At 49.2% G+C, this 70,936-nt stretch overlaps 2 protein-coding genes across 2 annotated transcripts; both read left to right on the top strand.

The window, feature by feature from the left end:
- The first annotated feature begins 31,310 nt into the window (after nt 1–31,310).
- On the top strand, nt 31,311–41,758 carry LOC135877087 (membrane-spanning 4-domains subfamily A member 4A-like). The gene is made up of 7 exons (XM_065402437.1): nt 31,311–31,386; nt 31,807–31,924; nt 32,500–32,610; nt 32,865–32,921; nt 39,548–39,697; nt 41,188–41,310; nt 41,711–41,758. Exons 2-7 carry the CDS (start codon nt 31,865–31,867, stop codon nt 41,756–41,758), a joined length of 549 nt encoding a protein of 182 aa, XP_065258509.1. The 5' UTR covers nt 31,311–31,386; nt 31,807–31,864.
- Nucleotides 41,759–50,350: 8,592 nt separating this feature from the next.
- Nucleotides 50,351–63,248, top strand: LOC135878423 (membrane-spanning 4-domains subfamily A member 4D-like). Its single transcript, XM_065404092.1, has 8 exons — nt 50,351–50,415; nt 59,287–59,410; nt 59,710–59,820; nt 60,111–60,167; nt 60,831–60,986; nt 61,383–61,505; nt 62,181–62,263; nt 63,027–63,248. Exons 1-8 carry the CDS (start codon nt 50,375–50,377, stop codon nt 63,082–63,084), a joined length of 753 nt encoding a protein of 250 aa, XP_065260164.1. The 5' UTR covers nt 50,351–50,374; the 3' UTR covers nt 63,085–63,248.
- The last annotated feature ends 7,688 nt before the right edge of the window (nt 63,249–70,936 follow it).

Genomic DNA, 70,936 nt, shown 5'->3' with positions numbered 1-70,936 from the left:
ACAGGAAAAAGGGGGGGGGTGTAAAGTTGAAACATTTCAAAGTTACCAAAAGGAGACATTTTGATTGACACACACTATGGTTTTTGCTTTGTGGGGATTTTTTTATTTTCCAGTTCATGCAAATTTGATATTTTTTGAATTTTCAGCCTAATTTGGGACAGGAAAATTTTTTAAATGTGGAAAATTCTCATGGGATGGGAAAACCATTTCCCACCCAACCCTTGGTACATGTGCTTCTGTCTACCTTGGGTACCTTCTATGGCCCCATCACCATCCTTACCAACACCCTGATGAGGCAGGGCAGTGCTATTATCCACTTTGTACAGATGGGAAACTGAGACACAGACAAGGTACATCTACACAGTGCATAAAACTTAAACTACCAAAAAACCCTGTGACAATGAATCTTAGAGCCTGGGTCAACTTTGGGCTTGCACGGTGGGACTAAAAATGGCAGGATAGTGTGGTGTTTAGATGCTGCATGTGATTATTGGAACTGGGAGCACTGGCTGTTGGGAGTCTGAAAGGACAGGAAACAGGAAGGAGGGGGGAGGAGTTGAGGAGGCTGGGAGAGTTACAGAGTGTGCAGCTACGTCTTGGTAAAGAGATTTCCACTGTAAATAAAGTTCTGTTGAAGTTTGTTAATACCTTGCCTGGTGGATACAACAGGTAGACATTCAGGTTTGGGTTGGAGCATGGGCTCTGAGACACAATCCTCTCGCCACCCCCCTGCCCTGCCCTGCCCCGCATCCCTTCCTGGCATTCTAGCTATGCAGAGATGCTCTGCACAGGCTGTTTCTACCTGGCTAAAGGCTGGCACAGTCTCTGCAGCCCCCCAGGTAGATGGGGTGTGACTTCAACACCTGAGCCAGCCAGCATCTCCAGTGCCCACTGCTGGCACTGTCCCATGCTGCAGGTCACCTGTGTCCTGGCCCAGAGACAGCTGCATCCTTGATCCTTGCCCTCCCTCCCTCCTTCTCCCCCCTTCCCCAGGTGCCATGTGTGAAATTTCCCAGGCTGGGTGCCAGAGGCAGAAGAGATGGCAGGTGAGAAGCCACCATGGTATGGATGGCAGGGACAATAAGGCTATTATTGTTCAGTCTCTGAGGGGGCATCTGGAAGGGAAACTCCTCTTGAGTCCCAAGGTGAACTGGACTGCCCTGCTTCCAGGAAGTCACTGTGTACACTCCCATCTACACTGCAAACTGGTGTCAGCAGCAGGAGGGCAGGTATAGCTAGCGCTGCAGTGAAAAGCAGGCTGTGCCCACACTGCGGTGTGTAGCTACATTTGTCAGGGGCAGCCTTCAGCAGCTCCCCATTGGTGGAGCTTTTCACTGCGGTGGGGGAAGGCTGTGGTAAGGGGGAGCTGGTGGAGCCTTTTCCCTGCTGCAGGAGTCTTTCCTTGTGGCAGGGAAAGGCTCTAGCAGTGTTGGTGCAGTGGGACACTGCACTGTTAAACATACCAGCCTAGATGGGGACGCACGGCTAGGGCAAGTACAGAGCCAGGTAGGGTGTGTATGTGGGTACGTACCCACACTCCTTTGGGTCTGTCTTTACTGTACTCACCTAAGCCATAAGCTGGCCACTCACCCGTTCCTGGAATATCGGACATTCCGGTACTTCAGGGAATGGCAGGGGCCTGCCCCTGTCAGTGTGACAGTGCATGCAAGGTCCTGCTCTATGGGGGTGGTGGTGGGGGGTGTTTTTAAGAAATGGAGGGTCAGTGTTGTCCCCCATCTGATATTGGGCAGAGCCACGTCCAGTTTTGCCTCCATACCAGATGGGGAACAAACCTCTGAAAAAGAGGACTGTCCAGTTTAACACCAGACAAGTGGCCTCCCTACTGAGCCTCATCAGCTACCCTTCTATTATATTAGTGCGGGGGGGCCTGCTCATATATGTACTCTACATGCCCCCAAAAGAAGCATGGAGTCTAGACGCACCTGTAGACTCAACCCTGTCTCTTTAAATCACCACTAGCTGCTGGGATGGGATTCAGTGGGGGTCTGACCTCCATCCTCCCACCCCTCAAGTGATGCTGTCAGTACTGGGTCTGTCCCATGCTACTCAGCTGGGGGAGAGGGAAGTGTGAGGGGAACTCTAACCCATGGAACATGCACTGGGAGGTGGAGTCTGGACTCCTGGGTTCACCCCCGAGCTGGGTCAACACTGCTCCATGCCTCAGTTTCCCATGCATATGAGGAGCTCTGCAGAGGAAGGATTATCATCACCCTGCAGAGGGCTCGTCACTCTCTGGGTTCTCTCCCTTCCCCCTGCCACCCCACAGATGGGAGGGTACATGGCATATTTGACTCACCACAGCCCTGGCACAGCCCCCCAGGGGCGAGGTACAGGAGCAGGAGCCCAACTAGCATGGTCACCAAAGTCCTCATCATCCCTCTGTCTCCAGTCACTCCCTGGCTGTGCTGGCACCTGGACTAGGACCTAGTATTTATTAGCTGGAAGGAGGCAGGGACACTAGGGAGCCCGGCCCTCCTCTCCTGGCTTGCCTTACCCTGCTGCTTCTCCATAGCAGATGGGAGACACTGAGCAATGCCCAGCAGTATGGGCAGGTCTGTGCCCCAGAGACCGGCACAGACAGAGCTGGCCAGGGCTGTCAGACCACTACCCCCTCCCCATGGCCTCTGGGTGCTGTGAGGAGCCAACTGCACCAGAGACCTAGATGGAATTCTCCCCGTCACAATCCATACTCCCACTTCCCCAGTTGACTTGGTGTCACAGGGCCCTGGGTCACATCTCACAGGGGGCCGTAGGACTGTGAGACCACAGCTGGCTAACACCTCCGCATGAACACACTGACACCATGGGCCACCCCAGTGAAGTTGTGCACCAGTGTAAGGGAGAGGGAATTTGGGCTTCTTGGCTTTATCCCTTCCTGATTTCCCAGGTCATTGTGTGCAGGTGGTTGTGGCTGTAGGTGGGATGAGGGGCATTACCAGAGCTGTGGTGGGGAGCTCTGGGCTGGGCTAGCAGGGGACTGTGGGTTGCAATTGAGGGGTATCAGTCGAGCAGTGGGTGGGGGGAGCGCAGGGCTATGATACCAGCGTATTGGAGTTTGGGACTGAGGGACTTCGACAGAGCCATGAGGGGAGGCCAAGGCTGGGGGGGGGGGACAGGGGACTGTGGGTTGGGATTGAGGCTCATCACCAGAGCTGTGTGTGGCAGGGGTCCCAGGGATGGGATAGCAGAGGTCTAGGGTCAGGTTTGACAGGCATCGGCAGAGCTGGGTGGGGGCTCAGAATGGCACTGAGGTGGGTTGTTCTGGGGTCCAGGACTCAATTGATTTCAACTGAAGCCAGGGCTGCCCAGCACCTATGAATAGCAGGTCCCAGGAGCCTCAAATTAGGCATCCAAAACTAGTGGGTGCTTGAAAAATTAACCCTTGAATGTTCTGTGCCTCAGTTTCCCATCAGTATAATGGGGGTGGTCATCCCTTCCTCACTCACCAACTGAGGTGGGGGGAGAGTTAGTTCATCTATCTGTGCATAGCATTAGGAGATCCTTGCCTGGGAGGTGGGGTGTTGTGGTCTTGCCTGTGTATGAGTGTTTCATCCCCCAGTGCTGGAGGGATACAGGGAAACAATGGGTAGAAACTTTACAAACCAACTGTCTCTTATCACAAAGGGGCTGTGAACAAAGTCTCTTACAGAAGTGGGTAGGGGGCTTTTAATTTACCCTCACTAGGAAAGGGGCAGAGTTACCACTCCTGGGAGCTGAACCTACAACCACAAGGGCTCAGGGTAGCATACAGCTACTAGATGGCACTTGCCTAGCTTTGGTTGGCTACTGTCACCTACCCTGTTAAAGCTGCAGAGGATGGGACTGGAGCTGTGGCCCATGCTGGTAATGGAGGAATTGTAGACACCTGAGTGCTGCTGCCCCCAGTATAAAACCAGCCAGTGGGGGCAACTTTTCCTCATGTGGCTGTTTCCTGAGTGGGGAGTGGAAGATGGGAGCTCCTGTGGGGAGCTGGGCTTTGCTCCTCTAAGTCACTGGTGCATGGGCTCAAAATGCTTTGGGTAAAGTGGGGGAATGAGGGGTGCTAGGTGAAAACTGAGCCTTTTGCTGTGGTTTATCCTCTAGCTTTGTGGGGCCTTCCTGCTCTGGCCTCAAGGACGGGTTGCTGTGGGGCAGAGCTGGATCCAGGTCCTGTTGATCACATGTCTCCTTGTAACTCTATATTCTGGGAAAGTAGAGCCTGGGATCTCTTGATAGGAATGTATTCTGGGCACCTGCTCAGTGACTTTTCTGCTGGCAGGGTGCCTACAAATCTTCACTTATCCCTGGCCTATGTGGGAAACCTCAGTACCCCTGCAGATGCTGGATGCGGAAGTGGCTCTGTGCCGTCTGTCAGTCCATGTAAAACACACACACACCCATCCCCCCTGTGCAATTTCCCTAGGGGTTAAATGGCCACTCTCCTGTTTAGTAAAACAGTGGAGGCTGCTGGTTAAGCCAGATGTTTAACAGTCTACACTCCAGCCTACTGGTGATGGGGAAACTGCTATTGAGCTGCAGAAAGGTGATGAGATATGGCTGGGGTCTGCAGTGACATATCAATTGATATCCCAATGCCTTGACTTTGTCCCAGGCAGGATGGGTATGAGCGGTTCTTAATCATAGAATATCAGGGTTGGAAGGGATCTCATGAGGTCATCTAGTCCAACCCCCTGCTCAAAGCAGGACCAATTCCCAGACAGATTTTTGCCCCAGATCCCTAAATGGCCCCCTCAAGGATTGAACTCACAACCCTGGGTTTAGCAGGCCAATGCTCAAACCACTGAGCTATCCCTCCCCCCGTGGGTTATCAGAACTGCCCGCTCAAAGAACAAAACCCAGCACTGCTTTCACTGACCCAGGAAGCCGGAAGACTGCCACCAAAAATGCAAAGAGACAATAGTGAAGGTTTCTCTTGTGGTGGCTAATTTGGTGCTTCTGGTTGCATGAGACCTACAGTACAAACAGTTACCAGCTAGACACTCTGTCTGCCCACCTGAGAGGCTTGTGGGGTGGTGTCCCTTAGTAGCTAAGGCGGGTGGGAGCTCTGAGTCTGGGGCCCTGGATTTGAGCCCTAGCTCTGCAAGGGTGATGTTGCTGAAACCAAAGCTTTCCAGAGTAGCTGCTGGATTTCTGGGTAGCTTATTTGGGGGCGTCTCACTTGAGGCACCTACAGATTCAGTGGCTGCTGCCCAACATCTGACTCCATTTCCTGCCCCTCTCTGGCATGCCTGGCAGCAAGCTGCTGTGCATGTGGCATGGTGCTGTTGGAAGCATTGGTGCTCCTGGATGCCTTTTGGGTCCTTCAAGGATTAATGCTCTCGCTTTCTCCTGCCTCTAACCTGGCTTTATCAGCGAGATCTGTCACAGCTGGCGTAACCTGTTGGCTGACGTAGAGCTTCCTTGTTCCTCCTCCACAATCGGGGGAGATGGCTGAAGGCAGCTATCTGTTATTTCAGCTCTGGGGTTGGTAGAGCCTGGTACTGCTGTGGCTCCAGTTTCCACTCCCCTGAAATGGAGGCGATTCCTGGAGGCCCGTGTGTGCGAGATGTGGGTGGCTGGGGGCTGTTTGGAGACCTAGTGTTGGCAGACTGGGGGCAAGTGAGAGGTCGGGGGAAGGGGAGGAACCCACATCCCCTAGCCAGGTAGGCTGGCAAACCCCCGAATCTAGATGCAGCTATGATAACAGAAGAGAACTTCTATCAGGTTAGCAAATGTCATTTGGGGATGGTGATGGTATTACTGTGCAGACATGAAAATCATCTTCTGTTGGCCTAAGCTCAGCCCACACTAGAGTGCTCTGCTGGTATAGCTGTGCTGGCAAAGCATTTGTAGTGTACATGGGGCCTGAATCGCCATAGACCCTGCACGTCCATGGTGGGCCATTGCAACTCAAAAGCCATCTGACCGCTGTGGGTATGTCTGCACTGCAATTACACACCTGGGGCTGGTGCGTGTCAGCTGTCTCGGGCTTTGGCTGTAAAACTGCGGTGTAGACCTTCAGGCTGGAGCGTCGGCTCCAGAGTCTGATGCTCTAGCCCAAGCCTGAATGTCTACACTGCAATTTTACAGACCAAGCCCAAGCTAGCTGACATGAGCCCGCTGTGGGTTACTAATTGCAGTGCAGACATACCCTAGGGGCTCCAGGGACTCCGTAGCTGCTATAGGTCTCCAAGGACTGTCTGGCGTAGTGCAATGAGGTGGAAGGGACACGTCGCTGTCCGTGATGGATCCTCTAACAACATCACTGACACTCACCCCTTCTGCTGCTGATCCTGGGCTTGTCCATCCTGGCACGTTGTCACTGGATGCTCCTCCCAGGGGTGGTATCAGTGCACGCCCCTGGGCAGCAGTAACCAGGGGATGATCTGTTGGGGTGGTGGGGAGATCCCCTCTCCTGCTAGCACAGATCTGGTAGCTGGACCCTGGGAGATGTTTGGAATGGAGTGGAAGGAGCACGCTGGGGTCACAGCTACTGGACTAACTGTAATTATGGCCCTGAGCCTTGTAGTGGCGTATGTAAATATCCAGCATCACTGACCATGTCTGGGCTGCCTGGGTTTCCCTGAACTCCTGTGTCCTGGGAGTGGTGTAAATCCCAAGATAGGATCTCTGGGTTTATGTCTGGAGGATGCTGTGGCTGTGAGTCTGTTAATCCCTGTGCACCCTGTCTGCAGTGTCGGTGGTGTGCGCAGCTCATGACTTCAGATCACGGTGCTGGCGGATCTCTTTGGGAACGGCGCGTGACCCTCACTTCCAGGGAGCTGACGCTGGGGGCTGGCTGTGCCATGACAGCTGTTGGGCCAGATAGATTCTAACTAGAATATCTGCTATCGGCATGCGGGGCCACCATGGAGGTGAGAGCAGAGACCAGTGGGGCGCTGGGTAAGTGGGTGGGTGTCAGTCTCTCTTCCTGCTGACGAAAGCCTGGTTTCAATCTTCAGCCCCCCCCAACTTCCCCTTTATCCTGGGTAATGGAAATCCAGGCCTCTACATTCACCCACTCCACTGCTGGACACTGCAATGAGGCTCTTCTTAAAACTGGATACACCCTGTCCCATGCAGAAGAGGACTAATAAGGGGTCTATCTTGGAGCAAGCCCTTGGTGGAGGGGACCCCGGGGGCGAGGCTTTTGGTATTGGATGGGTAACCCATAGCATCTCATTTCCTGGCTACAGCTAAAGTGGGGGTGTTGTCGGTTGGCTTGTGTGTGTGTGTTCTCCCCGTGTGCTGTCCCAGCTCTGCGCAGGTAGCTGACACAGCAGACCTCGATAGTAATACCCAGAAAGACCACAGACTCCGGTCAGTGGAGAAGGTGCTCTGCCACGTTTATTGTCAACGAAGCACAGTGTGATGCTGTGTATAAGAAAGGTGACTGTTTATATCACTGTTACCATAAACCTTGTACCAAGTAATTGTGTATGTCATGTAGGGTATCAATAGAAAAGTTATGAATGGCTAAGTATGATTACCTTGTTTATATGCATATATCATCTTTGTATCTGAAGTTATGGATATTGGCCATGTACTTGTATTTTAAACACATGTTGTATTCCTGGTTGATGCCTCCCCCCGATAGATTTAAGTCAGGGCTAGACAGTTATGTCTTGATGGCCCATTAAAGGCACTCTACTCTCACAATGGGTCATTGGAGAATCTCATCCGCCCAGTAGATCTTCCTCAGCCAGCGAGGAGCCAATGGCCACCCCCTGTGATTCAGCAAAACATGGAGGGGCAGGTGATATGCTCATGTGACCCTGGACTCCATCTTGGGCCAGTAACTTTCCACATACAGGGACTGGGGGCTTTGTTTGGGACAATACATTTCCAAGCACATAGCAAAGGATATAAAAGACCCCTGAGACATCTCTATTTTGCCTCTTTCCTGCTCTGATTCTCTGGATTGTGGATTTATAACAAAAAGGAGCATCTTGAACTATGGACTAAGAACCTTCCAATCTTTTGGAAGTTACCAGAGTGACTTTTGCAAGCCAGCAGTCTAGTCCATCATTGCTACAAACCTGATAGAAGGGGACTGTGCAATCATTTGTATGGATATGATCTATTAACCATTTATCACTCTCTTCTTTTTAGTAATAAATCTTTACATAGATTACTAAGGATTGGCTGACAGGGTGGTATATGGGTAAGACTTGAGATCCAGATTGACCTGGGGGTAAGTGTCTGATCCTTTGGGATCAGTAAGAACCTCACATATGGTGAACTGGGTTTTCAGTAACCTCTCCCTATATTAGACCTGTTTGTTTTGGACTGTTTGGCTTCTGGCTAACCAGGGTTGTACTGCAGAAGCTCTTTTGTTACTGGCTTGATTAACCTAATTATAGAATTGCCCTGATTCTTGCAGTCTGCCCTGAGTGTGGCATTCTCAGTGTTGTGCATCCCAGGTACCTGGTCACACATAATACTAGCACCTCATAGATTCTACAGGTACACTAACACATGTATGCCCATTACAATAGACCAGCTCAGTCAGCAGCGGGACTTTCTGCTGCCCCATAGGCCAGACAAAAGGTTAAGGTGAGGTACCCCGACTGAGACAAACAACTGGGATAAATAACTTACGTATCACCGTATGTGTTTCATGAGGACATCTGTTCCTCTTGGGATATCTTGGACAAAACATCCCTATTTGTTGTTTTGTCTAACTGTCTTGTTCTAGATTGGGATGTATCTGTACTAGCTGGAATATATTTATGTAAATATCTAGTGCCTAATACACTAGCAACAACTTTGCCAAATTCCTGCACTGGACAGTGAACTTGTAAGCATCTGCTTTAATACATGGCCGGACTTTGGTTCACAGCCTCATCTCACACCAGGCCTAGTGCTCCAGGCTCGTGCTCTCTATTACAGGGGAAGGGTACACAGACTCAAGTGTGCTGCAGGGACAGTGGAGAGCTTAGTCAGTGCTGCAGTAACACTGGTGATGGGCTGGTGCCGCACAAGGGCTGAAGCAGATCTGTGAACGCTGGCTTGTGAAATCGCTTGGGTAACTCCTGCCTTCCTCAGATGCCCACAGGTTCCTGCATTCGCAGGAGGAGGTGATGCCTGGGCTGATCTAAGGTGGGAAGTTACAGGCCTGGGAAGTTGTGGAGCTGGAAGCAGTACCCTGGGCGCCGCACATACTCGCTGTGCCCCCATGGGAAGGGACTCTACTATCTCTGTGTCTCCATTTCCCCCAGCTGGAAAATGACAGACTAACTGCCTTCCCCAGTGGGGAGGGGCTCTGGATCTTAATTGTTATTCAAATGGCCCGATGCACTCAGTTGGAAGGTACCATTGTAACCCCTTCTTAAGGGCCCTGCATGTCCCTTCTAGTGGCTGATCCACCGAGGCTTGACTCTGCTACAGCTCCTGGCTAGGAGATGGATTCCTCTAGCTCTTGTGGTAGCAGCTCCTGCTCTTAGGAGTCCTGGCGCTAGGTCCAAGCCCTGTTGTTGGATCAAGCAGGGCTGATGATATAGCAGTGAAGAATGAATTCTCTTCTCCCTCTAACTGGAATCTATTTACTATTCCCCCCCTCCCCATTCCCTGCCCCTGAATGTCAGTGGCTGGAGGGTTGTAGGGGCCGAACCTGGTGCCCTGAGGTGTCCCTTAATGGTGTGTGTCTCTTTCTCCCCCCCCCCCCCCCCGCCACAAACTTTTGGCTGGTCACAGTAGCCAACCTCCTGGGCTATGGCTGGACAGGATGCTGTGCTGCTGGGTGGATGAAGCAGGGTGCAGCTGAGTAGCCTTGGGGTATACTGACCCTGGGCTGTGTTTGCTCTGCATAGCTCCTCCCTGACACCATCCACTACAGAAACTTCCTCTACTACAGACCTTCTGCTGTGGGGGGCGTGATCCGAGCCAGCGCCTTCTCCCTCCCCATAGACTGCTTCTACCCCAGGTGAGTGAGCATCCTCCACGCAGTGCTGGGGGTTGAGAACTGTCCCAACTTGCTTCAAGGAGCAAAGTCTCTCCCCATCACCTGGACTTGTTCACCCTCCCGCCGAGGGTGGCCTTGGCATTGCAGGGCTGCCCCACTGAGCTTTGCAAATGGCCCAGGAGTCCTGGATTGTCCTACTGAGGATGGGATGTGAACAATGTGTCTGTCACACTAAGGCTGAGTGCCAAGTCAAAGACCTGGGCAGCTCTAGTTAATCCACGTTTCAGCTGCAGGGAAGCACAACTGTGCAGAGCCTTGGTGGGGCCTGATGGTCCATGTGACCTGCCTGTCACCTGCACCAGTGTGATGCTGACTTGCTAGTGCCATGCACACACTCCACTGGTGTACATGGTGAGGTAAAGTGATAGAGACTGAAGCCCTAATGCACTAGGGCTCATGAATGTCTCAGTTGGCTTCTTCACGACAGCTCTGCTCTGGCCTGGCTTAATGTCAGGTTCACCGGGGGAAGAGACCAAAGCCCTGAGGTAAGTGGGGAAATGGGATACCAGGAGGAAGCACAAGCACGAGAGCGCAAGAGGAGAGGACTCATGCCTCATACTGAGAAAGCAGGATGATCAGCGAGTTATCTTAAGCGCCTATACACAAATGCAAGAAGCCTGGGAAACAAGCAGGGAGAACTGGAAGTCCTGGCACAGTCAAGGAACTATGATGTGATTAGAATAACAGAGACTTGGTGGGATAACTCACATAACTGGAGCACTGTCATGGATGGATATAAACTGTTCAGGAAGGACAGGCAGGGCAGAAAAGGTGGGGGAGTTGCATTGTATGTAAGAGAGCGGTATGACTGCTCAGAGCTCCGGTATGAAACTGCAGAAAAACCTGAGAGTCTCTGCATTAAGTTTAGAAGTGTGAGGAAGAAGGGTGATGTTGTGGTGGGAGTCTGCTATAGACCACCAGACCAGGGGGATGAGGTGGACGAGGCTTTCTTCCAGCAACTAACAGAAGTTACTAGATCACAGGCCCTGGTTCTCATGGGAGACTTCAATCACCCTGATATCTGCTGGGAGAGCAATACAGCGGTGCACAGACAATCCAGGAAGCTTTTGGAAAGTGTAGGGGACAATTTGCTGGTGCAAGTGTAAGGGGACTTATCCCCTTACTAACATTCAGTGGGGGTGTTTTGGTTGGCTAGCTCCCAGCACTAAAAGGGGAAGAGTCGATGGGAAAAATCAGGAACCTGAGGCTGACAGTCCCCAGGAACAATGGGGAGAGGCCAATGCTCCAGATCAGCCTGATTGACAGGGCGGGCAGGCTAATCAGGGAGGCAGGAGGCCAGGGGGAGTCCCGTCCTCCGTGTGAACTGGAATTGCCTGAGTCAGACAGAGTGGGGCCGAGCTAAGCTGCTGGGAGCAGAGCTGCAGCCCCAAAGCCACAGCACAGCCCAGAGAGAGCAGACCTGCCCTGTGAGGAGAGCTGCAGCAACCAGAGCCAGAGGGGTCAGAGAAGCAGCCCAGGGAGCTGAAGGCAGAGCAGCAGCAGTCGCCGTGCTGAGGCAGTGTGGAGCTGGAGCAGTCCGGAGCTGGGTGTGGTGAGCAGCTGGGGAGAGGAGGAGGACCCTGGGCAGTGGGCCCAGCACAGGGAGATGCCTAAGCCAAGAGGCTCTGCAGGCCAGACTTGGAGGGGGATCATAACCCTGACAGGGCGGGTGGCAATGCTGGGAAGAACGGTCCTGCCACCTAGAGCCTGAGAGCGTGTGGCCACCGCCAGAGCAAGTGTCCAACCCACAGCATCCCTGCAGCACAGCCAGAGCCTGAGAAGGAGGCCTGGGACCTACAAGGAACAGACTGTGAACTGCCCTGACGTTCCAGAGACACTGCTTGTGATGATCCCTGCCACAGAGCGGGGTGATGTGTTTCCTTTAACCTTTCCCATTTTTCCTTATTCCTTTTTAAACTAATTGTTAATTAAATAAACTGTATTGCTTTAAATCGTATGTAATGATCAGTGGGTCAGGAAAGCATCCAGTGCAGAGAGAGCACCCCCGGAGTGGGGACCCTCTAGCCCATGACCTAGGTGACCACAGCAAGGTTGGGGGTCGAGCCCCCCAGGAATCCTGAGCCCAGCCTTGTTGGGGTTACGAGGACTCTGCCAGACAGGAGAGTGCAAGGGGAGTCCTTGAGGGCAGGGAGGCCTCTGGGTAAAGGAAGTGGGAGCGAGGACTCAGATCCTTCCGCTAGCCCATTTCACCGGGGTAGTGCAGAAGCCAGGAAAGTTCCCCACAATAGCGGGACCATTCCCCCGCTTACACAAGTGCTGGAGGAACCTGTTACCCGAAATTGGGTCAGCTAGTAAGCTTAGGGAGGACTAATGACCCACCAGAGTTTGGCAGAAAGCAGCACGTTTATTATATTGATAGCTAAGCTCAAAAGGGGGGGGGGAGTCACATCCACACTCGCATATTCACACTCCCAGGACAGGAACAGCACTGGAGATGTCAGCATCCTTCAAGTTAAGTGTCCCACAGCACAGCGATGGACGGTGCAATGAAGGTAAGTCTTCCCGAGGCACGATGGAATGCAACGCAGCGAACCACTGGCCAGGCGGTCCGGGCGAAGGGTCTTGACGGGAGGTACAAGCTTGTGAGTGCACTCCTGAGCACATGGCCCCTTCCCCTTTTAAGGACCTGCTCCTCATGGTCTGCAACTAGAGATGACTTGGCTGCGTCTGGTTGGTCACACTCCACCTTGGGCAGTATCCATGCAGTGTCCATGCATTGGGTGTGTGAGTGCTGCCTAATCAGAGTCCCAGACACCTTGTCTATCTGGGAGCTCTTCTGCTCTTCCAGCTGTTCAACCAGCCCATTCATCCCACAAGCATTCCAGGAGGGAGGGGTGGGGGAAAGCCACTTCACAGGTATTCAAAGAGGGAGAAGAGACAAGGGGCGGGGGGGGGGGGAGTGTAACAGACCTTTTGAGCATACAGGTTATACAGAGCATACAGATCACTGCTGCTCCTACAACACTCCGCCCCTTGATCTATGATCATTACAGTAGTTGTTGTTGTAGGACACAGGTGATCTGTTGCAAACAAACCAGTCATAATCAATCAGATGAATATAAGTAAAACCATTACAATTGACTAACACCAGATATAATATAAACACAAATGCAAACAATCACAATTCTAATAATTGAGAATACAATAAAACCATCACCATTACAATAATTGGGTATATTGACAAACAAAATGAGGCCCAAGTTTGATGCTGCAATAGCCAACAAACAATAAAAGTCAACCCTAACCCTTAAGTACACACAACAAATAAGATTTGTAGGAGTACCAATATCAATAACAAAACTTAACAACAAAATGATTATTAGAGAACCTAACAAAAAATAAACCTGATGTATTGGGGACTAAACTCTTTTGGACAGAGGGGATGTGATTGATAATTTGGTTGGAGATGGGGGAAGTAGAGAGAGGAAAAGGCATTTACCCTGTCTAGTGTAGTATCCCCTCTCTCTCTGGACCCAATGCTAGCACAGGACACCCACCAGAGACAGACACAGAACATGCAGCACAGATTACTGAACACAGACTTTGTTGCGACACTATAACCATGGTATTTCTGTAACTCCTCAGCTGGTACCAGCTCTCCTGATGTTTCGGTTTAGAGGCTTAAAGATAGAAGCTTAGAAACAAATTAGCACAGTGTTCCCACCGTGGCAGACCCTGCTCGTTTGAGTTGTCCGCGGTGTACCCATTTTCCCTCCGGGGTCCCATGGCCGGTCAGAGAGGGTCAAGGTATCTAGGGTGCTAGTCACGGCCTGGTGGGCTAGCGGGGGGGAACTGTGGAATCCCTGGGGAACCCGGGTGAATGTATACTGGGTATTGCGAAAGGTAAAGGCAAATCGGTCTTGGCTCTCTGGAGCCAGGAGCAGGGCAAAGAAGCAGTTTGCTAGATCAATCACTGAAAACCACCTTGCCTCGGGTGGAATACTTTCCAACAATGTGGTCATGTCTGCCACCACTGGAGCCTGCTGTGGGGTGCAAGCATTGATCCGGCGGTAATCTATAGTTAGTCTCCAGGTCTTCCTGTCTGCCTTGCGGACCAGCCAGATGGGGGAGTTGAAAGGAGAGGTAGTTAAACGAACCACTCCCTGGTCTATCAGGGCATCCAATATCTCACCCACAGCTTGCTCTGCCTCAGGAGGATACTTGTATTGTTTCTGGGGCGGCACCAGGGGACCCTGAATGACAATAGGCTCCTCCTTCCAGAGACCACAATCGTATTTATCCTTAGCCCACACTCTGGGAATCTGCTTTTTCCATTGATCTGTCTCTGGAACCTCCACAGCTGCCACCCCCAACATAGAGCGGGTTAACACTCCAGAGACCCCTCCTTGTAGATCTTCTCCCCAATCCACTGTGGGGACCTGCCACATGCAGCAATTGGCACAATCTACCACCAAACAGAGCTCTCTGAGCTGATCAATCCCCAGAATAACTTCGCCTGCCATCCGCGAATGAACCCAGGGGAGGTTAGCCACCAAATCTGCCAACTCCCACCTAGTTGCTGACAACAAGATTCCTCTCTCCTCCTGGCCCCCATAAGCAGCCAGCACAACTGACCGAACTTGCATACATTCAGGGGAGTAAAAGGGTAAAAGCGAAACTGCTGCACCAGTATCCACCAGTGCCACACAGGGGGTACGTGTCATTCCTACCCTCATTTGGACTACTAGACGCCCCCCCTGATCGGGGGACAGGATGGCTACCCATCGCCACCTGTCCTCCGGGCATCTGTCCTCCTGTGGGCTCCCCTAGGGGATTTGCACTGGCCGATCCAAGCCAGCTGGCGCTGCTCCTGACGGGGCCGGGATGCCCCTTTGCTCCCCTGCAGGAAGGGGTATCCCCAACTGCACGCACCGGAGCATCAGCTCCCCGGTGGGTTTCCCATGCCAGTTGTCCATATCCTCCCCCTATTCCAGCAAAGCCCGCCAGAGGTTATTCTGCAGGCAGGACTGCCCTCTGTGGTTTCCAGACCGAGGGTGTGGTCTCCCGAGGTTTCTGCGGTCTACTGCCACCACCTTAGAAGCCTTGCCCACCAGTGGTTGTGGCACAGGCGGGGTGATGAGAGCAGCCTGCCAGACTGTATCCAGCAGGGCTTCCACATCCGCGGGTTCCCCGGGTCTCCACCCCCCGATCGCCTGCTGTACGTGGACTGGGAGACTCTGGGCGATCAGCCTCAATTCCTCTGGAGGCAGGGCTATTTGAGCTATGGTCAGGGGTACCTGCCCTCCCGCTGTGGTAGCCACACCCCGGCCACACAAACATGCCAGGAGAACCATTCTCTCTATGAACCGGATAGGGTCTTCCCCAGGCGCAGCAGCCGCCGAGACAAACTCTGCCAACAACGCGCACTGCCCCACGGCAGGCGCCATCCCCGCCAACATAACAAAGATACTACTGTATGTGGCATGACCAGCTTGCTGCCGAGCCGCCCCTGCTAAATCTCCTCCCAACCCGGATGTGACTTTTAACACCCGTCGGGTCTCAGCTAGGTTCAGTCCCTGATCCAAACACAGGGTCACCATGTCCCGGGCCCACCTGCTGAGCCCAGAGCGCGAGGGGCCACCCAGGGTTTTTGCTAACTCTGTTGCTTGCGGGGGAGTCAACTCGGTCTCTGCCACAGTGTGCCCGGTACTTGGGGCTACCCCGCCCCCTGCGGGCTGTCGGAGAAAAACTGAGTTCTCACTTTTTGTTTGGGTACAGCAAGTCAGAAGCTTTATTCACTCTCACAATTGTGCAGAGGGAGAGAGCCAAGCAGGTCTCTCTCACTGATACCTAATTACAACAAGCATTTATACCTTTCATTACAGAAAATAATGAGGGACAGCTGCATTTTGTTATACATAAGCCATCTTGATATCTTATTTCTTAATTGTTTTGACTCTTGCCAACATACAATATTTCCTATACCTTATCTACACAAGGTCTTCTACACCTTATCTATACAAGGTCACAATAACTTCTCACACAGTACTTTCTCACCCGCCTCACACAATCCTCGCTTCTACAAATCTCGCGTTATCAGGGCTACAGTTAGCCTGACTCTTGCTAACAAACTGTCATGCATTGCAGTTCTTTTCTGACAGTTCTTTTTCTGCTTCCACAACCCCCCCTTTTGTACTTCTAGTACAACAAACATTCTCAAACCTCTATTTGCATCAAGTCCTGGACTTCAGATTCTATATCAGATGTTTCAATGTTAGCGGTTCTGATTGGATGTAATGACAATGCATGATTAGCATGAACATGAAAGGTATTACTATTATTACGTCTTTTACAACAACAATAACATAATCCTAAGCTAACTAATAACAATACAAGCAATAACATTCCCATAGCAAAACTATAATGGGGTTGTTGTACAGCCTTAGTTACAAAGCACAATACATTATACTTAGTACATAAAGTGGATACTCTATAAGCAGTCTGAAAGGCATACTTTTCAACTTGATATATGTTTTGAAGCATGTGAATTTGCCCTTGTACTTCAGAGATTTTCTGAATCTCTGGTAACAGTGAAAACAAATTCTGAAATCTATCAGGTACTAAACTAGTCCAATTAAAGGGTATCTGGAACCTAAGGGCTACTTGGAAAGCTCTATCTGCAGGCCAGTAAATAATATGATTGCCTGCAGTGGTAGTGAGATTAAAATGTATGTCTTGTAATGTGGTGTCATTAACATACACACAGCTATCGTTAGCTTGAAAAAGTAAGTGTCCTGTCAGGGTAGTTCCTTGTCCCCTACCCTCCCAGCAAACGTAGTCATAAACAGTGACAACTTCTCCTGGCTCCAGTTTACGGTTACACTGAAGCTGTGGGGTTCTAATGGCCAAAATGTCCACTGACTTCCTAACCCCATCCAAATGTGAGGTGTAATCCCAGGAGCACTGACTAAAAATCGATTGGGCATATCAGGTGGTCTAATTTCCCAGATGTCTCGGTGAATTATCCAATCCCACATGCATCCTCCCCATGGACCCGGCAGGATACGGTATGTAGGAGCCCACACCCCCTTTACCGGTCCATATGCTTGGAAGGAGCACTGAGAACGTCCGCACTTCCATCCAGAAAGTTTCCAAGTAAGTCTCCATGGCCACAGATCAGATGGTACTCCTGATGTGTCTGTAAGGGCAGTGGGCCAAGCCTGATGTTCTAGATCATTCCGAATGGACATCAGCTGGTCATTCAGGAAATCCTGAGTCTCTGAACATGCTAGATCCCACTGCAATGCCTTCCCAGCCTCAGTGATATTCAGTACCATCTCTCTTAGCAACTTCTGGGTCATAGAACTAAGGGCGGAAATAACATGTAACTCACCAACTCCAGCCTGTACCTGGGTTAGTTGTGCTCCAGAAACAAGGCCAATGGCCTTCTCTAGTTGGCCCAATTTCTCATCATGTTCCTGGTTCTTAAAAATATTCCACACTGCTGCTGCACTATTGGCCCCATCCCACAGGGATCCGGTCAAGTCTCTCTTCTTTCTAGAGGAAATAACCCAAGCCCTCTGTTGTGCTAATCTAATGGCAGCCCCCTGTGAACAATTTGGGTATTTGTCTGATTATTCACTAATTGGGTGACCAAATAACAATAAGGGCCTCTCTCATTTAACACAGTACAAGTTCCAGGAACAACCATCATATCTACTTCACTATAGAACCCATCAATTGCAATTATTAATTCTTGGGGTTCGCTGGTAGTGATATCATGTATTTCTATCTCTACTGATCCATTTGTTTTCCATTCAATTGTTTGCTCATATACATTATCCTGAACTTTAAAGAATAATTTCTCTGAACAAAATTTCAGTAAATCACTAAGATGTGAAAGCCTTGGCCAATGGGTTTCATTGGAATATACAGTACGGTTTGTATCTGGGTAAGTTACAGTGGTGGTGGCAGGGGTCAAGGGACTAGTGGGTGTAGTCCTAGTGGTGGCAAGGCGGTTTTGATATTCATCTTCTGAAAGCCAATTAGGAAGGGCAGTGCATCCTGAAGGTACCTGTCCATAAGCACAAAGTCCTGCCCCTGGAAAGAATCCACCCCACCACTGGACCCCGCATTCCCAGGAACGGTCCCCACAGTTCCCTCCTTGCCAATAAACGATGCTCCGTCTTCTCCACCAGGGCCAGTTCTTAATGTCTTTTGTAGTCAGGAATTCCTGGACTTTGGTGGTTTCAGCAGAGCGAGTGTTTCTTCTTTTCTTCTTCAAAAGCAGTTGTGATTCACCATAGTGCAGGGGAGAGGTTACTAGCACTTCACCCTGTACTGGTGTGATTCCTGTAAAAGAATTCAAAGGCATTGTAGATCTGTCAGAGGACAAAGGAGAGGTTACTAGCACTTCACCTTGTCCTCCTTCCCTGCTGTCCAGGAGGCACAGCAGAGCTAGCAGGAGAAATAGGCTGATCAGCAGCTGGAGAATCCTCTCCAGGTGGAGGGGTCTTTTTGCAGTAAGAAGCATGGTTCCAGGTGGGCAGTCCTTGGCACTTCACAGCGGTGTTGGTGGTTAACAGGACTTGGAAAGGGCCTTTCCAGCATGGAGCCAAAGCAGTCTTTCGTTGATGGACTTTACATAGACTCAGTCTCCTTGTTTCAATGAATGGCAGGGCTGCTAGGGTCTTTGGGTAGCACTTCTTTTATCTGTGAGAAAAGAAACCTAACACATTTCATTAATGCCTGGCAGTGTTTTGCAGATATCATAGTTGTTGGGCACATTCAGGCCCCCCCTTTTCTTGGCTGTCAGCCAAGTCTTAGCTGTGGGTAGTATCCTTGGATGGGGCCAACGTCTTATCTTTGGACTGAGCTTGCTAGCTATTTTTTTCCTCAGTTAACTCATTCTGTTCTTTTTCCTTCTCCCCTTCTTGGCTTCTTTTAACCTACAAAGGAAACGTCCACTCTTCACTCATACACCTTTTCCCAACAATGAACACATACACATTGCCATTATACAGTACATTAGTCGTCTTATTCAATGTATGCCATGTACACCCTTCCAGTAAAATAACTTTATTACAGAGCTTTGGAGCAACAAACCAGGACAAGCACACCCACTTTTGAGGAGTTCACTCGGTACAACCTCAGGTGTCCAATAGCTTTCCTCCCTCCCCAGCCCTCTGGCTAGAAATCTGAGGTAGCCAGAAGGATCCCATGGGCAATATGGGGAGTGGGTTAACCTTCCATGTCCTTGCTTCCAAAGACTGTTGGTATGCAAATTTTAACAACAATTTTTTCAATTAAAAATCTGGCCAATGAAGTTTCTTTTTCTTACTTAAGCAACTGTATTAGACTTTAGTATATCACATTTTCCTGATTTATCCAAACACTTTTTGTATTCCAAGTTGAATAAAACAAGTATCTGCTTTTTTTGATTTAACCCTTCTATTTAATTTTGAACTAGACTGTCTTATGAAATTATTAAACCCAACAATTCTGGCCACAAGACAAACACCACAAGACAGGACAAAGAACACAAAAATAATTCCTATTGTACCAGTAAATGCATGGTACATTGAATGCTGTTCAGCTGGCATCCGTTTTCTCTGATGATCTGAAAGACAAAAGAACAGAGGTCTACCCCTTCTGGGTAGTCAGTCATTGCTTAAAATATTTCCTTTATATACACATACTCTTGTTGATTTTAGACAAAACAGAGGAATTACCCCATATTTCCTTGTATTTGTTTCATAGGCAGCCCAGGTTTCAGTGGCTTCTACCTTATTAGTTAGAAAATTGCATTAATACAGATGCTTTCTGGCTTGCTTCCAGATCCAAAGCTATCCACAGCTTAAAGATTCTTACTTTAAAAGGGACACAATTAACTTTCCCAGACTTTTGATTGCCTTTTACTTCTAGCTCCTGCTTTCAAACACCCAGTGATCTGAAAAAGACAACACAACCTATACTGGTAGGTTTGCATTTCTTTTACCTCTGCTACAATATACACTGCACATGTTCTGGGGAAAATGCACATCCTCTCCACAATTCAATTTCCATAACACTAGCCACATCAATTTCTACACAAGGTGTAACTGTTTCTTTTGTGCTTACAAAATCTCCATGCACCCCTAGTAAAGTGACAGCTCGACCACACAGAGCCAGGGGCACTGTCCTTCTCTATCTTTTTACCAGATCTTTTATCTGCTATTTTGTTACCCAAAAACAAATTCAAATCTTTTATTCTCCTGGCTTTGACTACCCTGCTGCAGCCACAACCTTTGGTCTTTAGTTAAAACATTTTAAATCTTGTAAAGCATTAAGTCACCTTAAGGATTAAATGCTAAACACCGTATTAAACAACACTAGTTTCCTGTGTCTGGCAAAAGTATTTTCGGTTTTTGCAACTTTAAACAATACCAATTCATCTCAAACTTATAAAACACAGATTGTATACAGCAGGAGTGTTCTTCAGCAAATTAGACTAACGTATTCATAGTCGAATAATTCCACTTAAATAACCTCTTGCCTGAATTACTTACAGACATTCCTACCAAGTTTCACTGCTTGATTCCCTCTAGCAACTACAGAGTTAACTTTTCACTCTCTTTTCTTAAATCACTTGCTTGTCTCCCAAAACGACACCCAACTCAACTCAGATTTTACCATTCCAATTATTATCCTGGGGATTTGAAATCCCCATGCTTATAATTACTTACTCCTTTCCTTCCACTATGCCCTCAAAGTTTCCAACCTGTTTTCCAATCTCTCTATCTATTGCCTGCCCGCTTGGGCCCAATCCTGCTTTTCTCGCTGAACCGTCCCTTCCATGGGCACCGGCTTTTTCCCTACCAATTTAGATAGGAGGGTGGGCTTCTCAACTAGCCCCCACCCTTCCTGGTCTCTTCTCTTAAACATTCTTACTCACAAGGCTACCCGAGTCCTCCCTCGTGAGGCTTGCCACTTGGGCAAAACGCAGGGCCCATTGGCGTTTAACTATTCAATTTTCTCTTGTGGCAAACACACTGCTGTTACAGCATATGCAAACACAAATGGTTAAATTCTGACAAGTCCCTGAAGGACCGGTACTTGCTTAGCCAGTGCTTCCTTTTCTGCCTGGAAGTCCTGTCTCAAGGCTTGCAACTTGCCCTGGGCATAGGTTTGAGTTGCTGCCTGGTTCATGATCTATGCTTTTAATTGCTCAATTCTAGTTATCAAGTACACAACTCTTCCTATTACTCCAACTTCTCTATTGCCCAGTCCTGCTACGACTGGGGTAGATCCACCTGACACCCTTCCCGGTCAACCGGGGTGGAGAGAGGAATGCTAAATCCCTCTCCGGTTCTCAGACTTACTGCGGCTGAGAGTAGGCACACTTTCATACTCACACACGTATGTCCAGACTGGCCACGTCTGTGTATAACGTTGAGAGAAGGTGCTGTGCAATCTCCAACTTGCTTCCTCTCTTGGGAGGGCAGTTCTTTTACACCCTGAAGTCTCCTGGGGCGTCTTTTCAGTGATTCCAGTCCAGGCCGGCTGCCTGTGGCTTCTTCAGCGTCCCCAAACCACGCCAGCTCCAGGGTCGCAAAGGCAGACTGTTGGATCTCACTGGACAGTTAAGCTTTGCAAATGTAATCTCAGCACTGTAACTTGTATTGCCTTTGGTTTGACTATGTCTATATTTTTTCACAGCCAGCTGGGGCCGAAAGTAGTTTTTCTTTGTACTTAGCCTGGTCTGCATTGATTCTTGACCTTGAACGCAGATTAACTTTCTCTTTATCTCTGGACCAAGCTGAATTTCAAATTAACCCGTTCCTTTCCTCAATAGACAAATTGCTCCCATTGTGTGTCAGAGGCTTTCTTTTTTGGTGATTAAAAACTCCTCTGAGATGTATGATCTTATCTAGATTGAAGGTACCTTCTAGTGGGCATTGTTTAGATGAATTTTCACGCGTGTAATGATTCCAATTCTCTAAATACCTGCAGGTTGATGGACCATAATGTACGTACATAAAATAAGCTGTGGTACCCTTAGGGGGTGAGAGGGAATCCTTAGACTGTCCCCCACCCATTTTCCAATCACACACACAGGGAGGAGGATGCCCTGTCCGCGCTAGCGGCATATAAACTAAGGATCTCTCCCTACAGGGTACTCACACAGGAGAGACTAACGAGGATAGCCATGACCTCCTACACCTCCCTTCAGCAAAGAGCGTCGGCTAATCTCAGAGAGACGGCGCCGCTTACTCTGTTGCATCCAGTGAGATGGTCCGACTGTCAGTGGCTCACACGGAGAGGAAAAGGGGAGGGAAGATGGGTTCACACACTCCTAGACCCAGGCAGCCTCCTCGCCGGACGATGCCAGGCCGAGTTAGCGTACCGTGGGTCGGATCTCCTAAAAGATCCTCTAGTTACCGGGCTTGCGTTAGAGTAGTTCTGGTCACGAGCCAAAAGACTTCGCAGAGTACTCTGGGCGTCTTCCGGTAACACTCAATTCACACTGGTGTGTACACACACACACACACACACACACACACACACACACACACACACCAAGGCCTTACTCCAGGTACTATTCCCAAGTACCTCAGGTACTATTCCCAAGTACCTCGATGCATCACTCGAGGCGGTAAAAACCCCTCTTGAGGCGGTAAACAACCCCTCTGTCCGGACTATGAGGCAGTAAAAACCCCTCCTGCTGAGGCGGTAACAACCCCTCAACACAGGTGCAATCCTATGCACCTCGCATATGCATACAGGGGGCGGCAAACAATTCCCCTACGCCGCTCAGCATCTGACCTTGCTGCACAGTCAATAAGTTCGGATGGCGTGAGCCCAACAGGGACAGACGGCCCCACGGACAGTCCTCCTCCGACACCCCAATAGAGATTTCAAAAGGTCTCCTACCTCTATTGTGGCGCCATGGGGTTCGAAGGGGAACGATCCGTAGTAACTGCCGGTGCCTCTGAGGGCGTTGCCATCCCGGACGAGCCCCCAAATTGTCGGAGAAAAACTGAGTTCTCACTTTTTGTTTGGGTACAGCAAGTCAGAAGCTTTATTCACTCTCACAATTGTGCAGAGGGAGAGAGCCAAGCAGGTCTCTCTCACTGATACCTAATTACAACAAGCATTTATACCTTTCATTACAGAAAATAATGAGGGACAGCTGCATTTTGTTATACATAAGCCATCTTGATATCTTATTTCTTAATTGTTTTGACTCTTGCCAACATACAATATTTCCTATACCTTATCTACACAAGGTCTTCTACACCTTATCTATACAAGGTCACAATAACTTCTCACACAGTACTTTCTCACCCGCCTCACACAATCCTCGCTTCTACAAATCTCGCGTTATCAGGGCTACAGTTAGCCTGACTCTTGCTAACAAACTGTCATGCATTGCAGTTCTTTTCTGACAGTTCTTTTTCTGCTTCCACAGGGCGCAGGCCCATAGTTTCAGACCACCCTCTGGACTGCCGCAACACGGTGTCTGGGGTCCGGCCATCCAGGATCCGGATCTGGGGGATCCGGATCACACCAGATATCCCCGTCCCAATCATCATATAGTCCCACATTCCCCTGGGTTTTCACCCCAACACGGCGACCCTGGCTGAATATGCCCCCCGGACCCTGTTCTCCCGGGCGGACCCCTCCAGGACCAGATCCTTCAGGCAGGTAACTGCCTGGCTCAGAGCAGCATTCTCAACTTCCAAACGCTCCCAAACTCTGATGGGTCATTAGTCCTCCCTAAGCTTACTAGCTGACCCAATTTCGGGTAACATTAATGGTGGAGAATGCAGGCACGTTTATTATATTGATAGATAAGCTCAAAAGGGGGGTGGGTGGATCACATTCACACTCGCATACTCACGCTCCCAGCACAGGAACAGCACTGGAGATTTCAGGATCCTTCAAGATAAGTGTCCCACAGCACAGCGATGGACGGTGCGATGAAGGTAAGTCTTCCCGAGGCACGATGGAATGCAACGCAGCGAACCACTGGCCAGGCGGTCCAGGTGAAGGGCCTTCACGGGAGGTACAAGCTTGTGAGTGCACTCCTGAGCACATGGCCCCTTCCCCTTTTAAGGACCTGCTCCTCATGGCCTGCGACTAGAGATGACTTGGCTGCATGTGGTTGGTCACACTCCACCTTAGCCAGTGTCCATGCAGTATCCATGCATTGGGTGTGTGAGTGCTGCCTAATCAGAGTCCCAGACACCTTGTCTATCTGGGAGCTCTTCTGCTCTTCCAGCTGTTCAACCAGCCCGTTCATCCCACAAGCATTCCAGGAGGGAGGGGTGGGGGAAAGCCACTTCACAGGTATTCAAAGAGGGAGAGGAGACATGGGGGGGGGGGGGGAATGTAACAGACCTTTTGAGCATACAGGTTTTACAGAGCATACAGATCACTGCTGCTCCTACAACACAACCAACTAGGGGCAGAGCTCTTTTTGACCTGCTGCTCACAAACAGGGACGAATTAGTAGGGGAAGCAAAAGTGGATGGGAACCTGGGAGGCAGTGACCATGAGATGGTCGAGGTCAGGATCCTGACACAAGGAAGAAAGGAGAGCAGCAGAATACGGACCCTGGACTTCAGAAAAGCAGACTTTGACTCCCTCAGGGAACTGATGGGCAGGATCCCCTGGGAGAATAACATGAGGGGGAAAGGAGTCCAGGAGAGCTGGCTGTATTTTAAAGAATCCTTATTGAGGTTGCAGGAACAAACCATCCCGATGTGTAGAAAGAATAGTAAATATGGCAGGCGACCAGCTTGGCTTAACAGTGAAAGCCTTGCTGTTCTTAAACACAAAAAAGAAGCTTACAAGAAGTGGAAGCTTGGACAAATGACCAGGGAGGAGTATAAAAATATTGCTCAGGCATGCAGGAGTGAAATCAGGAAGGCCAAATCACACTTGGAGTTGCAGCTAGCAAGAGTAACAAGAAGGGTTTCTTCAGGTATGTTAGCAACAAGAAGAAAGTCAAGGAAAGTGTGGGCCCCTTACTGAATGAGGAAGGCAACCTAGTGACAGAAGATGTGAAAAAAGCTAATGTACTCAATGCTTTTTTTGCCTCTGTCTTTACGAACAAGGTCAGCTCCCAGACTGCTGCATTGGGCAGCACAGCATGTGGAGGAGGTGACCAGCCCTCTGTGGAGAAAGAAGTGGTTCGGGACTATTTAGAAAAACTGGACGAGCACAAGTTCATGGGGCCGGATGCGCTGCATCCGAGGGTGCTAAAGGAGTTGGCGGATGAGATTGCAGAGCCATTGGCCATTATCTTTGAAAACGCATGGTGATCGGGGAGGTCCCGGATGACTGGAAAAAGGCTAGTGTAGTGCCCATCTTTAAAAAAGGGAAGGAGGAGGATCCGGGGAGCTACAGGCCAGTCAGCCTCACCTCAGTCCCTGGAAAAATCATGGAGCAGGTCCTCAAGGAAACAATTCTGAAGCACTTAGAGGAGAGGAAAGTGATCAGGAACAGTCAGCATGGATTCACCAAGGGCAAGTCATGCCTGACTAACCTAATTGCCTTCTATGATGAGATAACTGGCTCTGTGGATGAGGGGAAAGCAGTGGATGTGTTATTCCTTGACTTTAGCAAAGCTTTTGATACGGTCTCCCACAGTATTCTTGCCGCCAAGTTAAAGAAGTATGGGCTGGATGAATGGACTATAAGGTGAATAGAAAGCTGGCTAGATCGTCGGGCTCAACGGGTTGTGATCAATGGCTCCATGTCTAGTTGGCAGTCGGTATCAAGCAGAGTGCCCCAAGGGTCAGTCCTGGGGCCGGTTTTGTTCAATATCTTCTTTAATGATCTAGAGGATGGTGTGGACTGCACCATCGGCAAGTTTGCAGATGACACGAGACTGGGAGGAGTGGTAGATACGCTGGAGGGTAGGGATAGGATACAGAGGGACCTAGACAAATTAGAGGATTGGGCCAAAAGAAATCTGATGAGGTTCAACAAGGACAAGTGCAGAGTCCTGCACTTAGGACAGAAGAATCCCATGCACTGCTACAGACTAGGGACCGAATGGCAAGGCAGCAGTTCTGCAGAAAAGGATCTAGGGGTTACAGTGGATGAGAAACTGGATATGAGTCGACAGTGTGCCCTTGTTGCCAAGAAGGCTAATGGCATTTTGGGCTGTATAAGTAGGGGCATTGCCATGAGATTGAGGGACGTGATCATTCCCCTCTATTCAACATTGGTGAGGCCTCATCTGGAGTACTGTGTCCAGTTTTGGGCCCCACACTACAAGAAGGATGTGGAAAAATTGGAAAGAGTTCAGTGGAGGGCAACAAAAATGATTAGGGGGCTGGAGCACATGATTTATGAGGAGAGGCTGAGGGAACTGGGATTGTTTAGTCTGCAGAAGAGAAGAATGAGGGGGGATTTGATAGCTGCTTTCAACTACCTGAAAGGGGGATCTAGACTGTTCTCAGTGGTAACAGATGACAGAACAGGGAGTAATGGTCTCAAATTGCAGTGTGGGAGGTTTAGGTTGGATATTAGGAAAAACTTTTTCACCAGGAGGGTGGTGAAGCACTGGAATGGGTTAGCTAGGGAGGTGATGGAATCTCCTTCCTTAGAGGTTTTTAAGGTCAGGCTTGACAAAGCCCTGGCTGGGATGATTTAGTTGGGGATTGGTCCTGCTTTGAGCAGGGGGTTGGACTAGATGACCTCCTGAGGTCCCTTCCAACCCTGATATTCTATGATTCTCATGACAGTTTTGAGAGAATTAAAGCACTCTGAAGGCAAAGCCCATGAGTAGTGGAGAAAACAGTGTTGTCTTAACTCTGCATTTCCAAGTGAATTCCTTGCTTATTTTGTACCACCACTGCTGCCTCAACCCTCATGGAGACCTATGAGAAGTGACTCCTGGAATTTCATTTCTTTGTAACCAAATGTTGTGGGGGGACTTGGAGGCTATGGTGGGGGCAGCCGTTTTTCCAAGTGGGTTTGAACTAGAATTGATCAAAACGCTCCTGAGGAAATGGGGGTTTGTTGACATTATTCTCCACAAAAAATATTTACTTGTTGACAACTAGCAAACAAGCTTGTGGTGAAATTGAATTTTCTGCTTTAGGTTTTGGAAAAGCAAAAACTTTCAGATTATTTTGGAGGCAATGTGGGGTTTTCATTTCTCTCACTTTGTCCTGTCTACTTTTTTGGGGCGAGGTGATGGGGGATGGAAGGCTGGAGACAGCTTAAACAAACTGCTCCAGAAAGGAGCCTTCTAAAAATACTTGCTTTCAAAAACTAAAACAAAATCTTTCACTTTAAAATATTTTAATGAAATTTTTTTGTTAAAACAAAGAATCTCACTCACCCTTGTGAAAAATGTTGATTCTTCACAAAATGGCCATACTCTATCAGACCAATGGTCCATCGAGCCTGATATCCTGTCTTCCGACCGTGGCTGGTCCCAGATGCTTCAGAGGGAATGGATAGAATGGGGCAACTTATCGAGTGATCATCTCCTGTTGGCCAGTCCCTGCTACTGGCAGTCAGAGGCTTAGGGACACCCGGAGCATGGGGTTGTCTGACCATCTTGGCTAATAGCCATTGATGGACCTATCCTCCATGAATTTATCTAATTTTTTAAACTCAATTATACTTTTGGCCTTCACAATATCTCCTGGCAATGAGTTCCACAGGTTCACTGCGTGTTGTGTGAAGAAGTACTTCCTTATGTTTTAAGGCTGCTGCCTATTAATTTCACAGGGTGACCACTGCTTCCTCTGTCATGTGAAGGGGTAAATAACACTTCCTTATTCACTTTCTCCACAGCATTCATGATTTTGTAGACCTCAATCATATACCCCCTTAGTCGTCTCTTTTCCAATCTGAACGGTCCCAGCCTTTTGAATCTCTCTCTTCAATCCAATCTAATTTAAATCTGCTCTCTCAGAACCCTGCTGTCTCCGGGCATGGATGCTGATTTCAAACAGGCACTGGTGCTCAAACCCTAAATGCAGTCGTAGAAAAGTGTTGACACATTGGAGGGGTTTCATGGAAGAACCATGAGGATAATTAAAGGATTGAAAACGTGTTATAGGGACAGACTGGAGGAGCTCAATCTATTTAGTATAAACTATAGTTACTTAGTGTAACACTCTGTCCCCCTCTAGCGGTAGCTAGGCCAACTAGCGCTTCTGCCTGCTACAGCTTTTGGCTCTTTTAGCGAGGGGCAGAAGAGGCTCATGAATTAAGATCCAGAGCGTTAGGATATAGATATTCAGGCCTGTCTGCAAAGGCCTATACTTTAAGAATTTACGTGTATTCTTATCACTTAGCTAGTTATAGAGGTATAAAAGAAAGAATCAAAATCACTGTCTGTCTGTGTAAGGGCCTTTTCTTACTGTAACAGTCTGAGGCCTGGTTCTTAGGCTAAGGCCTTTGGCTAAGCAGCAGAGGCCAGCCATAAACTGGGAAGTGTTTGGTCACATCCTCACATTCCAAACTAGTCACATTGAAATAAGGTGCTGTTGGGCTGTTAGGAATACAATCCTGTCCTGATATTCCTATCACCTCCAGAGAAAGGGAAGAGCCTAGAAGATGTAAAAGGAAACTTAGTTTAATAGTATCCTGTCTGGCAAGAACTCACTTATCAATAGCTGGGATGTGAAATCCTCATTTCTGTATTGTTCTATCGCTGTAGTCTCCACTTCCCTATTGTTTGTCTGTATAATCTCTGTCTGGTTCTGTAATTGTTTCTGTCTGCTGTATAATTAATTTTGTTAGGTATAAACCAATTAAGGTGGTGGGATATAATTGATTAAATAACCATGTTACAGTATGTTAGGATTGGTTAGTTAAATTTCAGTAAAATGATTGGTTAAGGTATAGCTAAGCAGAACTCAAATTTTACTATATAGTCTGCAGTCAATCAGGAAGTAAGGGGGGGAATGGGAACAGGGACTGGGGGTGGGAGAACTGGAATCATGCTTTGCTAAGGGGGGGTGGGATTGGGAACAGGGAATGGGAACCGGGAGACAGGCAGGGCTCTGTGGTGTCAGAGCTGGGAAGGGGGACACTGAGGAAGGAAACTGGAATCATGCTTGCTGGAAGTTCACCCCAATAAACATCAAATTGTTTGCACCTTTGGACTTTGTGTATTGTTGCTCTCTGTTCATGCGAGAAGGACCAGGGAAGTGAGAGGGTGAAAAAATAAGCCCCCTAACACAGAGGTCAAAAATTCAATCCCTGCTCCTGACAACTGCACCCAACGGCATCAGTGTTACATTAATGTAAAGAAAAGATTATGGGGTGACTTGATTGCATTCTATCAGTACCTATATGGAGTACATAAACTTGAAAATTAAGGGCTCTTCAGTCTAGCAGACAAAGACTAACAAGATGCAGCGGGTGGAAGTTGAAGCAAAACAAACTCAGACTAGAAATAAGATGCATTTAAAAAAAAAATAAAAACAGCGAGGGTAACTAACCATCGGAACAATTTACCAAGGGCTGTGGTGGATTCTCAGTCACTAGCAAATTAAGTCAGGATTGGAAGCTTTTCCTAAGGAAAATAAAAAAGATGGAGAAAAGTTGTTCTCTGTTGCCACAGAGGGAAGGATAAGAGGAAATGGGTTCAAACTAAAGCATGGCAGATTTAGATTAAACCTCAGGCAGAGCTTCCTAACTATAAGAACAGGCGGACAGTGGAACAGACATGCCTAGGGAGGTTGTGGAAGCTCCTTCATTGGAGGTTTTCAAAAAGAGTCTGGCCAGCCACCTGTTTTGGATGGCTTAGACACAACAAATCCTTCATCTTGGCAGGGGGTTAGAGTAGGTGACCCTCCTTGCGGTCCCTTCTAACCCTATGGTTCTATGATCTGTGCTAATTCAAACAGTAATGAATTCAGGACAATCCTGTGGCCTGTGCTAAGCAGGACATCAGACTAGCTGATCACAGAGGTCTCTTCTGGCCTTGGAATCCATTCTAGGTGGATGTTGCTGGCAGTAACTGTGAGAGTTGGTGTCTCTCTCTTACACTGTAATGTCTGCAGTGATTGTATATGGGGCTGTGATCCATCCGTCTCCACTCCAGGCCCCAGCACTGGTTATTCTAGGAGTAGTGTGTGTGTGTGTGTGGGGGGGGGGGGATGATGGTTGCTGGTGGGGTGCAGGGAGGTAGCTGTACACTAGCAGAATTGGGGGGGAGGGATAGCTCAGTGGTTTGAGCATTGGCCTGCTAAACCTAGGGTTGTGAGTTCAATCCTTGAGGGGGCCATTTAGGGATCTGGGGCAAAAATCTGTCTGGGGATTGGTCCTGCTTTGAGCAGGTGGTTGGACTAGATGACCTCCTGAGGTCCCTTCCAACCCTGTGGTCTCCTGGCCACAAAACCAAACCCACAAGGTTTACTGGTTGCCCATGGCTGATGGGGTTGCTCCCAGAGAGAAGCCTTGTAAATCAACAGGCACTTGCAGCAGCAGCTTCCCCCAGCTGGGTCGCCTGGCCTGGCCTGGAAGGGGCAAGGGCTGGGATTGCAACAGGTTGGTGGGGGCGGCTCTTGGACGGGCATAGAGAAATGTTGCCGTCTATTGGGAAGTGAAGAGGCTGCCTGGGGCCGAGGTGTTTGCCCACCTGGGAGGTGTGTTGGGTGGGGGCAGACACAGGAAATGGCCCTGTGATTAGGCTGCTTGGGGGGAGCGCTGTGGCATAGGCACAACACCAGCCCCTGCCCCCTCAGTAGATAATTATCACCCTGGGTGTGACTGCCTGAATAACTGTCCCAGGGGGTGAAGGCTGTGTGTGGGGAGTGGGGTACTTGCCTCGGTGGGGAGACAGAGTGTTGTGTGGGGTCAATTGGGAGAGCTAGGGGTGGGGGGAGATGTGTGTACATCCTGGAGGAGATGGGGAGGGGGCAGCTCTCCAGGAATGGCTGGTGGTTGTGATAATCTCTCCCTGAAGGCCAAAGGGTAGTGGAGTGGGTGGGGGAGAGAGGGGTGATCTCCCTGGCGTGGCCATCTTGGTATATGTCTCTTTCCCTGGTGGCCCTCCCCAACATATTCACATCTCCAGAACTTCAGATCCCCCCAGCCACCCTGCAGCCACTCATTCCCATCTCCTGGAGCCGCCCAGCCCCACAGGGAGCTGTGTGGCTTGGCCCCCAGATGGGCCATGCCCCTTGGCTCCTGAGGCACTGTGACCTTCCCTGGGCTGGATGGGAGCTGACAGGCCCCTTCCTGCCTCAGGCTCCCCATGCAGGGGCATGGTGACTGTGCAGGGAAGCATGTGTTGAGTTGTGTTGAAAGCTCCTTCTCTGTGGTAAGCATCCGGCAGCCCCACAGGAGGTTGGGACACTTCCTGGCAGGCCTCCAAGGAGACACGGGGGATCAGATCAGTCTGGGGGGAGCAGCAGGAGAACCAGGCATAAAGCTGGTGATTAGTACCCACACTGGGAGCCTGGAGCCCACCTCTGCACCAGGACAGAGAGACCCAGGTGAGTGTGGGGGGGGAGATATGGGTGGGGTGTGTGTGTCAATGGGGAGGGCAGTGGATAGGATGAGGGGTTTGGGGGCTGGATCACTAGAAGAAGGGGTGACTGGCCTGAGGGGGGTGAAGGACCCTCTGTGACAGGACAGGACCCCTGGCCCTCATTCCCCCGGCCAGAGGAGTCTCTCATCCTGGGACCCCTAAATCTGTGCCCCTATCACAGTCTCCTCTGCTTCCAACTTGTCTCCTAGCTAGAGACCAGCCTGTTCGCCCTCCCTTGGGGCTTCCCCCACAGGGATCAGGCAGATACTCCTGGGGGTGCCTCTCTCATGAGGGGGCTGCATGGGCTGGGGTGAGGGAAGATGACTCTGCTCCATGTTCTCCTCAGATTGACACTACCCCATTACTCTCTTTACTCTCTTTGCAGGCTCGTTTTCAGGAGTCCACGAGGGGGTTGTTCTGTGTCACCACGCCTGGGGGCCGCCATGTCGGAGCTGGAATCCCTGCTGCACAGCTTCCTCGGGGTGCAGCCCAGAGTCTTTGGGGTGAGGCCTTTCCCGGGGAGAGACAGAGCTGGGGCTTTCTTCCCATGTCTCCTGCCTTGGCCTCCCTGATGTTCCCTCCACCCACAGCTGGGGCAGAGCCCCCAGACCTGGCTCTGTGGGCAGTGGGGACCCAGCTCCTTAGCCACCCCCTAGAGATGAGGGTGACACCCTGGGGGATGTGGAGAAGGTAGGTGGGGATCCAGCAGTGCCACTACCTGCTCTGGGTATAAGGAGAGGCCAATCTTCTCCCGGCCCTGCTCCTCTGCTGCCAGGACTCCAATGACCCATCTAAGGATCTTGAGTGCTCTGGGTCTTGGGGCTCTACACTGGCCCATAGGGCTACATGGGCTCTGATAAGACTTGAAACTCAGAAGAGTGGGGGCAAGTAAATGCCCATGTGGTTTATCAGCACACAGCCCCCCACCCCGGCCCTGATGCCTGGCTCAGCAAGGCTGGCTTGTGCTCCCTGCATTCCAAGGGATGGCATCCCTGCACGTTGATATCTGACTGACATCCTTAGTGACTGCGATGCTCCCAGCCCCCTTGCCAATGGCTGCAGTGTCTCTCGTTGCCAGGCGGTGCTAGTGGTGGTGGGGCTGCTGCAGGTGGCCTTCGGAACCCTCTTCGTCATCGACAACTGCGCTTACACGGATAGTGTCGGCATCCACTTCTTCCCAGGAATCCTGGTAAGAGAATGAGTTGTCTCAGCTACCCCTGCTGGCCCACCCACCTCTGCCAGTGCCCTTCAACCCTGACCTATAGCCCCCCTGCCCTGGGCTCCCCACATGCAGAACTCCGGTGCCCCTCAATCCCAGCCCTGCCCCTTCTGCAGCTCTGCTGAGGCCCTGAAGTGCCGGCCCTGCTTTCCTAGTGCTGAGTAGCTGTCTCTCCTCCAAAGCCCTGAGTGTTACTACTTGTGCTCTGACTCTTTTCCCTACAGTTATTCTTGGCTGGCATCATTGCCATCACTGCTGACAGAGCACCTAGCATGGCCCTGGTGAGTGACCAATTCTGTTCCTCCCTCTCTCTCTCTCTCTCTCTCTCTCTCTCTCTCTCCTCTATCTCACTCCCTTGGGCACCATGTTGATCCATAGCAGCTGTGATAAATGGGGGTGGGAGGGAGGGTAGCTTCCTTTTGTGGACACCCAGCCAGCCAGTTAGCTAGAGAATCCCTTTTGGTAGCTGTTCTCTACTTGCTTTACCTGTAAAGGGTTAAAAAGTCTGACTGCATGCATAGGTAAAGGGAAGTGAGTGGGCACCTGACCAAAAGAGCCAATGGGACGGCTAGAACTTTTGAAATTCCCAAGTGCGCCTTCCTGGGTACCAAGGGGTTTTGCATTTGGGTGGTGGCAGCATCTACCCATCCAAGGTCAGAGAGAAGCTGTAACCTTGGGAGTTTAATACAAGCTTGGAGTAGCCAGTATTCATTTTTAGAATCCTTGCGGGCCCCCGCCTTCTGCACTCGGTATGCCAGAGTGGGGAATCCGCCTTGACGTGGGGGCAGAGGTGGGATCATTTTGACCCAGAAGCACAGACCTCAGGATTTTAAAAGGACACATTTTTCCTTTTGGCTTCTTGAAAGCCAGGGAGGTTGTTTTTCTTTTTCTTTGCTGCCTGAGGGGGAACAGGCATACAAAGGGTTCTAGCCTGCAAAGCCAGCTAGTCCAACAAGCAGTTTATTTTTTTTTCTAGCTTTGTGGCAACGAAATAGTTAGGCTAGAGTAGGGCAGCCTGTGCATGAGGCACCGAAACCTTAGAAAAACTAGTCTTCCCAAAGCGGCACGCCACGGAGAAGACAGACCCAGATCAAGCCCAGACATCCAGCTCCATGATGGAAATGCAGGGAGTGGATGGGGGACGGGGAACTTCCCAGGACTGAAGGGTCAGCCCTTCCCCAACCGAGATCCAGGTGCCAAGATGGAGGGATGCCCTTAACGCAGACTGAGTTCTGACTGTGGAAGACAGGAATTTTGTCCTATAGATGATGCACTTGGAAGCGGAGCAAAAATGAGAGGCAAAGCGCTTGGAGTTGGAAGTGGAGGAGAAAAGAGAGGTGAAATGCTTGGAAATGAAGTGCTTGGAGGCAGAGTTAGAGTTGAAGCTCTTAGAGCTGGAAAGGGCTAAGCTGGGTCCACCAGGTAACCCTAACAGTCCTTCTCCAGGTACTGCTCCCCATTCCAAGAAATTCCCCACATACTAGGTAGGCGATGATATAGAGGCCTTCTTAGAAAATTTTGAAAGGGCCTGCCTTGGGTACAACATCCCTACAGACCACTATATGGTGGAGTTGAGGCCACAACACAGTGGACCCTTAGCAGAGGTGGCAGCTGAAATGCCTAAAGAACACATGAATGAGTATGAACTTTTTAAACAAAAGGCCAGAATTAGGATGGGGCTAACACCTGAGCATGCCCGTCGGCGGTTCAGAGCCCTAAGGTGGAAACCAAATGTGGCATTTTCCCAATGCCTACCACATTGTAAAAAATTGGGATGCCTGCATATCAGGAGCAAATGTTAAATCTCTGGAAGATCTGTGTCTCCTAATACAAATGGAGCAGTTCTTAGAGGGTGTTCCTGAGGAAATAGAAAGGTACATCCTAGATGGGAAGCCCAAAACTGTAATCGAGGCGGGGGAGATCAGAGGCAAATGGGTGGAGGTGGCAGAGAAGAAGAAAGCTAGTAGCAGTTGGTGGGGATACCAGAAGGGGCAACCCAAGACGATACCCCACCATCGGGGTCAGCCCAAAGTCCCACCTTGCAAGGAGGAGCCCTCCACACATCCAGGGAGACCCCAGATGCCCTCTTGTCCCACCACCCCACTCTCCAACCACCCACCTCACCCCAGCCCACAGTCAGCTGGGAGATGCTTTAAATGTAATGAGCTGGGGCATGGGAAGGCCAACTGCCCCAAGAGCACCAGCTGACTGCAACTCATCACCCCTGGATCCCACCGAGAGCCGTCAGGCCCAGATGCCTTGCAAATACCCCCAGAGTGAAGGGAAACTGTGAGTGTGGGCGGGAGGAAGATTACTGCATGGAGACACACTGGAGCACAGGTGTCAGCTATCCACCAATCCCTGGTGGACCCCAAATTCATCGACCCAGAAGCCCAGGTGATGGTGCAACCCTTTAAGGGCAACTCTTTTTAACTTGCCTTCAGCCAGGTTGCTTGTCCAGTACAAGGGCTGGTCAGGAATATGGACTTTTGCAGTCTATGACGATTATCCCATTCCCATGCTGCTGGGAGAAGACTTAGACAACTATGTGAGGCTACAAAAAGGGTGGGGATGGTCACCCACAGCCAGGCTAAACAGGCCTCCACACCGAACTCCATTCCTGAGCCTCCTACAGGGACCCAGCCAGAGGTGGTGAAACCAGTCCAGAGTCTGACAGCAGTTGTAGATCCAGTTCCTGGGACCCAGCCGGAACCAGCCCAAGGATCAGAACTGGTGGAACAGTCAGCACCAGAGCCTGTGCGTGCAATCCCACCAGAGTCAGCGAAGCCAGCACCAAAGGGCGCCAGAAAGCCTGCACCTGTAGCAGCAGCTACACCAGTGCAAGAAGCTCAACCGGAGCCTGAAATACAACCCAGTGCACCAGCGGAGAGTGGTTCACACTCAACGGAGACACCCCCATCACCTGCATCACTTCCAGTGGGACCAAGCCCAAGTCCACAACCCAGCAAGGAACTAATGTCTCCAGCATCAAGGGAGCAGTTCCAGGCAGAGCAGGAAGCAGATGAGAGACTCAAGGGAGCTTGGATGGCAGCACGGAGTGACCCACTGCCTCTCAGCTCTTCCAATAGGTCCAGGTTTGTTATAGAAGAAGGACTCTTATACAAGAAAACCCTTTCTGGTGGGCACAAGGAGGACTGGCATCCTCAGAGACAGTTGGTAGTTCCAACTAAGTATAGGAAAAAGCTCTTGAGCTTAGCCCATGATTGCCCTAGTGGCCATGCTGGGGTGAACAGGACCAAAAACCATTTGGGGAAGTCATTTCACTGGGAGGGAATGGGCAAAGACATTTCTACCTATGTGCGGTCTTGTGAGATGTTTCAGAGGGTGGGAAAGCCCCAAGACCAGGTCAAGGCCCCTCTCCAGCCACTCCCCCCATAATTGAGGTTCCCTTTCAGCATGTAGCTGTGAATATTCTGGGTCCTTTCCCTAAGAAGACACCCAGAGGAAAGCAGTACATACTGACTTTCATGGATTTTGCCACCCGATGGCTGGAAGCAGGAGCTCTAAGTAACACCAGTGCTAAAAGCATGAGCCAGGCATTGGCAGACATTTTTTCCAGGGTAGGTTGGCCCTCAGACATCCTTACGGATTCGGGAACTAGCTTTCTGGCAGGGACCATGAAAGGTCTTTGGGAAGGTCATGGAGTGAACCACTTGGTGGCCACCCTTACCACCATCAAACAAATGGTCTAGTGGAGAAGTTTAATGGGACTTTGGGGGCCATGATATGTAAATTCATGAATGAGCACTCCAATAATTGGGACCTAGTGTTGCAGCAGTTGCTCTTTGCCTACAGGGCTGTACCACATCCCAGTTTGGGGTTTTTACCCTTTTTCAACTCGTTTATGGCCACAAAGTTAAGGTCCATTACAGTTGGTGAAGCAGCAATGGGAGGGGGATACATCTGCTCCAGGAACTAACATTTTGGACTTTGTAACCAACCTGAAAAACACCCTCAAGGACTCTCTAGCCCTTGTTCAAGAAAAGCTACAGGATGCTCAACAAGAGCAAAAGGCCTGGTATGACAAACATGCCAGAGAGCATTCTTTCAGAGTAGGTGACCAAGTCATGGTCCTAAAAGCGCTCCAGGCCAATAAGATGGAAGCATCGTGGGAGAGGCCATTTATGGTCCAAAAGCACCTGAGAGCTGTTAATTACCTCATAGCATTCCCAGGCCCCATCCTAAAACCTAAAGTATACCATGTTCATTCTCTAAAGCCCTTGTATTCCCGAGAAATCAAGGTTCTCCAGTTTACAGCCCAGGAGAGAGTTGACGCTGAGTGGCCTGAAGGAGTCTACTATAAAGGAAAAAGCAATGGTGGCGTAGAAGAGGCCTTTCCATCACCCTTGGACATAAGCAGCGATAGCAAATCCAGGAGCTGTGCACCAGCTTTGCGCCAATGTTTTCAGCCACCTCAGGACGGACAGAACAGGAGTACCACTCCATTGACACAGGTGATGCTCGCACAATTGAAGCCCAACTCTACCGGATGGCTCCTCAAGCCAAAACTGTGATAGAAAGGGAGATCAAGGACATGTTACAGATGGGTGTAATCCACCCCTCTGAGAGTGCATGGGCCTCTCCAGTGGTTCTTATGCCCAAACCAGATGAGGAAATCTGCTTTTGCCTGGACTACCGTAAGCTAAATGATGTAACTCACCCAGAAAACTATCCCATGCCACACACAGATGAGCTATTGGAGGAACTGGGACATGCCGAGTTTATCTCCACCTTAGACTTAACTAAGGGGTACTGGCAAGTGCCACTAGATGACCCAGCCAAGGAAAGGTCAGCCTTCATCACCCATGTAAGGCTGTATGAATTTAATGTGCTCCCTTTCGGACTGCGAAATGCACCCGCAACCTTCCAGAGATTGGTAGATAACCTTCTGGCTGGATTTGGGGAATTTGCAGTTGCCTACCTTGATGATGTGGCCATATTCTCAGATTCATCGGCAGAACACCTGGAATACCTCCAAGCTGTCTTCCAGCGCATAAGGGAGTCAGGATTAACCGTTAAGGCCAAGAAGTGTCAAATAGGCCTAAACAGGATAACGTACCTTGGACAACGGGTGGGTCAAGAAACTATCAACCCCCTACAGGCTAAAGTAAATGCTATCCAAAATTGGCCAGTTCCTAAGTCAAAGAAGCAGGTCCAATCCTTCTTGGGCTTGGCTGGGTATTACAGATGATGTGCACCACACTACAGCCAAATTGCCACCCCACTGACCGACGTAACCAGGAAAAAACAACCAAATGTAGTTCAGTGGACTGAGAAGTGTCAGAGAGCCTTTAACCAGCTTAAGGCAGCCCTTACATCTGACCCTGTACTGAGGGCCCCGGACTTTGACCAACCTTTCGTCGTAACCACAGATGCGTCTGAGTGTGGGGTAGGAGCAGTTTTAATGCAGGAAGGACCAGATCAACAATTCCATCCTGTCGTGTTTCTCAGCAAAAAACTTTCTAAAAGGGAAAGCCACTGTTCAGTCTCCGAAAAAGAATGTTATGCCATTGTGTATGCTCTGGAGAAGCTACGCCCATACATTTGGGGACAGCGGTTCCACCTGCAGACTGACCATGCTGCACTGAAGTGGCTTCACACAGTCAAAAAGACAACAAACTTCTTCAGTGGAGTTTAGCTCTTCAAGACTTTGATTTTAAAATACAACACATTTCATGAGCCCTAACAAAGTGGCTGATGCACTCTCCCGGGAAGGTTTCCCAGAATCAGCTGGGTAAAAATGTCCCTGTATTTTACGTCATTGTAGTCCTTGCAATGTGAAAAATACAGTTTGGTTCTTCATGAAATTAGCAAAATTAAAGATGCATGTATCTTATTAACTTGGTTTCCTAAACCTCCAGGAAGAAATCCCAGCCGGTGTGGACCCAACCTGAACCAGGCTGGCCAGCACTGTCTATGATTTGGGGGGACGTGTGATAAATGAGAGGGGGGTACCTTCCTTTTGTGGACACCCAGCCAGCCAGTTAGCTATAGAATCCCTCTTAGTAGCTGTTCTCTACTTACTTTACCTGTAAAGGGTTAAAAAGTCTGACTGCATGCATAGGTAAAGGGAAGTGAGTGGGCACCTGACCAAAAGAGCCAATGGGATGGCTAGAATTTTTTAAAATTGCACGGGGGGGGGGGGACTTCCTTTGTGTCTGTTGTGGTTCTCCGGAGAAGAGGGAAACAGGGCAGCAGTTATGCTGTGAGAAGCTGAAGGCCAGGTATGAAAATCATACCTAGAATTGCTTATTTGGAACCCAGATATGTAAGAGGATCAGAAAATGTCTAGAAAAACACGATTAGGTTTATTTTGTTTATTTCTTATGGCTTGTGGATTCCTCTGTGCTAACCCCAGATGCTTTTGTTGCTTGTAACCTTTAAGCTGAACCCCCCAAAAAACTATTTGGGGTGCTTAATTTTTGAAATTGCTCTTTTTAAAAATCTAGCAATAGTCTGAGTTTTCAGATGTATTTTATTTCTTTTTGTTTTTAATGAAATTTACCATTTTTAAGAACAGGATTTGGATTTTTTTGTCTTAAGAGGTTTGTGCATGTTTTTAGTTAGCTGGTGGCAACAGCTGATTTCTTTGTTTTCCTTTCTCAGCTCTTCCCTGGAGGGGAGGTGAAAAGGCTTGAGGGTACCCCACAGGAAGGAATTCCCAAGTGCTCCTTCCTGGGTTCCAAGGGGTTTTGCACTTGGGTGGTGGCAGCATCTACCCATCCAAGGTCAGAGAGAAGCTGTAACCTTGGAGGTTTAATACCAGCCTGGCGTGGCCAGTATTAATTTTTAGAATCCTTGTGGGCCCCCACCTTCTGCACTTGAAGTGCCAGAATGGGGAATCAGCCTTGACAGCAGCATTGCTCATAGTTCTGCTGTCTTCCAGATGAAGGCCTGTCTGGTGATCCAGATCATTGCTGCAGCTGTTGTCATGGTGATCAACTTCCTCTACCTGAGGGACCTGCTCTCCTATCTCAGTTTTGCCTGTGATCTCCAGGACCAGCTCCAGAATTGCCGTGTGCATGATCAGATCATGGTGGGTCCCCCGCAATCCCGTGTCCAGCCCTGCCTTGTTTTGGGAGGCCATTGACTGTTTTCTGGGGGAGGTATATGATCCTGGGGGATTCAGCCTCCATCTTTTATGCCTGGACTTCCACTCCACCCCCTCAGTTGCTATAGATCTGAAGGCCAGAGTAGACTATTGTGATCATCTAGTCTGACCTCCCACATAGCATAGGCCAGAGAATGTCATGTCTTAGGTTCTTCTCTCACCCCATTACTATAGTATCTGAATACCTTACATGCTTTAATGTATGGATCCTGGGAGGCAGGGCTGTGCTATTATCTCCATCTTACAGACGGGAAAGGCTAACTCTCATCACGCCTAAATACTCATGAGGATCTGGGCCTAAGTGACTTGCCATAGATCACACAGGACATGGATAGCAGAGCCAGGGATGGTTGGACCACCCTTCCTCTCCCAATAATTGGACTTTACCCAATAATTCCTGCCCAGCTGAACCTAATACCTTGTTGGTTGAATTGCAGCATCTATCTTAGAAAAGGATCCAGTCTCAATTTAAGAACTCCAAGTAGTGGAGATTTCAGTCCATGGGAAGCCGTCCCAACGGTCCAGTGTCCCAAGATAGGCACCCCCCACCACTAAAGCCACTGGATAGCTGCAGAGACTTGTGGGGGTTTTGTTTTCAAAATCCTGCTCAATTCTTCTTTTCCTCCCACCCCAGTTTGTGTTGGAAAATCTGTGGGATAGTCCCTCAATGCCCCTGACATGAATAGGATGGTTGGCTTTTGGATTGGAGGTTACTAGAAATCGTTGACTTTTATTCGTCTGATCATTCGGTGTTTTCAAACAATTCTACTGACTTTATGCAATGTGCCTCTGAAGCTGCATGTCTAAGTTAGTGCAACCTGGGACTCAGGGGAGCTGGATTGAAGAAACCTTGTGGTTAAGGCACTGATCTGGAAGCCAGGAGTTCTGGGTTGAGTTTCTCAGTCTGCCACAAACTTTCTGTATGACCTTGGACAAGTCACTTCATCTCTCGGTGCCTCAGTTCCCCATCTATAAAACGGGGATAACAGTCCTTCCGGTCTCCCAGCTTTTGCCTGTCTTGACTATTTAGATTGTAAGATCTTTGGGACACAGATCATCCCTTACAATCTACTCTTAGCACAATGGGATCCCAAGCTTATAGGTCCTACTGTAATATTAAATCATAATCATAGTCTGGTAAAGTGTCCAGCACATATTAGGTGCTGCATAACTAATAAATGAATGATGACTATTAAATATTCACACAGTGTAGAATTCCTATGGTGTACATTTCCTATAGTCCCCGGCATCACTTACAAGGGGGCTGGATGAAGCTCTTAAGAAGATATTGCAGTAGTATAAGGGACCATCCCCCACAGACTGCCTGTGGGGATGGATGTAGTTGTGTAGCTATAGTTTCTATGATGGTTTCCAGGGAATTTTCTGTAACTCTCTGTCCCTGGTCTGTTCTCTAGGTCTACTGCACAGGCATGCGGGGCATTGCACTGTTCACAGCGACTCTGGGGTTGTGCCTCACTGTTTCTCTGGCAGCATTTGGATGCAAAGTTGTCTGTTACCAGAACTCTGAAGATGATGTGGTAATTAAACAGCAGCTGAATAGGGGAGAAGGGGAAGAGAGATAGAATAGGAAAATGGGGATCTTTATTTTAACAAAATAGCTATAACTGAAGACAAACACTGCTCCAGTTCCAGCTTTGTCTCTCTTGTTGACTGCAGGCTACACTTTGCTTGAAACTTTATACAGAACATACACCTAGTGGCTGAGTAATATGCTACACATAAATTATATCATTACACAGACAGTGGGCAAAAATGGAGGGAGGCCTGGGGTGAAGTTCCTAGGTACAGTGCCTTTTTATAGCAGGGCAATCAGGATAGGTGGGTGCTGGGAGGAAGCAGGATGGCAGCCTGGGGTTGGGTTTCATCACTGCTGTATGTGTGGATTACTCAGCACACTGTGTTTCATTTCTTTTCCAGCCCATTGTTGCCCTTAGCTCTCATGAGGAAAAAGCAGATCCTGAGTGAGAGGGGGCCCCTTTCGTGCCACCAGCCTGAGTGACATCACCAGACAGGTCCCCCAATGGACATGCCAGTGGTTCCCCCTGCCCCGAGCAAGTGCTGCTTCACTTCTGAGCAATAACCCATGGCAAGGGGTGGGGCCAAGTACCCAAGCAGTGCAGGATTCTGTGCCAAGGGGCACAGCCAGGCAGACCTTCTCCCTAGTAGAGATTGGCAGATTCCCCACCAACCCCTGCCCCAGTGACTATTCCCACTGGCTTCTCCACCCAGCAGGCAAATGGCCTGGATTCTTCCCTGGTCAATAAATGGCCTCTATTTCCCCACCTGGGTACAATTAAAAACTACCCAGCTAGGCAAAAATACAGGCCACTGACCAAATGGATCAGAACACTTCCATGCCCCTGGGCCCCCTGAGCCACTCAACTCCAAAGGAATGAGAAAGGATGGGGTTATCCACCAGAACAAAGCCACTGGGCCATTTGCAGCCCTGGCCTAGGGAGATGCCCCTACACTGACTTCAAAGGGAGTCTGAACCCATTTACACCCGGACTGAATTTGACCTGTTTTGTCACCACATCACATGATAGTGCATTTTCCCCCATATAGGACCTGTTCGTATAGGGCAGCACCATCAAAAGTGGGTGTATGCAGGGATAATAGGAATGGTGGTACTTGGTGAGTGTGTCTTCAGAGACAGACACAGGCATCAACTTGACCTGGGTTATTGCTGATCTAAATTGTCTCTTGCTTTCATTTTTTAAAACAAATTAAACATTTCATTAAACCCCAGAATTCCTTCTATTTCTGGTGTATCAGGAAAAAGATCTTCCATGGATGCAGTGTCTCCCATCCCGATGGATGCCACAGTCCTGACTTCAGAATGGTTCTATACACTAGAGCTGAGCAAACATTGGAATTTCCATCATGTAGGAAGTTCTGACAGTTTGATGCTTGTTTCCATCCAAATCAGGACAAAATATTAATTCTTCACTGAACATGAAGTTCTGAAAAATTTTAATTCAGAAATGTCTAAACACTTCCTTTTGCCATTTGCTATTGAACTGTTTTGAGATACTTCAGTGTTTACAGCATCTGCCTTAGATGCTGTAGTGCCTCATGGGAGTTATAGTTTGGATGCAGGATGCCCTAATTCTTCTTTATGAGCTTTGTTCCCTTGCTGGACTACTCTTCCCATGATGCATCATGCAGCTTGGTTAGAGGGGTGGCTGAGTTGCATCATGGGAGATGTAGTCTGTCCAAGGTACCTGGCCCATGGAGGAGAATTGGAGAATGAGGCACTGTAGTGCCATAGGCAGACCTAATTTAATGTCAAACTATCACAAAACAAAACTTTGCTTCAGTTCAACGACCTGAAATGTGTTGATTAGGGTTGAAATGGTCCAAAATTAAATGTTTCATTTTGATTTTTCTGACAGAACTGAAAAAATTCAGCAGAAATCAAAATTTTTCCACAGATAATTTAGATTTTGTAGAAACTGTTTTCTGTCAAAAACCCCCTTGAAAATTCCTAACCAGCTGTAATATATACCTTTCATATGGAAAGCCAATGGTGAAGGATAGAATCCTGTCATTGTGGTTACCCCTGTCACAGAACCCATAAATTTTGCCATTGATAAGGACCCTGTGGCTGTGCATTAGCAGGTTGTTAGTTCACTTTGATTTAGTCCTGTTTCTAAGAGGACTAGATCAAAGCAAACTAACCAACTGTTAATGCGTGGAAGCTGACCTTATTTTTTTGTTGCATGAGCACAGTATTTAATGCTTTTTTTTTAAACCGAGACTGTGCTGTGACTGATACTATCTTGTCATGGTAAAATTATGCATCTGTACCAATGGCATATTATACTGCTCTACAGCCAAAATGCTTCTGAAATAAATGTAGTCAAACTTTACTAATTCTGGGTCACTGAGAACGAAAATGATGCTTAAAATTGTTGATTGGCTCTAGTTTTCAAGATATGCTATTGGGTCAGTATATACGACCCTTGACTTGGGAATGGCGGAGGATAAGTGAGTTATAAAGGGAAGGGATCTCAATTTAAACCAGAAATGACTAAAATACATCTTTGACTGGATCTATGAATAAATCTATGACTGGGTTTGGACAGTACTTGCTTTTTAGGCAAAACAATGAATGATGCAATCTGAAGCTGGTATTGCGTCATCCATGATATGAATTGCATCATGTTATTCCTAGAAGTCATGGATGATGCAATCATAACGAAGCTTACATCACTCTGCTGAACAAATTGCCCTATATCAGCTCTAGAAATCATACAGTGTCGTGCTCTCTTATTTGTCAGTGTTTGATTTTGCAAAGGGACACATTTCTGTTTAGCCAAAGTGAGCAGAGATGCTTCGTACTTGTGTGAACAGTGCAGATAACTTCTGCTATGTTTGTGGTGAAGTGACTTTTGCATCACAAAAGCGCAGTATAACCACTATGGTTAAGAAAGCCTATCACCTTTATTTTGGCTGCAAAATTGGAGATCAGGACAAGAGGTGGGCCCCACACATCTGCTGCAACACTTGTGCAACAAATCTTCGCCAGTGGTTGAACAGGAAAAGGAAATCTATGCCTTTTGCAGTGCCAATGATTTGGAGAGAGCCAACAGATCATACCAGCAATTGTTACTTCTGCATGGTGCCTCCAGTTGGGAAAGGTGTGTCAAAGAAGAAAAAGTGAACTGTGCATTATCCAAACATTCCATCAGCTATACGCCCAGTACCCCACGGAGAAGGACTGCCGGTTCCTGATGCACCAGAATCATTCTCACTTGAGTCAGACGAGGAAGAGGAAGAGGATGAAACTTCTGGTCCTGAACCATCAATGTCACAGGACCCACATTTTCTCCCATCCTCCTCCTCTGAACCACACCTCATAACACAAGGTGAACTGAATGACCTTGTCAGGGATTTGGAACTACCCAAGAGTAAGGCAGAGCTGTTGGGCTCCAGACTACAGCAGTGGAATCTCCTGGCAGGTGATGTTAGGGTTTCCATGTTCCGTGACCGTCAAAAGGATCTTGTCCCATTCTTCTTCATGGAAGGTGATCTTGTATCCTGCAACAACATCGATGGTGTGATGGCAGCCCTCAACATCGTTCACGATCCAGATGAGTGGAGACTGTTCATTGATTCATCGAAGACGAGTCTTAAAGCTGTTTTACTGCAGAATGGCAATGTTTTGCCATCAATTCCAGTTGGTCATGCAGTCCATATGAAGGAAACCTATGACAACATGAAACAACTTTTGAGGTGCATAAACTATGACCAACATCAGTGGCAGCTTTCTGGCGATTTGAAGGTTGTTGCTCTCTTGCTTGGTCTGCAGACTGGATACACAAAGTACTGCTGTTTTCTCTGCGAATGGGATAGTCGTGCAAGAGATTCCCACTACATCAAGAAAGATTGGCCACTCCAACAGTCATTGGAGCCTGGGAGGAAAAGTGTTCAGCATCCACCACTTGTTGAATCAAGGAAGATTTTGTTACCAACCTTACACATCAAGCCGGGTCTGATGCAGAACTTTGTCAAGGCCATTGACAAAACACAAGCAGCTTTCAAGTACCTCCGTGGAAAATTTCCAAGGTTAAGTGAAGCTAAGATAAAGGAAGGTGTCTTTGTTGGTCCTCAGATTCGTGAACTTCTTCGAGATGATGCATTTGACCGTGCACTGCGAGGCAAGGAAAAGACGGCATGGAAAGCCTTCCAGTTAGTGGCAATAAATTTTCTCGGAAACAACAGGGCAGACAACTATAGGTTGTTGGTGGAAAACCTCCTCAAGGCATACAAAAGCCTTGGTTGCAACATGTCACTAAAGATACATTTTTTGCACTCTCATCTAGATTTTTTTCCACCGAACTGTGGAGCAGTGAGCGACGAGCACGGCGAGCCATTTCACCAGGACATTGCAACAATGGAGAAACGCTATCAGGGCAAATGGAGCCCATCAATGCTTGCAGACTATTGCTGGACAGTGACAAGAGATGCTCCATTTAATGAATACAAGAGACAAGCCAAGAAGCGCTGAGTAGACACTGAATAGGACTAAACTATGTATATAATAGTTTTTTGCCTTTTGTTTCATAATAAATTTTATTTATATAACCTTTTTGCTGATTTTTAAAGTGTTACATAAACAGGACAGGTGAAATATTATCATGTAAAGCAACCATAAACACATGAAAAGACCTAGGTTTACAATTTATGATTAAAACTCTACTATCTACACAATATACATAGACATAAAATGTAAAAACTTAAATATCTTAGAAACAGTAGCCAATCAGTTGTTTTAATTGTCATATTTGAATTCAGCACATCAAAATACATAATAAATAGCACATTTTATCTCTGAAGCAGACGACTTCTCAAAAATTGTAGACCAGTGTTACAGATGCTGAGTTTTGCATTCAGTCAGGAAGTGCCAGAGTTTTAGACTGCAAGCTCCCCAGGCATGCATTGTCTCTTTATCTGTACCTGTCTGCCACCTAGCACTACAGAACTGACTCTGAGTAAGGTATGTGGCTGCTACCCTGATATACTTCTTTAATGAGAAGAGAATTCAGAATCTCTCATCTTTCTTCACGTGCATGAAGCTGCAGTCAGCAAGACAGGAAATGACACGGACAGACAGCAGTATTCTGCGACTGGCATGCAGCCACCACAGTTATTGTGGACACTATGACAATCAGGATCCATCTCTCAGACTCTTTGCAAAAGAAATGGGCATGAGCAACGTTGGCCTAGATTTTACCCTGCCCCTTGTGGTCAAAGGATGAAAACATCAGTGATCATTGCTTTCCCTGGATCATTCTGAGGCTATATAGGGCCCTGCTTAGTACCCAGTGTACGTTAGGGCAGCTCTGAGGTTCCTGAACTTATGCTTTGCTTCCATGGCCCGAGGCAGCTGAGAATATCCATCAGGTGGTGCACTCTGGCCACATGCCTGCCTCTCCCCTGATCTTCCCCCTCGCAGGGGCTGGGAGCCTATCTGGTGTAGCTCCTCCATACAGCTCTGTGCCATGGGGAGGCAGGCTCGCACCAAGACAAGGAGAGCTGGATATAAAGCATGCTCTGTTTGGGGGAGGGGAGGTCTGGCTACAGAACCAACTCCCACAGGGGATCACTGCAAAACCTTCCTCCTCAGAAAAGCTTTTCCAGCTGGGAAGGGATAATTTATATACCCCATCCTGGCTTTGAAAGGGTTAATTGGCATGAGGCCAATTAACTCATCTGGCTGCCCCTGCAGGCCTAATTAAAAATGATGCCCAGCTGGAGAAGAAGCTGCAAAGTGGTGACTATAGTGTGACCAGTTGTCCTGATTTTCTAGGGACAGTCCCGATTTTTGGGTCTTTGTCTTATATAGGCTCCTATTACCCCCCACCCCTGTCCCAATTTTTCACACTTGCTGTCTGGTCACCCCTAGGTGACTATAAAGAAAGGAAGCACGGATTAGGCGGAGGCTGCTGGGGCAGAGGGAAAGAATGGTACAGTCCCTCTCTGGGGATGGGTAACTAGGGAGATCAGGAGGGTCAAGGGGGAAGCCCAGGGGGAGAGTGAGACAGCACTGGGATCCTTTTCTGAGTTAGAGAAGTCTGGTAGGAGGCTAGCAGAAGCAGGCTGTGGTGGTGAGCCCTGATAATAGGGCAGGCTTTGAACTTCCAGGGAGAGAACCCTGGGGCGTTTCAACAGAGGAAGGGACATGAGGTCAAGCCTAGGGAGGGCAGAAGCAGGTTTACATTTGTACTTCAGTTTGGGATTTTGGTGGGGGAGGGTCCTGAGAGAAGGGTGAACTTCAAGAGGGGGAGGAGAAGGCCTGGAAAAGAGGCTGTTGTAGGAAGAACTCCAGGCAGGTAGCAGCAAGGAGGCTGAAGGAGCAGACCTTGGGCGGGCGGGTGGGTTATAGGATAAAGATTGTGTGACATTCCCTGACATTAGAGGGTAAGGACTTTTGAGAGCTCTGACATAAGGACCATGGGGCCCACAGCAAACACAAGGAGTGGGAATATTATTTGTTAAACTTTCTGTTACCCAAAAAGCGGTGGAACTAAAATGTAGCCTGATTGAGTTGTGAGAAGATATGGACCACAGTGGAACTGGAGCAACCATGGACATGGGATGCTAGAAACAAAAGAGCTGCTACACCATGCCCACCCATGAGGGGGTGCACCTGCTGTGAGTCAAGTCTTCTACACCGCCATAAGAATGATGCTTGTCCAACAATCAAAACTCCCCTACCCAAAGCAGAGTTTGGACCCTCTCAAGGGAGAGGTGCCAAACTCTGTTTCTCTATTGCAATCAATTTTACATGGAAAGTAACCAGATACCAGGGTGATGAGTGGTAGCATAAAACTTTAAGATAGCTCTATTGTAGAGGATAATGGAATCCTCCTGGGGAATTAGTGGCACTGAATAACATCATGGCTAGAAAACGTGATGGTTTTTTGCAGGGGGGCTAGAACTGGCCAAAAAAGGGAGTGTGGTAGCAGTACAATGCAGATCTCATAGCCCAGGGAGCAGCCTGTGACAGCTGTTGTCAGTCGAGGGGATCTGGCTACGGAACTATTAGCCAGATGAGATCAAGCTAAGCCGGAGTCTGACTCTTTGGGAAATGTTGCAAAACATTCCTCTTTGGGGAAGCCGTTCCACCCTGAGTGATGGTCCCAACACAAACACTCCCTTTTCTTTCCAGCCCCTCTCCCACTAAACAATAAAACCCTGTCCCAAGCAGAGTTTTTAACCCTAAAAATAGAAAAGTGCCAGTGACCCCAGGAAATCTGCTAGGGATTTTATTATTTATTTCATGTGGACAGTACTCAGATGCCACAATGATGGGCGGCAGAATAAACCCCTAAAATAGATTCAATAGATTTATTCAAGGGGATAATAGAATAATATATACATAACAACAGCTGTATCTATGCCATACCAAGAGTCCTAGACCACTGTGATATCAGAGGTAACTCAACCAATCACCAATCTTATTCTACAGATAATTTGCATACAACAATTTCATTGGTTGCATAGATGGTGGCTTACTTGGCCCAGCTGCACAGTTCTTCAAAAACATCCATACAACAACACAACTAGCACACGCAATAACCCGAAACACGTAAAGCCTCTCACTGTAGCACACCCCCATCGTTCATCACCCGCACAAATCAGCACAAATTTTCTAGCACAACACAACCCGCAAACAAATCAACACAACCAGCACACACAATAAACTTGAGTGGCACAGCTGTGGGTCATTACAGGGCGGGGGCGGGGGCCCAATAAATGGCATTGATGAAAGAATATATCACCCCAGGAGGCATTGATAGGGAGGGGTTGGTTAGAATCACACAATTAGCCCACAAAGAGAGCGTAGCAGGTATGAGCTACACTTCTTGTAGCCAAGACAAGCAAGAGGGGAGGGAAGGAAAGGAGCATTTTGCAGCACTAGGGAGAAATGTTTACATCTATTATGAAATGAACTGAGAACAGGAATAAGCCGTGAGCCAGGGACCAGACTGACTGAGCCCTCAGAGTTGCAAGGTTTCAGAGGTTCTCAATGAACCCTATCACAAGAAGAGAGTTACCAGTGAAAGCCAAATGCTGTGTGTTATGGATCCTGGGGATGGCCCACTCTAGCCATGTGATGGCCACTTACCGATCCTAGTGATGATGCAGAACCCAATAGGCCTCACACGGCAGGAGTGAGATTAAAGCCTAACCCATCAGTGGGAGCATGTGGCAGGCACGTGTGCTTTTGGAGAGTGGGGGTTACACCCCTACAAAATCTGTGGCTGGAAATGGCTTTCCAGTAGAGCCCTGTGAATAATCCTTTTTTTTTTTTGGTTCACTGGCTGTACCAAAATGTTGGGGTGGGGGGATTCACTTTGGATTGAACCACAACAAAAATAATTTCAACATTTTTGGCAAACCACAAAGTCAGGAAAAATATCATTTAGAGTTGAATGGAAGGTTTCATATAACCAATGTTGTTTCATCTTTGAGCTATTATTTTTTAAGAGTTTCCTAATTTTTTAAAAAGGAGATCAGTTAAGTTATCAGAAAAGGTGTGTTGAATCAAAAAGTTTGGTTTTGAAAATGTTGAGTTGAAACTTTTCAATTTTTGTTTAGAAAGTTTTAGGGTTTTTTTCCCTCTCTGATTTGGAGAATTCAACACAAATTCACAAAATGTTTCAGTTGATCTGAATCTGCATTTTTCACCAGAAAAAGGTTCAAGCCAAATATTGCACCTAATTCTTCTTTCCAGGACCGGGAAAGCTGCCCCTGTATTGGGTCTAAGGCTGGAGGAAGTCTCCTGAAGGAGGAATGGGCCAGATGGGGCCTGTGGATGGGTCACTCTCATGACTCCTGGGGGGACAGATGTGCTAAGTATCTACAGATCCCTGAGCGAGGATGGGGGTGGGGAAGCAGACCAAGCCTGATGTTGAAAGTCCCTTGTTTGCGGTAAGCATCCGGCAGCCCTGTGGGAGGTTGGGACATTTCCTGGAAGGGGTGTTCTGGCTGTGATGTAACAAGGAGGATCGGATTGGTCTGGCAGGCGAGTGGCAGGAGAAACAGGCGCGGAGCTGGTGCACAGCACTCATGCCGAGAGCCCACCCCTGTGCTGGGATAGAGCAACACAGGTGAGCACTGGGTGGGAGATGCAGGTCCCAGGCAGGGCTGAGTGGGTGAGGGGACAATGATGAGGACAGTGGATGGGATGAGGGGTTTGGGGCTGGATCACTTGAGGGAGAGGTGGCTGGCCTGAGCGGGGTGAAGGACCCTCTGGGGCAGGACAGGACCCCTGCCCCTCATTCCCCCTGGCCAGAGGAGTCTCCCACCCTGGGAACCCAAAATCTGTGTCCTTATCTGTGTCCTTATCCTCTGCTTCCAACTTGCCTCCTAGCTAGAGACCAGGCCTGTTCCCCCTCCCTTGGGGCTTCCCCCACAGGGACCAGGCTGATCCTCCCAGGGGTGCTTCTCTAGGGAGGGCTGCACAGGCTGGGGACAGAGAGACTGAAAGAGAGAGAATGGATGACTTCAAAAGGGAAAATACAGCGGGATAGAGAGGGTGGAAGCATGGGAGAGAAGAGGTGAGGGAGACAGGTTCTTAATGGGGTCAGGACATGGAACTCCTTTAGCAGGACATGGGAGTGATGCTGTCAGGAAATGGGTTGCACGGAGGTCGTATAAGATCTCCAATTACTCTCAGGTTTCTGGCTGGGTTGACCCCATCTCATTTTCATGGATTCTGAGATTTAAAGGCCAGAAGGGACTGTTAGATCATCTGGTCTGACCTCCTGTGTGGGACAGGCCAGAGAATGTCACTCAGTTACACCTGTGTGGAGCTCAGTAACTTGTGTTTGGCTGAAGCCTCTTCCAGAACAGCCTCCAGGTTGGATTTGAAGCCATCAAGAGATGGAGAATCCACCATTTCCCTTGGCAGCTTGTTCCAATGGTTAATCACCTGCACTGTTAAAAATGTGTGCCTTGTGTCTACTTCGAGTTTGTCTGGCTTCAGCTTGCAGGCATTGGTTCTTTTTCTCTTTCTCCGTTAGAGTAACAAGCCCATTAGCTCCTCATATTTTATACCCTGTAATGGCTGTTGCCAAGTGGCTACTATAACTTAAGAAAAGACACTGGAGACTTTTAAGTAACAGTTAACACTTCTCTGAACTTGTAGCTGAGAACTGTACAGATTGGTATTGCCGGCTTGTCTGCCTGGCTCCAAGCACAAGCCTGTGCTTCTGTTCATAAGGCTCACTGCATAATGATTCCCCCCATACAACACTCGGTTCCTACTCCAAAGTTCCTACTAACATTACATCTGCTCTTTAAAAAAAAAAAAAAATTCAAATTAACTTGAATAGAATTCGTTAGTCTCTGTGGGTACATCTACACTGCAATAAAAGACCCAGGGCTGGCCCAGATCAGTTGACTTGGGCTCATGGGGCTTGGTCTGCAGGGCTATACAATTGTAGCGTAAACATTCAGGCATGGGCTGGAGCCTGGGCCCTGAAACCCCGTGAGGGGTGGATCTCAGAGCCCTGGCTCTCGCCTGAGCCCCAACATCTATATTGCAATTTTATAGCCCTTCAGCCTGAACCCCCCAAGCCTGAGTTAGATGACCTGGGCTCTGAGACTTGTTGCCGTGGGTTTTTTTATTGCAGTGGAGACATACGTGTATCTAGCAGGTTTTCTTATTGCTCTGCCTTTAGAAGTAGTAACAGGACTATCAGACTCCCATTTCTTTTCTTCTATATTCAAACTGACCACTTGAGACTCAGTAGACTGGTCTGGTATTGCCTGCATGTCTGAGCTGGATGTTGACACCATTTCTGTTTGTTCCATATTTTCATTCCCCTCCTGCCCAATTCTTTCAGTGCCCATCAAATCATTTCTGTTTCTTCTGTAGACATCTCCTTCCTCTGTGTTAACAAGATAAGATCTTGGAGCAGTGTATTGGTCAATCGCCTTAGCAGGTTTCTGTGCTCTTTTTTTCACAAATACAAACCATTTCTCCTTTTTCCAGTGGTGATAAAGGTTTTGCACCTTTGTCAAAAAATATTTCTGCTTTGCTTGTCTCACTTTTAGGTTAGTTTGTATGTCTCCTTGTATTACCTGGAGTTGCAACAGCTTTGATGAAGTTGGCAATCTGGTCCTTAGATGTCTTCCCACAAGGAGTTGAGCAGATGATCTTCAATCTCCCTTACTCCCTAGGTGTATTAGTCCAACAGGCTAAGATACAGATCTGTGTTATCCACATTAGCTTTTTTTAAAGAACTCTTTGTAAGTTTGAACTGCCCTCTCAGCCATTCCATTCGATTGTGGGAACAATGGACTAGATGTTTTATGAACAAAGTCCCACTGCTTTACAAAAGTTTTGAAGCCTCTGGAGCAAAATTGTGATTCATTGTCACTAATGAGTTTTTCAGGGACGCCATACCTTGTAAATATAGACATGCAGCATCAATGACAGATGCACTGGTGGTCCTGAAGCAAGCAGACTTCTGAGTATTTTAAATAATCTGCCAGAATAAGATAATCTGCACCTTGAAACGCAAACAGATCCATCAAGCTGTCCTGAAGTGGCTCAAGAGCATGAGCAACCCCTTGGCTCCTAGGGAAGCCTTCCTTTGTGATAGATGGTCCATTGCACCAAAAATCACAACAATATTCAGGTTACTCCTAATCTCAAAGGTCTGGTCACTTACCCCAGGTCAATAGCACTTTGGATCTCACACCAAAGACAACACTTGGAGCCAATCCTATAATAAACTCTCTAAAGATTTATTAACGAAGAGAAAGAAATTAGAGTTATTTACAAGGTTAAAGCAGGTAAACACATACACACAAACGAGTTACAGTCCTAGGTTTCCGAAGATGATGGCAGGCAACTGCTGTAATATGCAATCTCTATACGTCCTTTAGGGCTAACCCAGGCAAAGCAGCTAGGGATTCCTTGCTCATGCTTAGAAATCTTGCCCTCCCAAAGTCCAAGGAACAGAGAGATCTATTTTCTTCTTGTTAGGGATTTTTATTCCCTTCCTCCCAGAGTTCAAGCTGATGGGATGAGTTCATGCGCACGTCTCCTCTTCATAGGGACTTTTTTTTTGGCGGGGGTGTGTGGGTGTGGAATTAACAAAGTCTTTGTTCTTTGATGTTTCACTGACTCATTTGGTTTCAATGGGCCTTCTGGTGGGCAGGATGTAACACCGTCTGTACCATTTGACATTAGTTAATGCTTCTTTCCTGTTCAGTGAGTTACACAGTTACAGGGGTTTACAATGCAAACACTTACTATTACCTTATCACATGCGGTACAGATGTTATCAGGGAGATTAACACATGCAGCATCCTACAAGCATTTCATAAAGTCTAAACACTACAGACTTAACATCTATTTTAATGCCACTAGAACGCAGGTGAGCCAGACTGGTTTCCATCTATGCATTGGTCAATGTTTATCTGAGGCCTACGGATCTTGGCATGAGCTGGCACCAAGTCTGCCAGCCTCACAAGGTCCATATCAAGTTTCTGCCAAGGTCTGTTTGGGACCTCTTGTGGTAGCATTGGTTCCTTTCAATTTTATGTTTCTGAAGGTTTGACATGCATTGCAAGCATGTACTGTGTCCTCAATTTGACTACACCTGCCTCGCAAATAGCATCTTGAGCTCTCCTTTTACATAGCTCTACTCCCAGTTGACTCTCACGAATAATAGCCAAGATCTCTTTTCTGAGACTTTTCGGTACTATGATTCTGTCACTTTTAAAGACAAGTCCATTTTGCACACTTAGTTCCTCTCTATATGACCAATAAGCACGAATAACCTCTGGTACTACAGATCTATTGTCTGGCCCTCTTTGCCAAATAGTTTGCAGAACAACATCATTTGCAGTATCTGCTTGGAATTCCTTCAATTTCTGTTTGGCAATAGGCAAATGAAAGCTAATCTGATGTAGTGCAACATCAGCTTCCTCTGAACTTACTCCTTCATCATGCAACATGTAGACTCTGGATAAAGTGTCAACAATTACTACAGTAATTCTTTCCGTGGTCTGTATCCAACTTCTAGTTGATATTTCTGGAGTATTAGCAACCACCTTTGAATCCTTGATGGAGTACTATTGTAACCCTTCTGCCCCTCTGAGTTGGCAGCAACAAGGGCCGGGTTCAGTATCTAGGGGTTCCGTTTCAATAACGCAATGCAAAACCGGCTCGAGCTCCCACCCAGTGACCTGGGACAATTACATAACACCCCCCGGGCGCCTCTAGGAGGCAATACTTCCCCTCTCGCAAGCACGGAGTCTGAGTGTAGCAAAAGCCTTTTAATAAAGGAGGGAAACAATGCGGCATCATGTTGGGGAAACACCACAAACAGGATTCATAACACAAACCATGAGCAAAAGACCCACCTCCAAGTAAGTTTTGGCTGTGTCGTTTTCCCCTCAGGTTCTTAAGTCCAATCACCCCAAAGTCCAACAACCCCAAAGTCTCTGTCCCTGGTCAGTGCCGCCCCAGAGTTCAAAAGTTTATCTGCAGAGTTTTACCCCCCTAGCCTGGGCGGAAATGGGGGGGGGGCGCACATGGGATGTTAAGGGGCACCTTACGTGGTCCGAGGCCGACTGCCCCACCTCTTCGTGGAGTTCTGCTGCAGCCTTTACCACGAATGGCTCCGCTCTACCAGCCGTGCCACGCCGCTCCTCCAGCCGTCCCCGCAAACTGCTCCGCTCTGCTCCCCGTTCCGTGGGCCGCTCCAACCGTCCCACAAACTGCTCAGCTCTGCCAGCCGCTCCACTCCACCAGCCGTCCCATGAACCACTCCAGCTGCCCCCACAAATGGCTCAGCGCCGCTCGCTGTTCCATGGGCTGCTCCAACTGTCCCACAAACTGCTCGGCTCTGCCAGCTGCTTAGCAATATATTTTCAGGTTCCCCCACTGGTTAACACAGCACTCAGTGAGCTCAGCTGAGCAATTTTAGCTCTTTTAGTGATTTCAGCTCATAGTAGAGGAGTCCTAGTGCACCATTGGCCCAAAGTGAATTCAGTTCAGCAACTTCTAGCTAGACTCCAAATGGAAGCAAACTTAGCTCTGCTATTCAACAGTGAGGAGGCAAAGGGAATTGGTGTTCCAGACCCTCAAAAGGGTCCCATACCATCACATACATGTCCCCAACCTCTCTCAATTCACTGGGTTTTGTAACCCATGCCCCTTGTCTACCAAGTGCTACTTAGTTACTGGTGAGTCCCTCTGTCATACAACAGTTCCACTGGCCTTGATTCACAGAATCAGGGTAACAACACTTTATTCTTCCTGCCCCAATAACAGAGAAGGGATCCCACACCAGCCAAAGTAATCACTTTCAGTTGTTGTTGTCCCAGGCTAGGCGGGTGGGTGTGCCTATGCAAACAAGATCAGCCCCTGAAGTTCTTTTCCACCCTCACCATAATTCACCACCAGATGTCAGCCTAGAGCTTATCCTGACTCTGCTTACACTATGAAAAGGTTTTCTGAAAATGGCCTCAAGACACTTGTGATTGCAGCCTTTTCATCTGCATGTCATACATCCACAGCACATTCAAGGGTTAAACTCGCTCACACAGAATCAGACACAATATCACACACAATGGGGTCTCTACTGAGCAAGTCACACAGTTCTCCACATTTGGAGGATTGTGCTGCCAGTTTTCCATCAGTAGCATGCTGGTCTATATTTTCCCCATCTGTCTGACTTCAAGTGAAAACTGTTCCAGTCTCATATTGGATATTTCTTGGCAGTGGACAGTGGGCCTCAAACTTACTCTTTAAGACCTGTATATCTTTTTATCTGCGGTACAGGGCCGGCTCCAGGCACCAGCATTCCAAGCAGGTGCTTGGGGCAGCAATCTGCAGGGGGTGGCAGTCCGTGTGTTTTTGCCGCCCGAAGCAGCACGCCGAATTGCCGCCATGGATGGCAGGGGCAGTCCGTGTGCCGTTAGGGTGGCCCACCCGTTTCCGCGGTGGCAGCAATTCAGCGGCAGCTTCTATGTTCAGCTGCCCGCGGCGGCAATTTGGCGGCTTCTGTCTTCCGGCTGAAGACTGAAGCTGCCACCGAATTGCCGCCGTCGCGGAAATGCATGTGCCGCCCTAACAGCACACGGACTGCCCCCGCCATCCTCGGCGGCAATTCAGCGTGCTGCTTGGGGCGGCAAAAACAGTAGAGCCGGCCCTGCTGCTGTATCATCAAATAAAGAAGTGTTAAATACTTCGCTCATTTCTTCACCTGCCACATGAAGAATTAAAGCTGTTTGCAGCCACTTGTCTTTTTTGTCTCTGCCTCTCTCAGTGCCGTCTTTGCTTCCATTTTCCCCAGTTTTCTGCTGCATTTCCTTCAAATGAAAACTTTCCTGGAAGCTTTAATTGGTCCATTGTTTTCCAGATTCATTCTCTTCTAGTCTTACTTTCAGTTTTGTTCTGACACCGTGTAATAGCTGTTGCCAACTTGCTATTATACCACCAGAAAAGATACCAGAGACTTTTTAAGTACAGTAACTCCTCACTTAACATTGTAGTTATGTTCCTGAAAAATGCAACTTTAAGTGAAATGATATTAAGCGAATCCAATTTCCCCATAAGAATGAATGTAAATGGGGGGGCTAGGTTCCAGGGAATTTTTTTTTTTTTTTTTGCCATACAGTACAGTACTATAGTTGGGAGGTGCCCCTGCCTTACCCCACACAGGCACTGTGTAGAACCAATGTGAATGAAATTGTTTTTAGTTATTTACTGTACCATTGTAACTTCTGTTCACCATTTCATTACACTTGCCATTTTGCCTACATTGTAACATTGTAACTTCTGTGCAATATTGTAATTCAAAACCCATTTTAAAATGCTGACTCCATTTTGTAGAAGGCTTGTGCTGCAGCCTCCATTTTTGCAAGCCATACTGTAATTTTATTAGTCTAGTTGAGATGTGTGAATGAGGTATGTATGGGTGATAGAATCAACCTCCAGCACCAGCACGTCCTGATAAGATAAAGTTCAAATACCAACGGCTGAAGAACTAGACAACAGCCCTAACTCAAGCAAGAAGCATCCACCCTAAAAAGAAAAAAACAACAGAAGGAAGATCAAAGCCAGGTCCCAGGCTGACAGTCACACCTGCAATTAACGGGTGATCAAGCACCAAACCCAGAGGCGGCGTGACACAGCAAGACCTAGAGACTTTGGATCCAAACTAAAAGCCTATAAAAAAGGAAGGGTGAGATGAGAGACTTTGGGTAACGTTCTGCTATCAACATCAAGGAGCATCGGTGCGCGCCCGACAGAGACCCGGCTCCTCCTCGTGCTCAGCTTTCCTGGCCAGTTAGCTGCCACGAGCTCCGATCCCAAGCTGCGAACTCAAACTACAATCAGGACCGGTAACTATCCAGCAGCTGCAGAACATTTTGGTGTGTGTGTGTGTGTGTGTGTGTGAGAGTGTATGTGTATAAGCATTAAGGTATTTGCTAATAGTTACAGATTAATAATAAATGTGGCATCTTTATCTTGTCCCCTTTAATAAGATCCTGCTAGTTTTTATTGGTATAACAACTGGCATTGAAGACAATGAGGGAGGCAAGGAGGCTGAAGGTGCTTTAGGCTAGGAGAATCATGTTGCGCAGCAGCAGCTTCCCCTACTCTGCAAGCACCAGAGGCAGGGGGCTCAACCCTCGGCCCGTCCACTCCACCCCTTCCCCCAAGCCCCCACCCTTAATCCGCCTCTTCTCCCCCGCTTTACTCCACACGCCGCGTCCTTGCTCCTCCCCCTCCCTCCCCTGCCTTCTGCCCGCAGCAATCAGCTAGATTGCAGCATTCAGGAGGAAGGGGGGAGGAGCAAGGACATGGCGCGCAGGCTCCCCCTCCCTCCCCTGCCTCCTGAACACCGCAAGCCAGCTGATTGCCATGGGCAGGAGGGAGGACGCGGCGCACCTCCTGCCCGCGGCAATCAGCTGGCTTGCGACATTCAGGGGGCAGGAGGGAGGGGGGAGGAGCGAGAACTCGGCGCGCAGGCTCCCCCCTCCCTCCCCTGCCTCCTGCCTGCGGCAATCAGCTGGTTTGCGGCATTCGGGAGGCAGGAGAGGGAGGGGGAGCCTGTGCGTCGAGTCCTCGCTCCTCCCCCCTCCCTCCTGCCCCCTGAACGTCGCAAGCCAGCTGATTGCCGTGGGCAGGAGGTGCGCCGCGTCCTCCCTCCTCCCCCCTCCCTCCTGCCTGCGGCAATCAGCTGGCTTGCGGTGTTCAGGAGGCAGGGGAGGGAGGGGGAGCCTGAGCACCATGTCCTCGCTCCTCCCCCCTCCCTCCTGAACGCCGCAAGCCAGCTGATTGCCGTGGGCAGGAGGAGGGGGGAGGAGGGGGAAGGCTCTGATCCGTGGGGTCTGCCGGTGGGCGGGAGGCGCTGTGGGGTGGGGGCGTAGGGGAGCTGATAGGTGGGCTGCCAGCTGTGGACAAAGCAGGCAGCCAAACGACATTATAGCGAAGCACTGCACAACTTTAAATGGAGCATGTTCTGTAATTGAGCAGGGATGTAAGTTCGAAACAACATTAAGTGAGAGGACGTTAAGTGGGGAGTTACTGTAACAGTAAACACTTTCCTGAGTTTGTGGCTGAGAAATGTACAGATAAGCATTGCTGGCTCGGCTCTAAGTACAAGATGATGAGGCTCACTACATAATGATTTCCCCCATACAACACTATGGGTAACTGGTTACTCCAAAGTCCCTGCTAGCATTACATGCCCTGTGTACATTTTGTGCATGTTAGGCTGCTGAGTTGCTATTAGCAAGTCAGGCTCTTGTACCACATAATGGACTGGCAGCAGAGCCTTTCTTCTGGAGACATGTGTTTGCTATAAGATCCTTTAGTTCACTGCCAGGAATGGCTGTTGTGAGCTTAACTAAGGTATATTCCACACGGCGGCACCTAGCATCTGAACGGTATAATGCAGTTTAGCATTACAGTGCACCCCATGACCCAGTCCCTCTTGCACCCACAGGGCTGTCTTTCCCGCTCCAGAGCCTGTGAGAAGTTCGTTCTATATCAAGACGCTGGGTTCTGCCATGTCGGAAGCAGGACCCCTGATGCAGCGGTTCCTCCAGGGGCAGCCCAGAGTCTTAGGGGTGAGCAGCGTGTGTGGAGGGTGGCCGAAGGCTGGAGAGTCTCTCTCTCTCTCTTGCACGCGTGCACACACACACACACAAAGCTGTTGCCCCATCTCACAGCTCATCCCCTTTTTGCTCCGGCCTCACCCCCTCTGCCGGCCCTGCACAGCACCTGGGGTCTTTGGGATCCTCTTATCAGACAGGCCCTGGTGCCTGTTAGCCGGTGACTGGACACGGCGCCTGTCTCTGCCCCCTGCTGGCTGTCCTGCCCCTGCCCAGAGCTGCATGCTGATGGCGGGTTTGTTTCCCGTTTGCAGGCCCTCTTGCTGTTGGTGGGGCTGCTGCAGGTGGCCTTTGGTGTCCTCTTGGCCATTTCCCCCTGCGTCTATAGGGATGAGCTGCACGTCCACTTTTACTCAGCAGTGCTGGTGAGTGACCGACCCATTTCCTGAGCCTCCATGCCCAGCTGTGCCGGTGCTTCTCAGTCCCGACCCCCAGCCCCCTGCTATCTCACCACTGGGTTCCCTCCCTACCCCCAGCCCGACTGATGTCCCCCAATCCCAACCCACAGCCTTCTTGCTATCCCAGCCTCGGGTTCCCCCCCCACCCAGTTCTGCCAATACCCCTTAACCCTAACCTGCAGCCTCCTGATATCCCTCCCCACCCCAGCTCTGCTGATACCCCTGATTACTTTCGCTCATTCTCTCTTCCTCTCCAGTTGCTCTTGGCTGGAATCATCACTCTGGCTGCAGACACAACACACAGCCTGGCCCTGGTGAGTAATCTCTTGATAAAGCCTGGCCCAGGGCTGCATCAGGGCTCAGTCACATCCCTCCTCATTCCTCTCCCCAGACAAGTGACCCTCCTAAGAGGGACTGTACCCTCTGGGCCAGTTGGGGCTGTGAGGCCCGTGGTATCTCTGCCTTGCACTGGGGAATTCTGTCAGAGGGTGAGGTGGGGAGAAGAGGAGGAAGCCACTGGTGAGGGATGGGCCTGGAGCAGTGGCTGAAGTGAACTCCATTGGTAGTGGTGCTCTGAAGGGCAGCTGTGTACCCAAGGCCCAGCTGCACGAAGGGGAGCTGGAGCCATAGGCAGATCGAAGGGACAGAGCCAGGACGGGGCAGCCCTGGGGAAGAAAGGGGTGATCCTGGTCCAGTCCTAAGGAGAGGCAAGGCAGAGCTAGTTGGGAGGGAAGGGCAAGTCAGGACAGGAGGCCGAGCCCATATGTTAGTGTGAGATGGATCCAGAGAGGGGCTCTGCTAGGAGGTGATCTCTTGACGGGGCAGCTCCCCTCTGTACACTGGAAGGACTCTAGGGGAGCAAGATGGAGTTTAGGGCTACAGCCGTTATCTGTTCAGGAGCATTGGCAGTCTCCCATTCGTACTCTTCAGCATCCTGGTGCTTCTAGCAGCGACAACCTTATCCCTTCATCTTCCAGGTGAAAGCCTGCCTGGTCATTTACATCATCTGCACGGTGGTGGTGGGCGTGATCAACTTATTCTACCTTGTGGACTTGGTGTACGATCCCCGTAACCGGTACATCCGGTGTCCTTCCAGCAACAGGTTGCACTGCAGGCGGCTGTACCAGATCTCGGTGGGTGCCTTCTCCATGGAGAGCTATAGAAGAGCAATGTTGGGGCAGCCAGCGGGCTGAGATCGGGGTAGGGGAAAGCAGGGATGGGAGTTGGAGATATATCTCCTGAGGAACTCAGGCCTGGGCTTCATTTCTCTGTCCCCCCGGGAACTGTCTCCTGGGGTAGGTGGGGGATTCATTAATTCCTGGAATTCCTCCTCCTGTTGATGGCTTCCTGGAGCTTGACTCAGTGGAACTGGACAGGACGTGAGAATAGACTGCAGGGAACACTCCTTCCCATTCCCACCAAGGGATGGACAACGGGAACAAACAGGGCTGTCCGGTCGTTAGTTCCTCTGATCCGTGCTGAGTCCAGGGGCCTGTCTGTGATTCTCCATCTCCTGCTCTGTTTCCCAGCACTATTGCACGGGCATGCGGGCCATCATCCTGATCTTAACCTCACTGGGGTTCTTCGTTTCCATTGCCCTGGCAGCCTTCGGATGCAAAGCGGTGTGTCGCCAGAACTCTGCTGATGATGTGGTAACTACCCCGCTGCTACTGGGAGATGTTGGGAGGAGTGGGGTTAATACAGAGAGCTGGGGGGAAAGGAATGGAAGGAAACTAGGGATGGACCTTGGGAGGATTAGCAGAGATGGCAAGAGCGTGGGAGACAGGCAGAGAGTGGCTGAGTAGAGAAGAAAGGGGAGCAAAGGGGTAAGACTGAGGCCAGGTCTACACTACCGCGGTAGTTCGACAGCTGGCAATCGAACTTCCGGGTTCGATTTATCGCGTCTGGTCTGGACACGATATATCGATCCCGGAAGCGCTCGCCGTCGACTGCGGTACTCCAGCTCGGCGAGAGGAGTACCGCGGAGTCGACGGGGAGCCTGCCTGCCGCGTGTGGACCGCGTCTGAACCGCGGTAAGTTCGAACTAAGGTATGTCGACTTCAGCTACGTTATTCACGTAGCTGAAGTTGCGTACCTTAGTTCGAATTTGGGGGTTAGTGTAGACCAGGCCTGAGAGGCAGATGGGAGCAGATGCTCCATGGGGTGTCTATGAAGTGTTTACGTCTGTGCCTAGATAAGGGCAGGGAGATAGTAAAGCAATGAACAGACAGGCCAGGGAGCAGCTGCCCATGCCTGGGGGGTGATCGGCCAGGGCTACCCCTCCTGAGCCATCACGCTCACTCCATGACTTTTTGTTTCACTCCCAGCCGGTCGCCGCCCTGACGAATCCGCCCGCTTCCCACGAGGCCGCCGCGGAGCCCGAGCCTGTGGTGTCAGAGGGACCCGCGGCGTGAGTGTCCCCTGGTGGAGAGACCGACAGCCCCCCTCAGCAAGCAGCTACCCCATGTCCCTCAGCGAGAGGTGTTTCTGTTTCACCCTCTCTGCCTTCCCTCCATCATCCCCCCTCGTGGAAAAGCCCCTGCTAACTGCGGTTGTGTGTTGTTGCTGCTCACATGCCCCCTGCTGGGCTACCGCACCATTGCGCCACGGTGCAAGCGCCCCCCAAAATCTGTTAATGTCCTGCAAGCCAAGGGCCTGTCCTGCAAAATCCTGGATGGGGAGAGGATGGCATAGCACCATCTGATGGGCCCTGCAACTAGCTAACAGGAAGTGGGCTAGAGAGAGGCGCAGAGCCTGGCACAGATTATGGATTCCCTCAACCAAGCTCTGAACCCAGCTTCATCCATTATGTGTAATTGTTATGTGAAGGCATCTCCCTGAAACCTGGAACTCTCTGATTCATGGAGCCATAGATTCTAAGGCCAGAAGGCACCGTTAAATCATCTACTCTGACCTTCTGTGTAACACAGGTCAGTGCATGTCACTCAGTTACTCCTGCACTGAGCCTGATAACTTGTATTCAGCTGAAGCCTCTTCCACAAAGGCATCAGTCTTGATCTGAAGCTACCAAGAAATGGAGAATCCATCACTTCCCTTGGTAGTCTGTTAATCATGTGCACCATTAGAAATTTGTGCCTAATTTCTAATTTAATTTGTCTGGCTTCAGCTTATAGCCATCGGTTCTCGTTATGCCTTTCTCTGCTCGATTACAGAGCCCTGGTATTTGATCTTCCACAAGAAGTCTACCGGGGGCATCTCCTCCTGCTTTAATTGGTGGGTCTATCAGCGAAGCTGCAGGCACGGATCATGACATGCGTTATTGCTCCAAAGGAATGGCTTTGCGGCTGATTGAGGTGTGCTGCCATTCCCCGCAGGATAGTTTCTTAACGTGTAGAACACCCCCTTCTTCAAAAAATAAACAAACAATCCAGTTTCACTTTGCTCATGGTTTGGTTGGTTTGTTCGTCTCTGAGATGAGGTTTACAGACCCCACAGGAGTTAGGAAAGGATTAATGGGAGCCCAGTCAGCCCTGCCCTATGACATCTGAGTAGGTGTCAGGCTTTGAGGAGAACCCAGCTCCGTTGCTGCCTGGTTGGGTAGGAGAGGAGATCTGGAGTGCTCACTGAGAGAGAGAAGGCTGGTGGAGGCCAGGAAGAGGGGGAGACTGCTGCCTATTGCAGGCTCCCTGTGGGAAGGGAAGAGATTTTGTTTCTTTGTGTTCAGTTTGGACTTTGGTTGCCCTGGAAGCGGTGGAACATTGATGTGACCTAGCTAGCGGGCAACTTCACCTCAGCCTGGAAGGTGTTGGAGGCTGGGTGGATCAGCTGAAGGCCTGGAGGAAAACAGAGGCCGAGCCTCTGGTGGTGGTCTATGCCGTGAGGGCATGCAGCCACAGTCTCCTGAAATCTCTCACTGCTGAGTGAAAACATGGAGTGTTAGCCCATCAGCTCCAGTCGCCCGCCCTGCTGGGATCCCCGCTCCTCAGCTGAATCATGGAGGACTCTAAAGTAATTTCTGCCCTGTTCCTGCCAGTCCAGTTGATTATGCAGTAGCTTGGGTATCTGTGGTTCCCTTGTAGCATTCCATGTCTCGCAGCTGCATGCAGCCAGCGGGCTGGTTGCCTGACATGTTGGGATCTGAAAGTCAGCGGCGTTTCATGCTTGGTGGAGGATAAAATTAAAAATAATTAAATTCCACAAACTGTTCTGAATGTAGAAGGACTCACAAGTCTGCTCCTTCCTAGGCCCTTACGGGCTGTTCACTCACAGCCCTGAGCCACCAGCCAGCCCTCCATCCAGTCACAACGTAACACCCCAATGCCTGAATGCCAAAGGACGGTTTGCCATAAGGAAAGATGACCCCAGCCCTCTAAGGCCTAAAGTAGAATTCTGAGTGCTTTCCTCAATCAGACAGAATCGAGGCTCCTGAAAGGAGCATCCAAATGTCAGTCAGAACAATAGGTGGCATCATGACTGTTTCTACCCAATTGCTCTAGGAGTTTGTACTGCGTGTATCACAACAGAACCCGAGAATAGCCCTCATTGCATTTCAAAAGTTTTATGCTGATTGGCTCTGTAATCCCGGGAGCATGGGGGATGGGGGGACTAGCCAATGAGGCCTCAAATTTGGGTATGATTAGGCTGAAGGAGGCTGGGGATGAGATTCCTTTCTTGGATTCCTCTAAACGACATGAGCATAGGCATTGACTCCGTGGGTGCTCTGGGGCTGGAGCACCCATGGGAAAAAAATAGTGGGTGCTCAGCCGTCACCAGCGGGCCCCGCAGATCAGCTCCTCCCCCTCCCCAGCGCCTCCTGCCCACCAAGGATCAGCTGTTCAGCAGCATGCAGGAGGTGCTGGGGGGGAGGGGAAGGCGTGAGGGAGAGGCACGTGCAGGAAGAGGCAGGGTGGGGGCTTGGGGAAGGGGTTGAGTGTGGGGCAGGGCTGGGGCAGAGCAGGGATCAAGCACCTCCAAGAAACTCAGAAAGTGTACAGGAGACATTGCATCTTTCTCCCACTGGGGAGATGTGGTGCCCTACAGGGACAGCAGGAAAAAGGGCAAAGAAGTCTCAGACACCCACATATAAGAAGGAACCAGGTAGAGTTGGTGGAATTACTAGTGTGAGTAGGGATGGGTAAAAGGTTTTGGCCAAAACCTGCTACTCCTTGACTGGATGGTTAAAACCTTTGAAGCAGGAGAATAACCAGTAACAGAGAGCAATAACTTATCTCAGGAATGAATTCTATTTTGGGCTAAAATCTCTGAAGCTATCAGGACTTGCAGCTGCTTTCCTTAATAAAATGGTGGCCTCCAAATACTTATGAGCAATGAAGAACATGACTGCAGCAGTGTCTTTGCTCTCTGCATAACACTAAGAATAGCAGGAATCAGTACAGGCAAAGCTGAGTTCCAGATAACTATGTTTACTAACTCATAAGGGCTAGCTATATATATATATATATGATCTGTTGAGTTCTGGTGGTTTCTCCCAAAGAAGACATTGAGGCTCACTAGATGACTTCCAAACTATTTAAAGGGATGTTATCCCATTCCTATACACTGCAAACCCATAAACTGCAGCAGAGCGGGCTTGCCGTGTTTATTTGCAAACCATATATTTAATAAGCTTCCAGGATTGTGTCACTCGGAAGCCTGTTGAGTCAGTGTGAAGTGATGGAAGTGGCTACAAGCATGGCCGAGAGCTGTTCTTGGTCAGAATATCCCCAGCTTGATTTCATCACTGGGATTCGCAATCTGTTACTGTCCAATTTTTTAAGTTCTCAGCCAGTAAATTACAGCCCGGACTTTCAGCTAATGTTATCTACGTAATTAAGTGATAAAGAGTCAAGAAGGTTCCAAGAAAAATACTTAGATCCTCAGCTGCTGTCAATTGTTATAGCTCTGTTGGCTTGAGATCAATGCGCTATGACAAGTGACACCACTGGGATGTCATTTAAGAAAAACTCGTGGGGGAGAGGGGGCAATAGATGAGTAATGAATGCCCACTGGCATGCTGAAGGGTTGAGAGCTGCATGATTACATCACATTGCAACCAACTGCGTTCTGTAGGGCTAGATCAGAAAAGAACAATGTTTGAAAAACCGCACTTCTTCTATATGTTTGGGAAGAAAACTTTATGATTGATTATACAGCTGGGGAAATTCAGTCATCTTACATGTGATTATATTATATCCTGCAAAGTCAGGGCGGGGAGAGGGCAAAACTGGAGCACATAGACCTAAGAAAAGTCGGGGGGGGGGGTGTAGTTGGGCGGTGCCCCACCCCCAGAGAAAAAGGGCTGAACCAGGCCAGAGAGGCTGTGCTGACCCGCAGCCAATCAGAGAAGGCCTGGGGAGAGCCAATCAGGGCAGGGGGGAGGCAGCCAATCAGGACTGGGCTAGGTCCTATATAAAGGCTGCCCAGCTAAGGAGATATCAGTCACTCCCTGGCTGGCCAGGGAGAAGGACTGGCTCCTATGAAAGGAGCAGCACTTTGGACAGAGCAGTGCTGGGCAGGCTTGGGGGAGCAGACAGGTGCTCCAGCCCCTTACCTGCTGCAAAGGGTCAGGAAGGTGCATAGGGCCAAAGGGGAAGTGGCCATGGGAAACTAAGCAGGCGAGAGGGGAAGGAAGAAGGGCAGAGGGAGGCTGCCGTTAGAGGGTCCCTGGGTCAGGGCCCCAGAGTAGTGGGTGGGTCTGGGTCCCCCCCCTTTGTACTGCACCTGACCTTTGTGAAGAGGGGCCGAGACAGACCGCAACTGGCCCCTGAGATAAGACTACAGGGTTGTGGATGGCCACCGAGGCAGTGCGGATGGAAGGACTGCTGTTACCAACACTCCCCCAGAAGGGGGTTAGATGGGACTAGTGGGCAGTGCCGAAGGGCAGTGTCCTGAAGTAAATGGAGACTATCCGGAGGAGGACGCCACTGAGCAGGAAGCCATGAGGGTCCCAGGGCAGCAGAGCTAATTATGAGCCCGACATCACATCTCGAGGGTGCTCCGCAGCGGTCGAGAGCTAATTCCCGGAGGAACCGGCAGGAGGCACCAGCGGTGGTGAGTCGAACCCCATCACAGGGGGTGAGGCAAACCACAGTCTGGAGGGGGCAAATGCCCTCCTTGCCCTGTAGTAAATGACACCTCTTGAGACCACGTGAGGATTTGCCCCTTAGTGAGAGCTGACGTGCAGTAGATCCAGGGGAGGAGCGAGGACCCAGCTGGAACATTGTTTGTTTCATAACTGCCACAATATACCATCAATTCTTTGAATTCGCTTTGTTGTCATGTCTGCGCATTTGTGTTTCGACGTGGCGGAAACCACCACAGCCAGCTGCAAAGCTCAGTTTTTTTCAATTTGTGAAGCATATTAAGAGCAGGAAAACCATCACTCAGGCTGATTTCTCACAGCAAGGCCCAGGGGAGGTTAGTACAGCCCCTGTGTCTTCACAGGACATACGGGCTTTTACAGGGTTCGAGGCCAACTCATCAAATAGCCCAGATAGAGACAGATCTCCCTGGGGAAGGGATTAAGTTATCTGGGTCTATGGTAAACCACTGCGAGGAGTGTACCACAGCCAACTAAAGCCATAAAGCACAGCTTACAGAAGCCATTGACTCAAATGGAGTAGCACTGATTTACACCAGCGGGGGATCTGGCCCATAGACAATTAGACCCAGATCCATTCAAATCCATGCGTGCTAGGGGCTTAAAACCTTTGAAGATCTGAGCCTTTGGGCCAGATTTTCAAAGTGCTTAGCCTGTCCCTTGCTCTTTCTTTTATCAGTGGGAGCTGTGGTGGGGGGGCTCAGTACTTCTGATTCGTACCCCGCCTGGTATTTATTCATCTCTCCATGTCTAGCACTTGGCTGGGGTGCTATGGTGGGGTTGGCTCAGGGCTGAGGGAGGTAATATGGTCACAGATTTCTGAGTGGGACCTAACATATATTAAAGCAAAGCCTCTTTACAAGGGCAGGCGACCATTAGACTGATACATGGACGCTGCTTCTATAACGAGCTCCATAGAACTGCTAGGCCCTGTGGAGCTACCGCTCCCGTTAGCTCAGCGTGTGACTGTCTGCAGTTTCCATTGGTGGCATTTATCTCTGGTGGGACCGTGGCTTGCAGTGGCAACTACTACCATGTCTAGAGAATCCCAGCTCTACAATCCACCCACACAGGTCAGACATCATCAGACGGGAAGTGCTGCTACCTGGGCCCAGGATGCAGAGGACTAGGCTTGTGAGGGATGGACCATCCAGTGGGGAAACCTCTTGCTGGTGAAACTGCTTAGAAATGTTTGTGGGCATCTGCATAGAAACTGGACAAGCAGCTCCCGCAGGCCAACCTAGACACCAGTTAGTTGGGGTTGGTCCTGCTTTGAGCAGGGGGTTGGACTAGATGAACTCCTGAGGTCTCTTCCAACCCTAATCTTCTATGATTCTTCTACCAGGTGGCAGGGAAAGTCCAATGGCTGAGGAAGGTTACCCCTCCATGATGGCTACTCAGAACAGCCACTGTGAAAGCCAGTGGCGGCAGATATAGGGAATACAAAAAGGCTTCACTGGACCCAGCAACTACACTCATACCACGGGATGCTGGTGACTTCCTCGCCTAGGTCATGTAACCCTCACCCAGCCCACTGCTGCCCTGGCAACTGACTGATGGGCAAGGACCAACCCAGCCAATCATGACTCTTGGACAACTTTCTCAGGGCCCACCAGCAGCTGGCTGAAAGCCGGTTGAGTGTGAAGCAATCTGACCCCTCCAGCCTTTTCAGGGAGTGTGGACAGCAGCATTCTCACCACACCCTGATCAACAGCCTCTGCGCTAAAGAAGCCTTTGCCGGCCGTGTCTCGGGAATGGCTGGATGGAGATAGCTCCAACCAAATGGGAAGCGGCAACAGACAAACTCAGGGTACCTGCCTGCAAAGAGCCACTGAGTGTACATGTGTGTGTGTGTGTCTCTCTCTCTCTCTCACACACACACACACACACAGAAAAATTTCTCTGCTGATGCCAATGGATGACACTCCAGAGAAGTCAACAGAGCTCCCCCCCCTCACTAGTAGAAAATCTGCTCCACGGATTTCTTTTAAACACTGAGGCCCAGATCCTCAACGGCCTCTAACTCCCAGTGACATCAATGAGTGTTGGGCATCTGAACACCTTTGAAGATCTGGGCCAAAGAGTCCTGTCCCATTGAAGTCAAAGGCAAAACTCCTAATCAGCTGTAATGGGACTAGGAGTGTTCCCCAAGAACAGCCCTTGGGGCAGAGAGATGCTCTGATCTTTGATTGTTTGGCTGCTTCCCTCGGCCACCCATCGTGGCACTAAAATCATCATTTCACCACGTCTAGTTCCTTTTCTTTTGTTCTGCAGGAAATGAATGTTTTGTTTCTGATGGTATTCTGAAACCACATGACCGTGCAGCACAAGTTGAGCACCCAGTTGGCTACAAGAAGCTAAGAGGAGAGGCAAGAAGCCTGAAAGAAAGGCAGATAAATCCTATGTTTCCTTTGGAGGCATCTTCCTTCTCTATTTCTGCTGCCTGAGATAAAGCTGGGTCCCAGCTCTGCTCTCCTGTTTGTCTTCACTCAGACAAGGAATAGGAAGTGGCTTTTTGAATCTCCATTTGGACCTTGTCCAGCTCTTCATTGCAACACGACAAAGGCGGCGCTGGTGGTTGACGGGACAGGTATCCTGTTAATTTCATGTACTAGCTAATGTGCATCAATAATTTCACAGTCTCTTACCTGCAAGAAGCTTTAATGAAAGTTTGTTAGCTCAGGAATGTCAAGAGATTCTTCTCCAAGCTCTGAGGAATGGATGAAATGGCTTTTTGACTCTCAGGGTGAATGATAATGTGGTTCTGAAATTAATGTTACCATGAATGGGTCAAATTTCACCCTAGCTTACCTCATATACAATGCCCCTGGAATTAATGGGGTTGAAGGGCATGTGATTTATGGCACATTTGGGGTCCAATTCTGATCCTAATGGCATAGGTTTAAATCTGGAGTGACTGTTTAAGTTACTCCTGATTTACTCCAGCTAAAATGAGATCAGAACCCAATCCAATGCTTCTTAGAACAGTTCACTGCACTGATGGTATAAGTGCTGTAGAAATACCTAGGTAAGCACAGGGTTATTACATGGAATTCCATGTATGATCTAGGAGAGATGGGATTGTTCAGTGGTTAGCACATTCGTCTGGGACTGAGGACACCTAGGTTCAATTTCCTGCTTTTCTACAGACTTCTTGTGTGATGCTGGGCAAGTCACTGAATATCTCTGTGCTCCAGTTCCCTGTCTGTAAAATGGGGACAACAGCACTGCCCTGCCTCACAGGGGTGTTGGGAAGCTAAAGACCTTAGGTAGATATTGCCTTATGCCATTTGGTGATTGGAGAGGAGTTACCATTGTACCAAGAACAAACTCTCATGCTTTTTTGAGCAATGGAGGGTTTGCGGTCAATGGTGAAAGTCCAGCTGATTTCACCAGGAGCAGGATGGAGCCATGAACATGCTTGTTACATTGGCAAGTTACACTCTGTAGAGTTGGGCCCGGCTGACCACATTACGCCTCTTTGCACCATGTGCGCTTACCCAGGGAGCAAAGCTCTCTGCCCTCGAACAATGCATGCCCTGAAAATGGAGATGCTTCCCTTTCCAAGCTGTGGCTGCTCCCCTTTCCAAAGCACGAGTGGGGAGAGAGGCAGAGGTGAATGTGGGGGTTTGTAGAAGGGGCAGGCTCTGAAGCTCTGGGGGAATGGGAGGTGTGGAGTGGCAGCAGGATTGATTTTTCTGTTTGCTGTATAAACTCATCTTCCCCTACTCTTTTCTTCTGTGGATCCTGATGAATTTCCCCCTCCCCATGCTATGTGGCAGGAGTTCTTATTGCCTGTGCCCTGCCTGGCTCTTTCAGGCACCACGGATACCGAAGTTGCTCTGGGAGGCAGAAGGACCCCTAGGGTGTATGCTTCCCCATGGGAACTCAGTCAACAGAGGACACCACAAGTCAGATGACTGCTACCTATGCCCCTCACCCACATTAGCTAGCTTTGTTTAGTGGAACAGGTGAGATGCATGAAACTGATGGCCGGACAAGAGTGGTTTCGGTCCCTTCCCC

The sequence above is a fragment of the Emys orbicularis genome, chromosome 4, assembly GCF_028017835.1.
Source record: "Emys orbicularis isolate rEmyOrb1 chromosome 4, rEmyOrb1.hap1, whole genome shotgun sequence".
Taxonomy (NCBI): domain Eukaryota; kingdom Metazoa; phylum Chordata; order Testudines; family Emydidae; genus Emys; species Emys orbicularis.
This window is presented reverse-complemented; position numbering and strand designations above follow the sequence as displayed.

Excerpts from the sequence above, each read along its gene's own strand:
- LOC135878423 (XM_065404092.1), top strand. The coding sequence starts at position 50,375 with ATGCCGAGAGCCCACCCCTGTGCTGGGATAGAGCAACACAG. Across the intron at positions 50,416-59,286 it reads GCTGGGATAGAGCAACACAG|GGCTGTCTTTCCCGCTCCAG; the intron begins GTGAGCACTGGG and ends TTGCACCCACAG. Across the intron at positions 62,264-63,026 it reads GTGTCAGAGGGACCCGCGGC|AGCCCTGGTATTTGATCTTC; the intron begins GTGAGTGTCCCC and ends GCTCGATTACAG.
- LOC135877087 (XM_065402437.1), top strand. The coding sequence starts at position 31,865 with ATGTCGGAGCTGGAATCCCTGCTGCACAGCTTCCTCGGGGTGCAGCCC. Across the intron at positions 31,925-32,499 it reads TGCAGCCCAGAGTCTTTGGG|GCGGTGCTAGTGGTGGTGGG; the intron begins GTGAGGCCTTTC and ends TCTCGTTGCCAG. Across the intron at positions 32,611-32,864 it reads ACTTCTTCCCAGGAATCCTG|TTATTCTTGGCTGGCATCAT; the intron begins GTAAGAGAATGA and ends TTTTCCCTACAG.